The 72,089-nt window shown below is 36.0% G+C and overlaps 3 protein-coding genes across 3 annotated transcripts; 2 read left to right on the forward strand and 1 right to left on the reverse strand.

Moving 5' to 3' along the window:
• The first annotated feature begins 8,459 nt into the window (after window positions 1–8,459).
• On the forward strand, window positions 8,460–9,135 carry LOC120342835 (uncharacterized). Its single transcript, XM_078117910.1, has 2 exons — window positions 8,460–8,593; window positions 8,673–9,135. The coding sequence occupies exons 1-2, from the start codon at window positions 8,497–8,499 to the stop codon at window positions 8,936–8,938; spliced, it is 363 nt and encodes a 120-aa protein (XP_077974036.1). The 5' UTR covers window positions 8,460–8,496; the 3' UTR covers window positions 8,939–9,135.
• Window positions 9,136–10,826: 1,691 nt separating this feature from the next.
• LOC120347990 (VPS10 domain-containing receptor SorCS2-like) lies at window positions 10,827–47,028 on the forward strand. The gene is made up of 26 exons (XM_039418102.2): window positions 10,827–11,155; window positions 12,703–12,773; window positions 13,258–13,357; window positions 14,178–14,339; window positions 20,565–20,629; window positions 24,521–24,618; window positions 24,946–25,073; window positions 26,367–26,459; window positions 26,846–27,028; window positions 27,360–27,494; window positions 27,977–28,085; window positions 28,940–29,117; window positions 30,599–30,712; window positions 32,083–32,200; window positions 32,812–32,954; window positions 34,122–34,280; window positions 35,423–35,609; window positions 36,695–36,878; window positions 37,477–37,631; window positions 37,825–37,954; window positions 38,352–38,467; window positions 40,375–40,521; window positions 41,582–41,681; window positions 42,806–42,938; window positions 43,481–43,626; window positions 43,819–47,028. The coding sequence occupies exons 1-26, from the start codon at window positions 10,883–10,885 to the stop codon at window positions 43,851–43,853; spliced, it is 3,462 nt and encodes a 1,153-aa protein (XP_039274036.2). The 5' UTR covers window positions 10,827–10,882; the 3' UTR covers window positions 43,854–47,028.
• A 5,624-nt stretch (window positions 47,029–52,652) lies between these two features.
• On the reverse strand, window positions 52,653–56,471 carry LOC120347415 (lon protease homolog, mitochondrial-like). Its single transcript, XM_039417376.2, has one exon. The coding sequence runs from the start codon at window positions 56,424–56,426 to the stop codon at window positions 53,604–53,606; it is 2,823 nt and encodes a 940-aa protein (XP_039273310.2). The 5' UTR covers window positions 56,427–56,471; the 3' UTR covers window positions 52,653–53,603.
• Window positions 56,472–72,089: the final 15,618 nt, after the last annotated feature.

Below are 72,089 nucleotides of genomic sequence, written 5' to 3' on the forward strand. Positions count from 1 at the left end.
ATAATGGTAATTTCACTAATGCAATGGAACTGCAGGGACATATATAGAAAAATACACGAATTCAAACATTAAATAGATACCTTGTCTTCAAAGTCAAATGTTTTTTTGCTCCAAGAGACCTTTTTATCTAGCAAATACACGGCTGTTTTATATGGTTATACGTTAATTAGACAAGATCGGAACACTTTTGGTGGAGGGCTATGCATGTTCGTGGATGACTCGTTACCATACACTCCCCTGTCGTTAACCACATATCGGGAAATAGAGATACAAGGTATTGTTGTCGGAAGTATCAAGATTGTTAATAAATATATTCCGCCGGATGCACACCTTGATGAACATGAATTCGTGTCAGTATTCGTACAACTACACTCAAACACACTCGTATTGGGAGATTTCAACTCACACCACACACTCTGGGGCAGTTCATACTGCAGCACATCTGGGCGTATACTTTCTAAGTTGATTGACCTACATTCCTATGTTGTTCTGAATACTTGTCCGACTAGAATATCCATCTCAATGCTAGTAATCATAGTTCGCTATTAGACCTCTCTCTCGCCAGTGCTAATATTGCACACAGATGCGTCACTCGTGTATTAGACGAACTAATCGGGAGCAACCATTACATAATTACAACATCTGTTGATATTAGGATGTCAATGTCAGACCAATTCAAACCAAATTGGGCATTCAAACGAGCAAACTGGGATACTTATATATCAGATGTAATAAAATCTGAAGACTTTGAAGAATTTTGCGACAATTTCACAAATTCGCTTGTTACGGTAGCTAGAATGTCTATCCCCAAAACTAAACCCTATAAAAAACCAGCAACCCCTTGGTGGAATGATGAATAATCCAAACTTATAAGACTGAAACGAAGTAGTCCGGCAGAATCGGGCCTCAACATTGTTTTGGGACATAAAGTTTTTTTTATTGTTTAGATATAATGTATATGACATATATAATGATACCCTATAATGTTGAGCATTTTTTTTTAAGTGGATTCAAAGTATTCGGTCCAAGATGACGCACATCCTTAACCCTAACCTGGTAAACATACGATGTTCAGGTTGTGCGCCATCTTGGTACGAATCCTTCGAGAGCGACGTTTTGAAACAATTATTTCATAATTACATGGTTTAGTTTTGCATACATAGTAACATTGAATCTCCTTACAATGTCAGAAATTCAATTTTAGTAGAATAAATGGTAGTTTATTTCACTAATACAAGCCACGATCCATCGACAGCATCTAGCCACTTTCTATTGCGCTCTTCAAACTAAATTTGCGTTGCCGCGCTCATTTCGTTTTCCTAGTTTAAGATTAGGGACTTCGGAAATATTTTATTAATTGGATTGGAATATTTGACCTCGTCTTTCACTCCGAACAAGGCCATGTAAAACCATCCACTGCTGTCTAAAGATGTGTAACGTGTTTTCTTTTGGAAGAACCGCAACCTTTCAGTGCTGCATTGACTTTGGCAGAATTAATATATCCTTGTGGAGATGAAAGGTATGCTTATGCGAAACCAAGATGTGCACCTGTTATGACAACATAGTTGAGTCAAACGTTTTGAATACTCGTACATCACACACATTTTCCTGCGTGCATCGGTTGTACGTATAGTAACATGCACATTTTAGCACATGCATCAAATTTCCCTTGATTATTGAGCTATAGGTTTTTGACGAGCTTTTGTGTATGATTTTATTCCATAGAATTTGTATGCTGTTCTAAAGAATACTACATTTTCAGCTTTTTCATTCATTCAAACCGCGTGTTGAAAGTAAGTTTTGTAATGTTGCGTGTTGGTTTCCAACATCCTTAAATCGGTGATGCCAGTAAATCTTTAATACAAAAAGATCAGTAACATCTGCAATAAAAACAGCAATACCCACTCAAATGACAGCTGGGGAATGGATACTCTTAGTATCTGCTCCATCGCGTGCCTCCTACAGTCTTACCAATTAACATGAGTGCCAATTGGTATCAAAGCTCAGCCAGACCCAAAAAAAGTTTCGGACTGCAGTTGGCCTGACGAAATATTTTTAAATATCTATTCTACAATAAGATTATTTGATTGCATACTACTGAAAGTTCCGCCTTATATGTATTTTCCCATTGCACTATTTCTTTACTGATATTCGATAATATGACGCTCATCTGACATAGTTCTTAAAGTGTGTAGATGGGTATAATCTTTTCCACGCTGTTCAGATGGAAATGGGCGAATATATATATGAATTGCTGATATTGGTTTGCAATGCGATGAAATCCCATCTTGGCATTTCTGCCTCTCGCAATTGCTGCGCATACTTATCGGGGAAGTTCTGTGGCGTGGTTATCAAATGAAAAAAACAACAACATGGGAGTATTTTTCCTACTTCTCTTCTACTATCAAACCTTGAACTTTTGTGAAAACTTTTCTCCATGCAACTTTTTTTAAAACATCCCCAACAACCACAATTAATTCTGTTACTAAACTTCCGAAACAAACACATAAAATCATCAACAGATGCATATCACCAAGTAGATATTGCTGAATTGATCTTTATTTTACCTTTTTTCATGTAATTCTTTTTGGTAAACCTGTTATCTATCGTTAATACAGCACATTTGACAATGTTGTAGTGTGCCTTTTTCGGCCTCACATTTTTGATATTTGTAGTTAGAGCTCTCAGGGCTCTGTCAAACAAAGTTACATACAAAATATTGGTTGTAAATTGCAAAACATGATCATGTTGTTGGAATAACTTGGCATTTTACCACCCGTATATATATCATTCATTGTTGAGAATATTAATAAAATCATAAAATTTAAAAATCCGTTTTCGTGAAATTTTTGTTGTAGCTGAATTCGAGGGACAGCATGACAACAGGCAAGAGAAGCACGGTCGCCTCTTTTAGTTTATGACAGGGTTTCTTAAAAGGGGACCCCGTCCTTCTTGGAGGCCGCTGACCGGTTATCTGGGAGCACGGACAAACAGATGGAAATGCAAATATATAATAACAATGTATTTTTATGGAAGAGAAGAAGCAAAAGTGTTAAGAGTCTTTGGTAGTTTGAAGAGCATTAGCATGGAACATAAGAATGAACTACATTCTTTCCCATGGATATACTATAAAATGTAGCATTTTCTCATTCTTGTTCTCGTGATATCATTATCTTTCACTGCGTCGTCGTGATCATCCCGCTGCATACCAATTCTCGCTAACAAATAATTGACTGTTCTCCACCGGGTGTATATCCACTTGAACCACTGGCGACTGCATTAGCAGGCTTGTATTGTTAATTGCAACAAAAACGGGTATTTTGAAATAGTACTCTTTACTTTACGCGTATGTTTCGACAGTATTTCCATATACTGTATATGGGTCGCGACCCAAAGCTGGGCTTAACAAATACTTAAAAGTTATTGATTTTATTTTCTAGTAAATTTGGTGCTTGCGTAGTTTGTGCATCAAGATTGCGCACAACCTGAACATAGTATTGTAAAAGGTTATGTTTCAGGTTGTGCGTCATTATGATGCACAGGTTTGACGAATAACACTGATACAAATATCAAGCCGTAAAAAAAATTGCTCAAGGCTGCAAACTCCACACCCGTGTAGAAATGATGGGCAACGACCCCAAGATGAATAATCACAAATAAAAAACTAAATGTCTGAAATCAAACTTGGGCCAAAAAGGTCCCCTTATCTGCCGGACTAAAGCCCTTACAACAGGATGAAACCATCCATGTCACCTATCGATATAATTAATTTTAAACGTTGCAGAGCAAATGCACGTCGGGGAATATTAGAGGCAAAAAAGACCTTTTGGCAAAACTATTGTAGTTGTCTCAGCAAAAACTCAAACGTTACGCAACTATGGAGAACAATTCGTGCAATGTCTAATATAGGTGACAATCAATTTAAAATACCAGCAATAGTTGATAGTAATTGTACTTTAGTTGATGCAATGAGCATATATACAGTTGATGATTCCGAAAAAGTCAATGCATTTGGACGTTATTTTACATCAGTCAGCTCATCCGATAACTATTCCAGGAACTTTTTAATCAGAAAGTTACAGTTTTAAAAAACTTGTCAAATTGAAGTTGAAGATACAGACGGCATTCTAGATCAGGGTGGTCCAAGGTTGTGGGCTCCGCGGGCCACAAAATTATTTCGGCATTGGTCGCGGGCCACAATAGTACCCAGAATAGGTAAACAATGCAATTCAAAACAAGCACCTCTATTGTGTGAACACATAGTTATCAGGCATTGCCAACCTAGGCTAATGGAAGGAATCCGCATCCGATGTATTGTTTTCTATCATGCCTATATTGTTAGCAAATAATCCCGACCAAAACGAAAAAAAGCCAGGTAAGAATTTAGACTGCCCATCACATCTTCACTTCGCTAGTTGCTTCAGCTAGCCATCATACTAGTCCATTCAGTCACAGTAGTGATATAACAACAAGATTTCAAACAATTTTTCTGATTTATTTTATGAGAAGCAATTTAAAAATAAAATGTTTTGATTACTCTCCGAATGCGGTGCGGGCCACAGATAATAGAGCGGCGAGCCACATGTGGCCCGCGGGCCTGGGTTTGGGCCACCCTGTTCTAGATGTTCCTTTTTCGGAATGGGAACTAGACAACGTTTTGCGACCTAGAAAGAACACATCTCCCGGATATGATAAAATACGTTGTCTTATGCTCAGACACTTGCCCCAAAAATGCAAAATATAACTCCTACAACTTTTTAATCTTATTTGGGTAAAAGGTTAATTACCGGCTCATTGGCGCCACTCCATCGTAGTTCCCATATTAAAATTTAACAAACCAAATAATCTTATATCATCATTCAGACCATTTCGTTGACGTCCAACTTATGTACGGTAATGGAACGACTAATTGCAAATCGCCTCAAATGGTATCTTGAAAAGTTTAGTTTGATAACTACGAAGCAATCTGGATTTAGAAATCATCGCTCGACGACCGATAATATCCTTCAAATACATGATAATATCTATAAAGCTTTGGCAAATAAAAGATCTGTTTTAGTCGTGTTTCTCGATATAGAATAGGCTTACGACGTGGTCTGGCGTTGTGGCCTCTTATACAAACTGTATAATATTGGAACACGTGTTCGATCTTTTATGTGGGTTAGATCGTTTTTATCGATCCGTACCTTTCAAGTCGAAAACACGAACATTTTCTACTCATAAAGAGTGCGATAGTCGAACGCGAAGAAATGGTTAATAGTTACCAATATTACAACTGTTTTCTTACATTAATGTAAACGGGAGCGTATTCGGAGCACTTCGCATTATTGTAAAAGTTGCTCGGCCGCACGGGTGATACGTTGTCATCAAACGCACCGCTGATCACGTGCTTCGGTTTTGCTCGCCGTTTCACGATACGCCCTTATTATTATCACATGTATTCTCACTTTTTCACAACCTGCTTTATTTTTGTTACAATTTATTGTCGGCACTTGTGAGAGAAATGAGAGATTGTTGTATTTCATTACAACAATTAATTATTATTGATAAAAACACTAAGTAGGTTTAAACATGTTATAAACAATTTTCACCGTTGGACGTATCTTTTCACGTTATGAATTCACGTTATGAATGCCCGAGCAAAATTTGATGGCAAAGATCTTAGCATTTACTATGTCGAAACGCTTATTCGACTTTGCAGACCGCAGAAACTATCCAAAAAAGATAACCGTTTTTGTGTTCGAGATATGAAATATATGGCACACCGCCATTTTGTGTCCAGAGTTCTATCGTTGTATGATCACAACCAAAGTGACTATAGCTTTATAGTCACTCTGATCATAACTAAGTGGTTTAAACCTGCAATCGTTAAGCAGTTGAATTAAAAAAAACGATGCCTAATAATTCGGACCAAACTTTCACAGCAGCAAAACGAATAAACATTCTTCTGAAAAATTAATTTCCGCAAATATTTCTCAGATAACTCGGCTCTGCGGTATGGTCAGCATATACGAAGGTTAAGCTCATTCAATTTAACTCCATAAATCAACACCCAATAAAACCAAAAATATTAAACAAAGAGATACACATTTTATTAAAGTTCCTGACGTTAGTATCGCTAATTGTACAGAACTTATTTTAACAACCTGACAGAACTACAATACAAATTACACTACGGAAACTTGCAACTATTTGTACATGATAAAATTTTCAACACGATGTTTTTCAATATACTACATGCATGGAATGGAGGATAACGGTCTATATCAAGTTTACAAGAACATCTAATAATCTGGAGTGTATAAAATAATATATATTATCTATGTGACTTGAGCTATTGCTGCAGTTTTACTAGCATAGGCTACTGTTTTTCAATAATTTTATTTGCCACCTCTTTTACGTGAATATTTAACCTTATATTAAGAAAACGTTGCAAAATTTTAAAAGCGACATTGTGGCAAGATGGGAAATTATATTTCAAGCAGTCAACTTTATCTGTCACAAAAGTAACTTGGCGAACATATATTATTATGGAAGGCATTAATATTGGCGCGAAATATAGTTTCTACTAAATACGATTACTAAAATACGATGGCTTTTCTGGATGGGTGGCATAAATACTGAGTGAAATTATAAATTTTTATCATGTGTGCAAGACCGAAAAAGAGTTAAGTAACGATTGATTAAACATATATAACATTTCCTAAAAAACAAGCGCCATGTTATATTACGTTTGGTATCTGATTATGGGACGTAACTAAATGGCCAAACCAAAAAATTTAAACCCCGCGTCTTTATAGGGTTCTGCCGGAAACATGAAGGCTAATTTTTCACTGTTTGATATCATTAAAATTACAATTAAGTTTTATCAACGAGAACGTGGAAGACATGATATCGTCGCTAGATCACCTAGTAAATATTTTACATTTTTCGACGCAAATGAATCAAAATATCCTGCCGATAAGTTGATAAGTGCTGTGACACCAGTCGCGTCGACTGGGCTCCAAATTTTGTACGCTATAATGTAATGATCACTATGTCTTTTTTTAAATTTAATCGCAGTAATAAAAAATTGGCATAGAAATAGCTGTGATAGACTAGGCTAAAATTCCTTACCGGTACTTCTAAAAAACAGATTATTGTACGCGATGAATCATAATGATGATTTGAAACCAAAACCCTATTTTACAAGGACCAACTCGCGAAACCACTTTAAAATAAGCCCCGAAACGTTTGCAATGGTAATGTATAGGAAGAATCTTTCAGGGATGAAAGGTTCATAGAAAGAATATTTCTGGGGTCAAGGGTCGGAGAAACGTCCTTATGGACCAGTCAAGTCTTCAGAGATCGCCCTCGCCCGCTCTTGTCCATTATTCTGTTATTGCGAATTAACGTTTTATCACTAAGGATGTTGTCTAGTGCCCCATTATAAAATACTCCCATATCGCGTGTCTTGTGCCATTGTTCCCCACGCCAAAAAGAGCCTTTTTCGGTGGTAAGCTGCCAGAGTAAAAAACAGTAAAGTCTGAAAGTGGTACGGTAAGTACGCGGTCAGTACCGGTATTGTAAAAGGTTGAGAATCACTGCTCTATAGAGCTATAAGAACTCACTGGTTCCAATTCCAGAATTCTTCCTATGTATAAATAGAAGTAATTTGTTTACTTTGTATAGCGGTATCTGTATATTTTATTATTTTTAAATACATTTACAAAGAAGGGTTTTTATCCAACTGATGATTAGTCTACTTACATACCGTAAAACCGGCTAACTTCGGATGCCTTGTAACTTCGGATGAAATTTTCAATCATTCATATCTCAACTAAATTTCGTCGTATTGCGCTTCTGTCGGTTTCTATAGTAAGGCCTTACATATCTGAATCTGCCGTAGCCTCCAATCGCTCGATTTGATTTTTTATCATTCAAAAAATCATATTTTACCAAAAAAATGACACCGTTTTTTCGAGCGGCTCAAATCGTGACTTCTACAGACGCTACCTTCGTCAAATCACCGCCAAGCGCTAGAGAGCGTACACAATGTATACAAAAAAATACAGTGATCACAAGGTGTCGTACGAGATTCGAGTGAAATCGATTATTTTGATTTAAAAATTACATCAAAATATCGACGTTTTGATGATTACGTACAGCGTGACGTCAACGACGCAAATCCCGTTCTCTCTCTTCGTGGCCGACGTCACTTTGCGTAGCTCGTGCGTTACTCGCTGCGACATTTGAACGCCAGACATCGCGGCGCCCAGTTTTGTGAAATTTAAAAATTATGCTTATCCATGATCCTAGTCACTAAATCCTACAAAAACATCACTATCGTCTCAGTCATATGTTGTTTATTCAAAAATATGGGTATGCATACGCTTAATGCATATGAAATTTGTCGATTTTTGTTTTTGCATACTTCCTCCGACACCGATAGATACCGTAGCAATTGGTAATACGTTAGGCCTGAAACATGTATCTATACGATCATAATGATTAGATATGTCTGTTTACGATCAGCAGATGGTAATAATATCTTTAACAGGTGAGCGTAGAACTCTACATACATGCACACAGCAGGAGGTTGGACCACATACAGGTGAGGCGCAAAATGAAAAAAAGTGGCAAAGTTTCTTTTTGCCGTTTTTATCCGTTTATTGTCATTTGACTTTATTAAGTGAAACGAAAGCGAGGATCGAAAGTCACACCGGGCAGGAACCTCTGCCGAGCCGATCAACGGGGAGCTCTGAGAAAATCAGAAAATATGAAAAGTGATAATCAAGACGAAACCTGCTCTGCTTGTGGATTATGGAATGATCCAAATGGAAGTACGGAAATTGAGGATGAATGGGTCGGTTGCGAAAGCTGCAGCGAAACACATTGGTTCCACAAGAACTGTTGCAAAGACCCGTCTAACCCATGTGGAAATGATTACAATTCTTGATTTTGCCAGCGTTTCCTTCAATTCATCTGTTTATTTTTAACTGTCGATTTTTTGTTTATACCTTACTTGTTCCATATTGCTTTTTGATTTCAATTTTTACTTTTGCCAGTGTTTCATTCGATTCATCCGTTTATTTTTAATTGTCTAATTTTTGTTCATTCTTTACTTGTTCCATATTGCATTTCAATTTCAACCTACACCAGTGTTAGGTACTTTCAATTCTTCGGTTTTTTTTTTTTGTTAATCCTTTTCTTGCATTGAAAATAAACGATCATAAAAGAACGAACTAGCATTTTGCAATAAATTAGGAGTAGTTAGTGAAATATATACGAGTTATAATAAAGGACACAAGAATAAATAGTTAAGCTTCGCGAAGCGGCAAGAGTAACGTCACGTACAAACGTCAGTATTCAACACGCAAGACAGGTCGTGGCGGCGTAAGGTCTATTCAGCGACGTTGTCACGCGTCATTGCTTACGCAGACATTTCTCTCTCACGACGAGTTGACGCAAAGAGAAAAGTGGCCATCCGAAGTTAGATAATTTTAGAATAGACGAATAAAGACAATAATTTCAATGAAAAAAGGCTTTGATGGATATGGAACCGACTTTATCAAGACGAGAATAGCCACAATGTATTATATTCCAAATTTGGCTTCAGTTGAACAACATGCGGCGGAGATATTGTTCAAAATATAGCGAAATCATCCGAAGTTAGCCGGTTTTACGGTACTTTAATGAAAGACATAACGGGTCTCGTGTAGTTCCGTACCTAACGTACTTCTAGTGGGCGTAGCATAACAATTTTTTGATATGGCAATCCTAACCCCCATCTGACTACGCCATCCAAAAATTAAATCCCTACGACATCACAATCACGGCATAGAGCTTGCCAAATATATACGCACGATCGACCGAAACGGCATTTGCGCCGACGATAAAAAACTGACTGACGTTATCGGTCTCTCTATTGGAATCGTTGCGACGAGAAAACCAACTGTTCGATTTCGGGTGCTCGTTTGCGCTTCTTGGATGGCAGTTCGTATAGTTTGAAGGGCTCCATTACGTCACTGTGACATCGTAATGACGTAATTTTTGGATGGTGTAGTCAGGTGGGGGTTAAAATTGATACGTGAAAAATTTTTCATGCTACGCCCACTAGAAGTATGTTAGGTAGGAAAGTACATGAGACCCGACATAACTTAGGTTTTCACTTTCTGACTTTAGTCTTAACTGATAGTAAGACTGTATTACTGCAATAACTGAATGAAGCACACTCTCACTAAATAGAATTGCTAACGTTACATGTTTATTAACATTTTCACATGGCCATAATCTTTTTAATTTAATCCTCTTCCATGCCAGCATGCCTTATTACAGTATTGTGATCTATTAGTCTACATTAGATGATTAGGGCACAGTTTTCCAATTCCTGAATTCCAAATGATCGAAGATTTGATTCAATAAAACAAACACTCTATTATTTCTGAAACAAGGGTGTCTTGCATGGCGGCAGATGCGTCTGATCGCGTCATGCCTGCCTCAATCATAATTAATATGAATCAAGACTTGCGTCGGCCCTCACATTACCAAAATTTTTTTTTTCTTTCTGAAAACTCGGATACTACTGTAAAATTGTTTCCTTTTGAAAATCGGGGTATTTTTTTTCACAGAATCCGATGGTGAAGTTTTAAAGTTTCCTTTCTGACTTGTGCTTCATGGAGTTTGCACCCACTGTTATATTCGATATATTTTTTCAATGTGAGGTAATTCTAAGAACTGTGCCATACCGTATCATATTTGGATTTATTTTGTGCCTTTGATCCTTGAATAACCTAGTTTTTGAGAAAGAAACTTAATTATGTAAATTATCGCTATAGACTGATTGAGAGATTTTTTAAATTTAGAACAAATTTTAACACCCTTTAAATGCTGTTTGCCTAAAATGACTTTATATCGAACTGGTACGTCTGCTTTGCTGTTCTTGTGGATATTTTATGCAACTGAAGGAAGTATATACTCATCAAAACTGCTCTATAAAAATGAATGGATTAATTTGGATACAGAAAGGGGCATCTCTATCAGGCAAAGTTTACTTCATTCACGATCTCGTCGTTCATCTTCTCCCTCAACTGGTCCAAAAGTTCACAGGTTTGATTTGAAAAATGCTACTACTCACAATCAAGCTCTCATTCATTGGTCTGGCGAAAAAAGTTCAGTGAGTATTACCTTTCGTTTGTATTCCTTCAACATATGAATTGTTTTACTAATATATTCAGTTTGTATAATGTCTGAGTAGTAGGATATTGCTTTCTACCGGAAGGAAAGAATAAGAGAAAAGTAATAAAATGAGCTGTCTTAGACATTTTCAAGTCTGAATTAAGTAGATTTCTAGTTATGCGAAAGAAGCCGAAGGAGATAAAATAATTGTCATTTGTGCTCTTCTTTCTTTCCGTTGCTTTTTACGTTTTTGCTTTTATGATCAGCTTTCCTGGTCTATTATTGCCACAAGAGACAGCAAAAATTATCTACAGTTTGTCTACAGAATTTCTAAAATTGTTGATCACATGTGTCGGTTTTCTTGAAAATTTTTTTTGGCATTAAGTCAATTTTAACTATAAATTTTGACATCTCTCGGGGCCGCAGTCAAGATTTTTAACAGCAGGTTACGCTGAACAGAATGCCACAGATGCAATCCGTGATGCCGTAAGGCATTTAATAAGTACAGTGACTAAAAATTTAGTGTCGTTCACATCAAAACGCTGACAAATAAATTCCAGTGTTTTGAGTAGCTTGCCTCATTTTGCCAGGCATTGTTCATAAAATACTTTACATTTCCAATTTTAAACATCTACTAATCGTCTTAATATATATATCGGTTCAAACTTTTTGTTTGTGCGGCGCCAAATTATCAGAGAAAAATGTCTCGACGCAACTCTTCTTCTCTCTTTAAAATACTGAATAAATCACTCATGTTTGCTAAACTCTGTCATTAAACAGTGTATCAGTCGAGCAATGAGGCTTTATTAAATTGCTGAATTCCAATTTTTCTGAGATAATTGATGTCGTTTGTGTTTCTTGGTACATTTTTATATTTAGAACTTGGAAACCGCGGAAAATGTTTTAAATTGAAAAAAGGTAATATAATGTCAGATGTGTCTGTTAAAAAATAAAGATTATGATCATCTTTACTATTATTGATTCCACACATCTAGATGTATTTATAGAATTAGAATGTTAGTAAACACCTGCTTGAGTCAATTTTGCTCAATATTATAAGGAACAGCTACCATGATGATAAATATGCTCGAATGTTTCTGGAGAAGCTCATTTCATCACCATCCTTATTTTTTGGCTTTGGGCTCATGAAATCCATGTGAATATCTTTTCCCAAGCACTTGTAAATCGTGTGATATAAAATAAGTTATGGATAACAACTTTTGCTTGTTGAGATTTAAGCCAGATGACGATTTGTATCATGGACATGAATATTCAAAATTTCCGATTTTCCATCTGTTTATTTACAGGAAGTGATTGGAAGTTGATTATTTCCCATTGAATGATGTATTGCATCAATTGAACATATTATGACAATTGCTGCCAAAATGAAAAACTCACATTTAGGAAAAGTAGTTCTCAATATTTGATTTAGTTGCAGAGGAAAACTGTTAATAGGAACATGCACGCACGTACTATCATGGAGTATTGTTTTTAATATGGCTTTTGATATTTTAACTTATTTCATCTTCAATTGTTATTATTCAGGTTGTGTTCATTTTGACACGAAAGAAGTCGGGATCTAGTACAAATAAAGTAACAGACAGCACATTGTGGAGGTTTGCTTTCACTATTTTGATTCAACCAAGCTGATTTTGGATTTGGAATATTTTCTATGAGACTGTTAATAAAAAATATTATTTCTTCCATATTACAACAGTGACTATTTCATATTGAATGCTTCGTGCTAAATATATGATACAACAATGCCAAATAATAGATAATTCTTTTCAAGTCCTGGCTCATAGTGTTTACCTGTAGCTGTAACCTGTTTTATTACATGTAAAAGTATTTTCCAAATGTCTTTTATTAAGTTTCTGTAAGACTCTGCTTTGAGCCAATATATACATAAATACATCGATCATGATCTTGCTTTTGTGCAACCTCCAACTCATAAGCCAAGTCACAGAAATAAAAACGTATTTTAGTACTTTCAGAATAGTATTTTATTTCTTGGAATGTCACTCGAATAATATTGTTGATCTTTGGTTCAAAACTGTTATTATTAATATATCACGACAATTAGAAAATTATATTTCTCAGATCTTCTGATTATGGAAAGACTTACAAAGTTATGACAAGCCAATTTCCAGAAGGTGCGATTTTGAAAAGCTATTTTGTCTGTCCAACTGACAAAAAGAAAGTGAGTTAAAATTGCTCTGTGAGAATGCATATAGTAGTATTCTATCATAATTTTTATTTGTGGGAAATTTCACTAATCACTATCAAAAGAGAATTTTTATAGCTCAGGACTTCCACATAGTGCAAACTGGAAGTAAAAAAGCCATATTGCAGAACAAATTAGACAGATTTTCGTTCTGCATGATTAAACTAAGTGTTTCGTCATGCTTTTAGGTCATGTTTTATGTCATGCTCACATTCCATTGTTCTCTTTCACTTTTCCCATGAATTGAGCTTTCATAAGTCATTACTTTTGTAATACCGTACTTGATCTCGCATATCATCATGTCACAAAAAAATATTTTTTTATCATGTATCTTATGATCTTATGTATCTTATGTATCTTATGATTATGAATAAACCAATTTAGCCTGTCTTAACAAAGAGAGGATGCACTATTATGGTGTGATACTTTATTTTTTTGCCATATCTCAGTGTTTGTTGGGTCTGTCACTTCAAAAAAATACAGATCAGATTTGCTATGATCTTATGTAAAGTCAACTCAAGTCTACACTTATTCATGCATGGACCTAAAAAATTCAACATACAGCAATGCAAATTTCAAATAGATTCATGGTTATTTCGTTTTGAGAGATTAGTTGCCAGTTTTTCCTAACTTCAAGTCATGCTACTGAAGATACACCAGGTACATTAAAATCTGCTATATCTGCCAACTTATTGTTTTAATAACCTTATCTTGTCAAAAGGCAGTTATGCAGCGGATTTTGATATTTATCGCTGTTCTTAATGTAATGCTCCTTCTTTCTTATCGGTTTTTGAAGGTCATATTTGTGGATGATTTTGACCGGTCAAAAAGAATTTGGATTTCTAGAGATGAAGGAGAAACTTACACTAATGTTACTGTACCTTTCTCTGTTGAAAAACTGGAGTTTCATCCAGAAAAAAGTGACTGGTTGTTGGGATATGACAAACTTATGCGTGAGGTGGGCCTTTTTGCTGCTTTTTGTTTTTTTAATTTTTCTTCAGCTTGTATTACATTATATTCAATATCCATCGCCATCACTGTTGATCATCGGTAGGCTATATCATTTATAAGTGATACTATTAGATGGCCTAGTTACCCACATAGATTGAAAGCAATAGAGATTTTGTCTTGCTGGTTAGTTAGGAGGCTATTCTATAAAAAAACACCTATTTTTGCTCGAGGCCAAGGAGCGGTTCTTTGGGGCAGAGATCCTAACTAGGTACCACTCGCCATATTTACATTATTAATCTAAATAAATTAACTGTGATTCGTTAGAGTCTTTGACTGTGATGCATTCATTTATTTGCTCTCATTTGTTGTGATTTTATTTTTCAATGGGGCTTTAATATTTAATAGTAGCGTGTAAAAAGCAAAAAATGCCACAGGACAAGGGCCCAGTTTGAAATACCCACCCTCAGATAATAAATTGATATTTATAGGATTATTAATAGTAGTTTGCAGAATTCTGTATTGCTGTAAACAATATCACATCTGTAAATCACTTTCTCAAAAAAAAATTAATAGCAGTGTGCAATCAAATACCGAATTCCCCGTATCACAAGTCTCTTTTCTAGAACCAATTTTTTTTTTGCCTGAAGTCTTATTGGGCGAGTATGGTGAATCTTAATTTTAATTTTCTCGGGGTGGGCTTATTATTCAATTTGAACCATAAAATACGATACGGGGGCGAAAACATGCCTCCTCGTCAGGTCATGTCAGTGCTTCCCAAAATTGATTGATCCCGCTGGCCAAAATTTGAAGCAGAAGAAAATTTGTGGCACAGAAAAGAAAATCGACAGCAACACGGCTGAAGAAATTATGAAAAATAGGCCCAATAATAACTAGCCTGTAAGCTCCCATAAAAGCATCGCAAATCAAACACAGTACCTCAAACAAACACCTCAAGGCGAAACACATGGTTGCCAATTTCTGCATTTAACAATTTTAGTATGTAGATCAGTGATTCCCAAAGTGGGCGATATCGCCCCCCAGTGGGCGAAAACGATACAAAGGGGGGCCTAAAAGTGAAAGGGGGCGATTTCTCGAAACCTGTTTTTGGTCGGCGCATCGTGCACTTGATTACTGTAGTATGCGTGCTTTCGTAAGTTTGAATCACATGGACAATGTCACACGCGAAAGGATTGCTGGACTCGTCTTCGCAGTAATAAGGTACGGTAGTTTGCATATCGCAGTGGTCGGGAAATCTGTAGTAATCTGGCCCGGGACGCTTCACTGAATGGACCTTTTCCCGACCTTTGACCCCGGTAAATTCTTCCTTTACTTTATTTACTACAATTTATTTTTTTGGTGCTTATTTTAAGAGTGGTTTCGCGAGTTGTTGTCTATAAAATGGAGTATTTGTTTCAAACTATCATTCTAATTCATACCATTCAACAATCTGTTTTTTTAAAAGTACCGGTAAAGAATTTTATCCTAGTCTATCACAGTTATTTCTACACTAATTTTTGATTTCTGTAATTAAACTGAAACTCCTAGGATGATCATTGACATATTCAACTCGAAACTAACGAATATAATTCAAAATCGTGAAAATGAGGTAATGTTCACGACTAGGGGTGGGCAAAATCGAATATTTTTTTCGAATCGAATAGTTCGAATATTTTTTACGAATACCGAATAGTTGAATAACGAATATTTTTTTAAATACAACGGGGGTCCGTCGGAGGTCGATACTCCCTTCGAAAATTAGAAGAAACTTTGAAAAATCGGCAACAAAGCGTTTTTTATTTCCTGTTAAATTCATCAAAATCGCTAATTGTTTTTGTCGCCGCGATCCTAAAGTTCGTAATCTGTATTCCCGCCCGATTCATTTTTTTTGAAAGTATTAATTCTTGCGGGTCGGCGGACATCGAAGTTTTATATATTAGGTATACCCGTTCGTTGCCGTTGAAATTTTTTTAAAACTGTAAAAGTCGCCAATAACGCGTGCAATAAATAGCATTTTGCTATAATCGCCGATTGTTATTATGAGCGTGACGTGGTATTTAGGCCGTAAACAACTTTATGTTGGTTTTATCTTCTCTAAATCAAAAATTTTCCACAACGTTGTGCGACGTTAACGATGATAATTATTTTATTTATGTACACACACGGAATTGCGATAGTTTAATTAATATACGTTCATCGGCGGCGAGTTTCTGGGGACAACACAAATTTTTTGATTGAAAAGCGGCAATGTAAAATACTGAAAATAAAACTTTAAACAATATTTTTGAGTTTTATTGAGGCCTGCGACAGTTTAAAACCCCCTTTTTGACATTGAAAATCGCAAAATTTCGTGTGCCTCTCGCACACATTATGTTTGGCCGGGGTTTAGAAAACATATCATCACTAAAATCAAAGCACTGTTAATTGTGGGTGGGATTGGCCATATTATCCATTACTTTAAATTGCCGTCGAAAATTTTCTCTTCAACATTATACAAGGTTTGAAACGGACAACTTTCCCCGGGTTGTGATGATATATATAAGATAATCAATCTAATGTATATTCAATCAATTTTTATTGTGCTAGGATAAATTTTAACCTGAGATATTACGGCAGATTTATGGAATTTTTGATGTTACAAGTCCTGAAAATAAGGAAATCAAAGCTTTATATATTCGAGCAGTTTACCGCACTTCATGTCCGCAGATTGCCGTCGTATTTTAAAATTGTGAGTATTTTATTTTGTCGACTTAACCGCTGGTTAAATTGAAGACAATAATAAAGCAAACCATTTTAAATATGCCCTTATCGGTCACAAATTGATTACTTTGCACAAAGGAGAAAACTCATTATTCATTGCAAAAGTCGGCTCTTTTAACAAGTGGCCTAATCGCGGCGATGAATATGTATTATTGATTAAACGATATACTTTATATGTATTTTCATTGTACGAATTGAAATTGTACTCTACGGGATTTTATATCAGTTAGAGATTTTTCCAACGGCGATAACGAGTTCGCAAGATTCCAAAAATACGTATTAAAATTAAATACACCCGGCAGTTTATCTCATACTTTTATGTCCACAGATCGCCGTGGCATTTCAGAGAAGTAATGTTTTAATTTTGACTTATTAGGAAGAAGCAACCGCGAGTTCGTTGACATAATTAAATTAATATATAAAGACATTTTGGAATCCTGTAGTTGTCATGGATTGATCATTTTACGCAACAGAAAAATCATTATACGCTGAAAAAACATCTCTTTATCCCTTTCCATGCGATTTTTATTTTTTATTAAATAATCGTATTTGCTACGCCGATTTTATGCATTTGTACCCCCACAACTAATCGATCGACTAACGAAAAATTAATGATCCTCTGCTGCCCACTGACGGCTCGTTGGAAAGCTTATTTAAAGAGCTTGCAATTGGCGATTAAAAAAAAAAGTTTTTTCAAAAGTGGTGGTCTGAGTCACAAACCGGATAGAAAAAAGGCATTTTTTTTCTTGGGAGTTGAAACTTCAAACCGTGACAAAAATAGAAATATTCGCTAAATTCTTTACTGTTACCGCTTCGTGGTTGGCAAACAATAGCATAATATTGCTGTAGCAATTTCGTGATCCAACTCAAAATATTTCGGTATATGGAAGGGATAATATGTCTTCTATTACCACCCAAAAAACACCGAAATTCGCATAAATTTTAAAAACACTCCCTCGTTCCGCCGCAAATAAAATTCCTGTTGTAAACGAAAGCGAGATTTATCGTCGCTTATGTTAATCTCGAAGAAGACTTCTCATCAATAAACTAAAACCCGGAAAAACTAGACCAACAGTTTGCGACCGATTGCTAAATAAAACAGTGGAGTACATCAGCGTACCCGCCGCAATCTAGCGACTTTTGTCGTGGGTACGTATACGTGCCCACCGCACGGAAAGGTTAACAAGTGCGTAATCGCGGTGACTGTTACAGACGGCAATGAGAATTTCCGATTTTTTAAATACATCGTCATACGTTTATAATTTACAGAACGTTCATAAATTAAAGCAACGGTGAGGACCTATTTTGCAAAATAAGGAAATGAAACGATACGTTAGGCGTGAAAAGAAAACAAATAACATCATAACGCAAAGAAAATTTGTCGCTTTTGTATGTTAGCGAGCGCCGTTTGTGATTTCTCGCGCAATTCACGATTCCGAATTCCGTGTTGAAGCAAAGCGGCGCAGGTCACGTGGTACCGGGTATTCGAATAGTAAAATGCCATTCGAATATTTTGATATTCGATTCGATATTCGTTATTCGAATATTTTGCCCAGCCCTATTCACGACCACGCCTGAAAGTCTGTCTGCGTGGGGAATGTGTCTGAGGCTCAGAGCGGATGCGAAAGGGGGCATTGTTACGTTTGTTTTTGCATCTTGCTGAATGACCAATGTCATGAAGTATACAAGGAAGTCTATGCCAGGGGAAGCATCCAAAGGGCGGTTTTATTGATGGATTAATTTTATTTATTATCTATGCTAGAGGAGTAAATTACATTTTTTTAGGTAACAGAATTTATCGTGAGACACGTTTAGACTAAATTGTATTATATCCTAAAAATTATATTAAACAGCTACTCGTGTAACGAGCCTACAATTCAATTATAATTAGACAACTGGAAACACGCAGAATTAAAATTCATATTCTATTCGATGGATTCATCTCTGCTTAATTTTTGTAAGAATGTATATCTTCTTAAAGAAAATCTTTATCAAAATTTCATAAACCATGCGAAAATATTCACGTTGATGTTTGGAAGTACATATTTGTGGGAACAATTATTTTCGAAAATGAACATTACAAAGAACAAACAATGAACTAACATTAGTGGTGCCCATTTAGAAAATCTTTCAATCTGGCGTCGTAAAGCTATCAAGCGTGATGCAGCAACAAGACAGTGACACATTAAATGTCATTGTAATAATTTTTTAATAAGACGACTGAGTTGAGTTCACAAATTGTCGCAGTTTTCGCACGATGTTCTGTTTTTAACTTTAAAAAAATATATGCGATCCGCAAAAAAATAGCAACCCCAAATTTCGCGGGCGGCGTAAAATTTGCGGACCCCTGGGCCATCCGAGTCCACGAATCGAAAGCAAATGGCTGATTGATTCTATGGAATGGTGGACGTGGTAGGATGAGGAATCGGGGATGAATTTTACCGAAGACCGTTATATATCTTGTATTTTGATGAAGGTCATCAGGCTGTAGGGATCAATGAGATGTACAAAAATCATTATTATAAGTTTTGAAAAATAAGTTGTGAAATGGGGTGAATTTAGGGAGATAAATGCTATAAGGCAAGAGTGCATGGCGGTCTTTGGGAAGGTAGAACCCTGGATTCTTTCATTTCCGACCTCTGATATGGTGAAAGAGGGGTTTTCAGCCGTGCTGCTATTTCTATCAAAACAACTAAATCGCCTTTCCATCAGTAAACGGGGTAATTTCAGATATAATAAAAAACTCGCTGAAGAACACCAAGCTTATCCATCCCATTAAAAAACACTATAAACTATGATTTGTCTTCTTATTTGGTCTGTAATATATTTGTTTCAGACTTTCAATTTTTTTTTTGCAGTGCCGGGGGGGGGGGGGGGGGGGGGCGTTGAAGTTGTATAAACTACTATAGGGGGGCGATGGTACTAGGATCTGGGCGATGGTACTAGGTACGATGATCTAGATAACATATAATAAATATTGATGCCGACTTACTAGTGATATTCCGATTACCATGTCTCATTTTACCTTAATTAAAAGATTTTTTGCGGCCAAATATTTCATCCAAAAAAAAAAGATGTAAACCAAAAGCCAGGGCCAGGCGGTAAATGTTAAAACATTATTTGCGATAAATTTAGATCAAGTATTATTTGCGTGTAATTTGAATACTTTTATGACAGTCCTTCAAAAAATACAAAGTTACATCGCCAAACACTTTGTCAGATTTATTTTGCACTCCCAAAAAATTACATATTTTTGGAATCCTATCGTCCAATGTTGACACACGTTTAGAACCTTGCTGTGATTTCCACAATATGTGTTGGAACAGGATAGACACTTTCTGTTTCCAGATACATAAATGTTGTAGAATACAAAAAGTATCAATTTTTTAAAACTCATTCAATTTACGTACTTATTTAATAAGACTGCATGGTTACTTAGGAGTGTTAGGACCAATTTTTGTTTTTCAATTTTTAGTTATATTGCTCATTGGATTTTGGAACCACCTGGACGAAGTTGGGAAATGAAGTAACAAGTGAAAGGTATGTCAAATTTGTTAGTTGTTGTGAACTTGTGAAGCGTATTCTACTAAACTTCATTCAGATATAAATATGCCACTTATTCAGCGTGAGTTACCGTACATCCTTCTTTCTGTTCATTCGTCATGATTGTAAAAGATTCCTGTTGCAAAAATAGCTTTTTCATTTTATATTTGGTGAACAAGAATTTTGCCGTTAACGCAAAAGCTTTATCTCCAATGTATGCACCACATAGGTTAGAATTCCAGCAAATATCGTTATGTAATGCAAAATTGGGTTACAAATGTACTAGTACGCAACTTATTTGTCAACTTCATACTCACAGGAAAATATTTGTCAACTTTGAATTTTTACCCGTCAAAATCGAAAAAAAGTGCTATATCGCAGTCCTAAAAAAAGTTGTGAAACTGTTTCGCACTTTTAGCAAAAAAGTGCGCTAATAGTGAACACTGATCCTGATATATTCAATTTCTTTCCAACTGCAATAGTGCATAAATCACTCCTTGTAAATCTTTATCTGGGCAAACAGCAGCTTGGCCAGGATTTTTATAAGAGGGTGTTACGCTTGAATCAAAGCAATGCTCCAAAAGTGCAATTTGTGATTTGTCCTTTTATTTAATGCGCTCAAAAATGTGAATACAAATGTATTTCTGTAACGTTTTTTTCAGACAAACTATTTACAACAATGACAAGAATAGAACAATCATGTGGTATAAGTACAGCGATAAATAAATTTGTTCAAAATTGACTTCAGATTAATTGTTACCAAACAATGAATAAACATCATTTTTGAGGGTGTTTGTCAGTCAGAGAATGAATATTATTTTGTGATATATTTTTTGGCGACATTCTCTTCAATCAAGTAGCAGCTGATAATTTTTTATTAATCAACCATGCCTTCTAAGCAATTCTGTTTATTATTTGCTTCAGACATTCTGTCATCGCTTGTCAATCGTCATAGACGATAAAAGAGATAACATTTTCTGAACATGTTCGAGAAGCTCAGAATAATATACCGTATTTTCCGGCGAACAAGTCTACCCGGTAAATAAGACGAGACGATGGGTTTTTGCATATAACCTGCCAATAAGACCGGTAGTAAAATCGCATCAACATCGGAATCTCAAATTACCATGCAGAGACATTTGAGCGGTGGCGCGCATTAGTTAAAATATAATGACTTTTCTTGTAGCGTAATATTCAATCCATAACAACTACGAGAATTCAAACCGTCTTTCAATTTTAATCTAATTGTGTTCAACCTAACTCCCGATTGCGTCCACCATATAAGAACATCTAAAATAACATGGCAATGATGAGGACGTGGGAATGCTATCTCCGATGGTATTTGGTATTTTATGGTACGAATTGAGTAATAAGGCGACACCGAAAAAATTATCATACTTGCCTAATAACACGACCCCCCCTAAAATATGGTCAAAAACTCGGGTCTAGAAAAGCGTCTTATTTGCCGGGAAATACGGTAAGTTAATAAGTTAATAAGAACACTCATAGGACGACCCTGTACAAACATCTGCGCTCCAGAAGTGTGTGTGGTAATATGGAGGTAACAAATTTTGTTCGCCTACTTTACATCAAGTTGTGTAAAGAGACAAGGGGTCTTTGGGCAGGGGTTATATACACTTGGCTAATACAAACAGTCCCCGAACTCGTAATAGAACTAAAATAAGGAAAATTGGAATAAAATAATGGCCTAACCCAGGGATGACGATTGACGAACCTTTTTCAATGAATGGGTCAAAAATTTTATTTTTATTGCGGAACAGAAGAGAGTGGGTCACAGATATTTAATCAATGTTTGTATCTATAGGAAACTTCTGAAACAAATCTTATAAGCTTCTGTTGGTGTAGTTTTGGGATTGGGGTACTTATGTAGCACTTCTATCAGGGACTTTTTATGGTACTCGATTTCATGAATTTAGAGTGCGAAAAAACGCATATGAATTACCTTAATTGTTTAGGATGATGCAGTAAATTACTTTACGATTCCAAAGAGTTTGGAGGGAATTCCACTTTCATAGCGTTATATTTTTTGATAAGCTTTCAACCAAATTACGGCACTTTTACACTGTTCGATTGTTATTTCAGATTTCTAGGTTTTTATTTAAAGTCTGAAAGATTATGTTTTCTCAACGGCCTTGTAGACGAGAAACTAATAAAATGCAAAGTAGCATCTAGTTCTATCTCGTATAACCCCTAAAACAGTCTGCAGATTCACCTCCGAAGGAGACAAGACGTTAAGATAAATGAACAGAGCAATTGCATTGTTATGTCATAAACGATGTCACAGCCAATAGCTGAATAACGGTACAAAGCAGTGCAGACTTGTGTCCAAGATTAGGGGTTTTGAAAATTACCATACCGGCACGGAAATTTACATATGAGCGATCGCAGCCCTGACTGCCCAACTGACTGTATATTATAATAGTTTAGTTATTGTTAGATTAATTTAAAGCCAATTTTATCAATTTTTATCACTGATATGATAGTTTTTTCATTTTATTCGTGCCTTGGCAGCCACGAATAAAACGCGGTGGGTCACTTTGTGACCCGCGGGTCAATGGTTTGAGGGGGGCCACGGCACATGGCTAATAATTGATCATAAAGCGACTTATATTGCATTCTTTCCCTCTAAAATAAAATTCTCTGTTCAGGCGTTTACCACAGTTTCATTGCCCATAATAGGTTATTTGTGATCGCAGGTGTATTCGCATTCTTGTGCATGAATTGTTTGATCATATTGGAATTTGGAAAGTATCAGTCAAAATAGTTTGCCAGTAGGGCGTCTAGGCGTGCAGTTTCCCTAGACCACGAGATAACCTTAGCCATCGTATTATAGACATGAAAATCCATTTGTAAATACCTAATATCCTAAATACGAAAGCAGAATGACAGTTATGTTGGCTCCGGTTTTACCAAAGTAAATCGAGACGATAGAGAATGTGCTCAATGTTTGCATTGCTCGTATGGTCAACAGGGGGGCCACGAGTGCAAAAAGGCGCCAGTATGGGGGTGACGAGCCATAAAATGTTGAGAACCACTGATCTACAAGGTAACATGATCGAATACCAACTGCTAAACCAGACTGGTAGATGTGACGTGACAATTAATAGGATTTGTTGTGCTACTCGTTACTGGAGGTTTCATATTGATCTACTGACCCAAGACCCAAGAACAACTTATTCAGCTCCTTCATTATATTGTTGTATCTTCACGCTTTTTTGAATGTGGCCCTATATTTGTAACAATCTTTGGATCAAGAAAAGATTTTGATGTTGGAAGCAGAGTTGTTCGTTTTCTAAATTAATTTCGGGGTGATGAATCTGGTATTCTTTCGATTGGCGTATTACACCAGTCGAGCAATGTAAGAAATGCATCACTTTTACTCTCAATAGTTTTTATCATTAATAAGCCTTTCATCTGTCTAATACAGTCATGTCCAACTTAAATGCCTTTTGGGGCAGTATATTTCAGTTTGGTAGCGGGTCACGCATTCTATGAATTACAGTTTTTTTTTTTCGTTTAAAAATGACGAATGGGAAGAATGAATAATGATTTCAAGCAGTAATAGTCAGCATAAAGGTTTATTTCTCCAGTAGTGCGAAACCTGTTTTTGAATGTCATTTCCCAGCGTTCAATATTGACTAGCATCTATGAATACCGTGCAAGGTTATTCCTGAGCCTGTGCCGACAATTTTCTTTTTTTCCAACATATTTTTGAATCTCTACTGAATAATGATTTCAAAATGTCATCAAAAGGTATTTTTCGTTGCTCTTTGTATAGTGACAAATGAGAATTTATGTTTATTAATGAATTATCGCTTTTAAAATATTGTGTTTAAAATGTTGTATCATCCGTGGTCATACTTTCAGATACTTCTGGTATGTTAAAGACATTGACAAAGGCCCCGACGCAGACAAAATTGTTCACTTCGAATACAGAAATGTTCTTCTACCTTCAGTAATAAGCAGTAAGGAAAATTTATAGATATTGCAGCAAGCTATCCTGCCATTAACATCAACTTTTCTTGTTTCAATTATGATTAATTCATTTATACATGATGATTATCAATCCTTCAGATATGATGCATGTAAGATTAATTAATAACTTTTTCTTTTATCGTTTAGGCTAGATTTTCTTGAGACGTGAAAACATTTGATATCATATGTATTATTGAAATTACTTTCTCTGGTTAGCAGAAATTTCCTCTGTGGTGAGCTTTTGATATTGATTAACCCCATATTCACAAACCAATTTGATAGTTATCCGTCATAACGATACAAACAATATTTTTAAGGAATATACAAGATGCGGTCATGCTACATTCCTGATTGTCATGATGCACCATTTCAGAAAGTTTTCGATAAACTTGAAAATATAGATATGGATTCATTGGTGGTTCAGGATTCTTATGTTTTTGCCCAGGTATGCTGAAAGATCAGGAGTCAAAAAGTTAAAAAATACGTTTTTGAGCATTTTTACATGTGATAAAGTCTTGAGACAGACTGCTGCATAGCCTCACCTAGCTAATTATTGTAGGAAAGACTCAAATACATGAAAAAGCCACTTATGCTATTTGGTTATGATCATTTCAATATTTTCCAATTCCGGAGCTTGAGCCGGAGCCATCATGATTTCGAACCAGCTTCTCAGCCCTGTTTTTAAACTAAGGCTATAGACCTCTCAATGGGAACGCCAGTCCTTCGAGATACCAGTCCTTGGACCCCACATAGCATTAAAAATGATACCGCTATATAAAATGTGACATGAGCAAACGATCATTCTTTCTGGAAAAGAAATTCCGTCTTGATGACGTTTTCGTAGCTTGGTGATTCTGACTAATCTGATGAATTCCACTGTTTCTAGGAACAAAGTACTAAAAAGAATTGAATTTTTTGGCGGTACAGGTGACATTAAATGTGACCCAACATCTGATCCAAGCCAAAATTTACCTTTTTGGCACATTATTGTGGCATAATTGAATTGTGAACGATGGGTTACCACATATTCGCGAACTGACTTGGACTATAGTTGGAAATTTAGGAAAAAAATCTATTTTTCAGGCCAGCCCGTGTTATATTGAAAGTTTTACGCTGTTTTATGTCACAGAAAAAACAGATTTTGGGGAATTCCCCCCATTTTCACGATATTTCAAATGGAAACATGGAAACAAAGAGATTTTTTTCGTTTCACGGTGTAGTAATACCAATCAATCGTGATGTGCATCGGCTGGCCAAAAATTACATTTTTTGCTAAAAACTTTTTTTTCAGTAAATCGGATTCTTTTTTTCTGAGGAATCAAATGGTGACGTTTTTAGATTGCGGTTCCTTTTAGTTTATTGCACAGTGCTGGTTTGCTGATGTGGAGGCCAAAACTGTCTCGCACAGGGGTGATTTGCACCCACTTTTTTAATTGATGTATTTTAATAATGTGGGCTATTCTCAAAAGTATCATATAAGAGATAAAAATTTCATATTTAATAAAGTTCGATTTGATTCAAAATATAAATTTATAAAAATGCCACAACTCCATGGCTCCTGGCTCTGCCTCCAGCTTCGGCACCCCAGCCCTGGCTTCACACCTACCAATGTTGGAAATAGAAATTATATTCGAGTGCACACAAACATGACGAAAGTTTAAAAAATTTTTCATATAATTACTGTATTACTTGTAGACAAAAATGGCTATTTTTTTATTTTTTTTTTATATAAAAATAGAAAGCAGGAGCTGCTGTTAAACTTTATGTATCATACAACCGTGGAGAGTTTGTCAGAGCGCGCTTCCCTTTTTATTCTGGAAAAGCCCAATCGGTAAGTATAATAGTACGTACCCTATTTGTTGATAGAATTTAATAGCAACGTTTTTGATGGATAGCCATTATGTTAAATATTCGAGGGGAGAGAATAGTTAGTCTTGAATAAAGTTATTTCAAAAATATGTATGAGGTGTATTTATGCCACTGTATGTTAATGAGAAAGTTCTAAGCAGATTCAATGATAGCCATCTATCTCATTTAATTGAGCAGACTGAAAAGGACACTCAGAAAGCCAAAACCCTCTTTATATATAAATGTCACAAAAACACTAAATTTTTTTCAATCGTGTTGTAGCCTACCTATGAAATGTGCAGCCCGGCAGTATACAATTGGACACATTTTTGCATTTTAGTTTTTAAGTATTTGTGCTTTGTATTTTAGCACTTTCATGTTGTCAGTTCTGATGGAGAGTGTGTCGTTATGGGAGTCAATCATGACAATGGTTTGACACACTTATTCTTTTCCGATCTTAAAGGAGAACATTTTCGCCAGTCATTGAGTAATGTTCGATATTACAATAGAAAAACATCAGATAACAAAGTTTACACTGCTGATGTTCATGAGGTATACCATACTTTTAGACATGACTTCATATTATTGTATAACAAAATTTTTGCCATCATTGGTAACAGTTTTCGTGTTCAAGTTATTATTGACCATGGTGTTATATATTTTTTGTTGAGATGAGCCCAATTTTGCCTGACTTATACAGAATCCAATGTGAAGAATATTGGCAATAATTCGGTTGAGTTTTCACAACTTAACATCGATTAAGTGCTGCGTCCGTTATGCTATGAAACAGATATTCAAAACCACCAATTTTTGTCTGCGTTTACACTCTTTACACTTTGAAAAAGATATAATACTCAAAATCTGATAAAAATATCATTCATAGGTTCAAGGTATTGTTGGAACATATATTGCGAATGTTCATGCTCCTGATGGTCATAACACAACAAGGATATCGTGGAATAATGGCCAATCATGGTCAAATCTAACTGATGTTAGGGGTCTCAGCTCCACGATGTGTGTGAGTATTTTTTTACAGTAATTCCTACAATGTGTAAATATGTTTTTCAAATCCTATAAGTGCGTTTCAATACTGATTTTCTTTCACCTTTTCCAAATTTTCAAGTTAAATCCAAAGAATATTCTATGCCTTACAACAGTTTCGATAATAATGGTTGCTGCAGCTCATTCAGTTGTTTGGATATAATTGTTAGTAAAATTGTAGGAATAAAATGTGTTAGATTATTATTTCTATGTCATAGCTGAGGAAAATATTCATAAATTGATTTAATTTTCAGTTTATCAAAAAAAAATTGTTATTCAAACCGTCCTTTCCCATTTGAATTTTGTTTGTACAATTGGTGTATTTTGTACATCAAAATCACACTTCTTCAAAATTCACAAAAATGACCACCTGAAAATATCCAGTTTATCGTTTTTTGAATTGTGAACTAATCAATACGTGTTCCTTCAATGAAAATCGGAAACTGGATTGTTTTGCAGAAAGACTGTCGATTGAATCTTCATTTAATGATGGATCAAACAAAATCTGGATATTACATGCCAGCAATCATTTCCAAAAAGAGTGTTCCTGGACTGATTATTGCTCATGGTGGGTGAATTTTTAGTTTTTTACCACAATTATTTCAGGCAAGTCTGACTAAAGGTGAAGTGCCATTACCTCACATGAAACAAAATAGATTACTGATATAGAAGAAGCACTTTTTATACTTCATAGCCATACTTGCACTGCTTATGTATGCATACATGCATAGCCCCCAAAGTCTTGTTTTCAACCCAGCTTTAGGGATATCATCATATAGGCTCTGCTACACCCCATATTCTGGTTGCTCCCTTTGTCCAAGAGAATAGTTTTTAAAGCTTTGATGGAGGAATATAATGAACATCTCTCTTAAAATATCATGTGTGCTCATATCATGTATCAACATTGTATAATATGAAGATAATTGTAATCTGAAGATTGTATCCCCAGCATATAGCATAATTCTGTAACCAGTAGGAGTATGCCAATTAGTGACCAAACATTATTGTAATTCTATTGGTATATACTGTTACTGCTCTTTCGATTTCATAATTTATTTCTTTGTTTATCACAAGGTGTTGTAGACCCGATGACGAAGCAATTCGTCATTTCATACTTATTATACTTATTGTTGTTGAATGTCACTGAAATGACAAATAAAATAAATCAGATTCTGACTGATATAGGAAGAACATAAATAGCCTATCCAACTGCTATTCCTAATCACCATATATCTGTAAATATGACAATTTACGACTAATAAAATTTTTTGTTTTTTATATTTTATAGATAAAAACATTTTGAAGCTCATTGCTTTGTCAGTAAATTCTGATCACTGGTATAAGCTTTCATTTATTAATGTAAGAAAGCACTTGCTTCTGCTGTCACAATGTTATTGTTCATCTTATTTTGTTTTACATTAGGTACAATCGGTCAAACTGTTGATGACAACCCAAATCATGTCATGTTGTTTGTAAGTAATGACAACGGCAGAAGTTGGACATTGGCCAGGAAACAGCGACATCTGGTGGTAGTTGCTAATCATGGTGCCATTATTGTTGCTATAAGAATGATTTTTCTGAAAGCTGTTAATACTTTGGAGTAAGTTTGTTTATTATTGGCTACTGTGTTACTATTGGAAGTGCAAATCTTTTAACAAATTGTTTTTCACATATTCCTATTGTAAAATAGATTAAAAAAGTAACACTAATTTTGACACATTTTTCATAATTTTTTCCTAAGTTTATGGTCTATTTCTCGAAGCAATGACAGAGGTCAATTGTCAGTTAGTCGATCAAGTGTATCAGTTTTTTTGGTTTACTTTATTCAGTGTTTTATCACCTTAGGAAGCTTAACACCACCCAACTCTTGTAATCGTGTTGTCACTGATATAAAGCAGTTACACAATTTTCCCCCTGCTTCCAAGACACTGATAAAAAGCTTTTAATAATTGGCCGTTTGGGGGAAGAAAGTGTTACATGCATCATGCATGGGCAACCATTATTTTATGCTGCCAATAGTTATTACTAGATGAGACAGTCATAAGAAAAGGAGCATCCGGAGAAATATATAATGCATATATTCTTCATTTTAGTTGAATTATCTACAATTTCTATATTCATTTTCTTTCAAGACTCATAATTTCATTCTGTTCATGATGTCATCAGAAGAAAATTGATTTGTACCATCATTCATATTAGTATTATATATCATACGGTCATACTCTACGTACAAGTGGGGTGTTGAATGTACATTTACAATAGTGCTATTGAAATCATTTCTTTTCAACGAGCGCCTAATAACTGGCCAATATATTGTGCAATGGAGATCAAACAATCCGATATGGATACCACTGACTAGTGGGGTAGTGGTTTGACGATTAATGGGGTATTACACACCAATTAGACACCAAACGATGTTGAGAAAATGGAGGCGAGTAGCACAATTCTGATATAACAGCTGTAATTTTCCCCTCTGTCTGAAAATTTTTACTTTAGTTGCAATAATTGTTGGCAGTTTGCTAAAAGATGGCAGGGACTGAAATAAAATTTGTTATATCTGCTTGAATATTTGACAATAATTCAAAATTGTCTCCCATTTTTTTCAACCAACCATGAATATTCCGAAAATAGTCTGTATCCATATTTTCTATTCTATTCAATTAAAGAGTCCAGCTGCACAATAACACAAATGTATTTCTGTAACATTTCGTCTGACTAGAGTCAGACTTCCTCAGACAAGCAGTTTACAACAATGGCAAGAAATAAATTTGATAAATAAATTTGAAATCTCAAATCAATTATTTATTTCCTGCCATTGTTGTACACTTGTCTGAGGAAGTCTGACTCTGGTCGGACAAAACGTTAAAGAAATACATTTGTGTTAGTGTGCAGCTGGACTCTTTAATTGGATAGAATGGTCATGTTTATTCTAGCTACAGCATCCTTGCAGTATAAGCATACGGATCCACTAGCATAAAGGCATAGAGAAAAGATAGGAAGTTAGTTTCGCACAACCCAACTCATATCCATATTTTTGTTTGTGTATTGAACTTTACGATTTCCATTTGTTATTGTATTTAGTTTCAGTAGTGATTATGGTGCAAAGTGGAACACTTATCAGTTTGCTGAATCGAATGAAGCTGTGAATGTTGATGGAATATTGACAGAACCTGGCGAGAACACACATTTCCTAACGTATGTGAAGCTAAATGGTTTCAAGACATTTTATGTAGTCTTTTTTATATAGTGTGTGTATCTCGTAATTAATTGCGGATAATATTATCTTATACTGCACTTCTGGGAAACGACAACTTCACAGATTTTTGTATTCCGGAGTAGTAAATGACTGCAAATCACATCTATTTTAAATGATGTAAGCTACTTTTTATTAAAACACTTAAATAAAAGCATTTAGGGCAAGTAAATATGCAGGGGGGTGCTATTACGAGAGAAAAGACATGCTATATACAAGTGCAAATTTGTTTGTCCTTGGAACATTAAAATTAGCAAGTTTCTTGCACATGCCCGATTTTGTGACCGCATAGGACAATGTCACCCAGGTTGCACAATCCTTAACTTCGTAAACAGTCACCTAATTTAGATATTTAGTATAGATATATCCTGAGATACCAACATTGTATGAAAGGTTGTAGATTCCAGTTACCATCTCTGAATATTTTGATAAATGACCCGAAAATTTTTCCACTTTCAACTTCTAGTTTGACGTATGTGAGACTTTTTAATTGATTGTTAAAAATGCTTGAATTTCTTGTCGTAAATTTTAACTCATTGCAGTTAACTCATTAGCATTGCGAAAAACCTACACCAGTGGTTCTCAACCGGGGGCCATGACACAAGGCTAAGAATTGATCATAATTCATAAGGCGACTTCGTTTGCATAATTTCCTACTAAAATAAAATTCCCCGTTCTGACGTCCACTGGGTGTATTCACTTGCTCGTGCGTGAATTGTTTGATAATATTGGAATTTGGAATCCACCAATCGAAATAGTTCGCTGGTAGGCCGTCTAACCTGCAGACGGGTGGTTTCATTGGACTGCGAGATAACTTTCGTTTTTCGCATTATAGACGCAAAATCCTATATGTAAATTCCTAATGCCCAAAATACGAAAATGAAACGACAGTTACATTGGCTTTACCAAAGTAACTCGAGATGACAGAGAATGTGTTCAATGCCTGCATTACTCGTATGTAATGAGCAGTGAATCATTACGTCCACCTAAACTCCAAAAGTGAAGTGACAAAAATCATATTATGTAGATGAAAGACTTTGATATCCGTTTCTGATTTTTCAATTTATCACAATCTATTTGTGCGAATCTGGTTTTTCTAAACTTGTTAGCATCAAAACCGTTTGAAGGTTGACAGTGACATTCGTCTGGCTATATCAAAGACGGTGCCTAATATTAGGAACCTACCTCGTCAGACAAAAGCAAAAAGGCGCTGGAAGGGGGCCACGAACTATAAAAGGTTGAGAACCACTGACCTACAATCTTGCTACTAGCTATCGGATCATATAATTCACTAATTGTTTCTTGTTTTAAGTTTGTTTGGACACAAGACATATTCAGACAGTTGGAGAATATTTCAACTTGACATGAGTCCTCTTTTTTCACATCCCTGTAAATATCCAGCTGACTTCATGAATATTACATTTCCTACTGTAAGTACGATATCTAGCATATCATCATATTTTTGGGATCTGTGTGGATTGAGAAATATGTCATGATAAAAGAATTTGAGTTCTTGAAAAATGAAAAAGTATTTATTATCTTGGGATTTAGGTGGAAAGTCGTAATATGGGCTCACAATTCGATCACATTCAGACGGTGGTGCAATGCTTAAATTTGTGTAATAAAACCACCCTTCTGTTGTTAATCTTTTTGTGAAAAAAGTTCTAGATAAAAATAATTATATGTGTGTATATGAAGTTATGAACCATGACTTTGAGTTTGGATTATAGACAACTAATCATTCTGTGTGGAAATGTATATAAGAGAGAATGTCAATAGATGGCAAGGGTAATCAAGCATTTTTCTGAATGATCATCTCTACTCAATATTCAGAACTTACAATCAGCTGTTTGATGCTTGCTGTATGTCAATATCTACACAGATTGTGCACAACCTGGTAACCCTAATCTGGTACACATACTATGTTCAGGTTGTGCGCCATCTTGGTACACATACTTCGAGAGCACCCGATTTTCAAATAGTTTTCAGACAAATTCAATATTCCCGTTTTACACCTATTCATTTTAAATCTTTATTTCAGCAAATCGCTAGCGATACTTGTCATCTGGGTTTAATTCAAAAATCTGAGAGGCTGAGAGATGATTTACAATGTCTGATTCCATCTAATTACAAGCGCATAACAACAAAAAAAATATGCAAATGCTCATTCAAGGACTATGAATGGTATTACTTTCGATTGATTTTTTTTTGTAATTTTGGTCGGTCGCAATGTTACCTTATCTATTGCAAATGTTTTGATTTTGATCTCTGTTATACAGTATCCCATCCCGAGTTGGTTTCAAATATTTCTACTGAATTGTTTCAATTCTGCAATGTTTCTCTTATGTTCACTCATCATGTGAAGAGTACACAGAAACACAACATTGAATTAGTGTTGAACAGTGGATCTTTTGTGGATTTATGCCTAGCCATAATATTTTTCCTTGTTAAAACAATATACCAAACAAGTCGCCCGTAGGGACCTCATGGGTCACCTGCAGGTCTGTTTTAAAATTTACCTAAATAGCGACGCTTTTCAGTGAGCTGCATTTGTTAATATTGTTCTTGCTATTCTTGTTCACACTTACATGGAAATGAAAATGATAATATATTGATTATTGTAATAACCAACCTTATCCATATGTCATTGATCATTTAATACTCTTTCAATTATGACATCACACACATGGGGTTAGCTTGAGGCATGAGTGTCATTAATAGTAGTTTAAGCTTGATCGAATAAATTAGATTCTCAGAAGTGTGCTTTCAACTAGTATCCAGGAAGTAGCCTTCTGCTTCAGATAGATTGGTGAACCCTGTTCTAAACAATATCATGATGTTGTTAGCTTCCAAGTATACGTATAAACAAAAAAGGGACATGGGTATATATGCAATGCAAATCTGTGATTTTGTACTAAAATCTTCGATATTATATTTCAAATACTATAATGACTCTTTTTTAATACCATCAAATTTAACCTAATTGTGTTCTCAATAATTGGGTGTCTGTCACATCATCTTATGGGTGAGAAAACTAAGTAATGTTGGTTTGATGCATTTTTGTCTTTTGATGTCTCAGTTATGGTACTTTATTGTTGTAATTCATTGTATTGTGAGTGATTGTGACCTCGTTAATTTTATCTGGATGAAAACTAATAATATACCCAATACTACTGGTAGTAATGACCTATTGAAACAGTATTTCTCAGAAAATTGTAAATGTGATTTTTTGAAAATTTTGAATTGCCATAGTTTATGTATTCACATAAACGTTGCTGTTGTTCTGTATTTGGCCTTTGTGTGATTATATACGGATCCTACTTGAGGAAAAAAATTAAAATTTATTTACAGTGATCTGGAATATGAATCAGTTCATGGACCAGATGGTCAATTTTCTTGTAAGAAACAGCGGATTGGATTGATAGACAATGTCGGTGAAAATACTTTAGCTGATTATGAAACTAACATTTTTACAACTTGCAAGAATGGGAAACGTAATGTGTCTACTGGGTAAGTTCACAACATGTTCTAGGTATGCTGCAAAGTATGTTTCAATTATTTTTCAAATTATTTTGAATCAACTTGTGTTTCTAGTTTAGAAGAAGAGCGATTCAGTTTTTACCAACAGGAATAAAAACTGGCTTTGCCATACAAAAAATAATGAAACTAAAATTATTTAATATTCAAGTTGATGGTGTCTTAATAAAGAATTACCATGTGTGGTAGAAATGAAAGAATGGGGCCTTAAATATGTCATAGAATGATATTCTTTGGTTTATGTAGACCAGGGGTCGGGAACCTTTTTGGTCAAGAGAGCCAAAAAAGGTACATATTTTCAATTGCATTTCCTAGCGAGCCATATAGCATTTCTTCACTTAATCAGGCTCACATACAGCACAAGTTGAAATCTACGTTACTCATCACCCTTCTTTCGTTCAGGCATCTCCGTAGTATTTTACTAGCTAGCTTTGCTAGTACGATCTAAATATGACAAATACTGTAACCAGCACGTACAAACGGACGAAATGCTTTTCTCAATTGTTCCTCCATCGCTCCATCGCTCTGTGATGTCACAATAGATTTTACAGATTCACCTATTTTCGTCACAATGCCTGTCTGGTAATTCCCTTACATAACATAGACATGCGCTGGGCGCGCATTCTCAAACGTATTGACAAATTTGGCTATAAAAGAGTTTGAAATCTCGTAACAATAGTAATCTTAGCCCTAGAATATTAGATTTCTCTGGGAGCCATATACCGTTACCAAAAGAGCCATATATGGCTCGCGAGCCATGGGTTCCCGACCCCTGATGTAGACCCTCAATAATAATGATGCCAAATAGCGAAAGAATTTAATGTAAATTGTCAGTTTTGATGCAATGAGAGATAGAGTAAGCATTTTATTCTTTCATATTTGTAATTAAGCCTAAAGACAGGAGATGGAGCTGAAGCCCAGCTCTGTCATAGAAAAATGAATCTTAGGAGCCACTGTGATTTCGCACCACCTTCTCATCCCTTCATTTTTGTTTCATCGTTCCTGTTGGTATAGCCTATATGGAAATGCTGTGAATAATAAAGATCAAACGATGTGTATGGGTGACTCGACTAAGTGGTAATTTTATAACAAAAAAATTCTTTTCTCTATGTAAGGATTCGAAAGATTCCTGGTGACAAATGTCAACATGAAGTTGAGAATATTTTCTGGAAAATTGAAGACTGTAGCCCTCATACGACAGTTCCTACCACAACTGTAAATCCTGCTGCCAATGTTAAAATTCAACTTGTGAACAAAACCAGCAATGCCAAAATTGGAGAAAATCTTGTCTTTTCTATTCAGGTTATAACTTTGCAATATATAGGGTGGACCGAAAATAGGCCAACTGTTATTTAATTAGTAATTGTGGATAACCGTTATCCTACTTTTGGCCCACCTTTGGTATCTACTGAGTTATTTATAATAGTTTTCCAAGGTTCTTGTCATAATTATTACTCAATTGCTTGTGTATACCCAAATCGACCTTCTAGTGCAGGGGTTCTCAACCTTTTTTCTGTCAAGTACCCCCCGAGTCATGAAACAATCAACGCGAACCCCCGGTAATCAGACACTGAACAGAGTTGTGACATATTGACTAACGATTTGTTGAAACAACAATTCATTAACCAAATGAAACTAAATTAAATCTTCGTGTTGATATTATTGCCTTTGTCCTCCGCCTGGCTAATGAATTCTTAAAATCTCTCCCAAGTTTTATTAAGCATAGTCACTTTCTCCAATGCCTTTTGAGGTTACACAGTTTGCCTGCAAAGCCGTAAATTTCACATTGCTGCGTCACAATCACAACAACGCAACGTCAGAGAAAATCTACGTATCAATAGGCATCTAGTTTCAATCCACGCGCATTTTCCCCTGGTAGTAATATAAAAGGATATTAAAAAACAGCAACACACAAAAACTCGACTGCCATCCAAGTACCCCTGGAAATCTTCTCGTGAACCCCAGGTTGAGAACCCCTGTTCTAGTGGATACCAACCTAAATTATTTCATGGATGAATTAAAAGCAGACAACAAGGTTACACTGAAGCAAATTTAACATTTAAAAGATTTATGTGAGAAATTGCTCTGATCAATCAATCTTTAGCATAAGAACTATTCACTAAAAGTAATACTTTCAACTGAGTGCCTGGATGTCTACAATATAATATTGGCCGTTACATTGAATATAGCAGAATTGTTCAGAAATTCATGGCATTTGCCTAATTAGACCTGAATACCCAATACTGGGTAAAAATATTAATATTTGATAAATTGAGTCTGAAAACTTGGATACCATACAACATTTCTACTGTAATCTAGGTTTGCACACAATCAAGTACTGGGGAAAGTAAGAAAACTGTAAATATTTACTTTCTTCTTCGTATTAGGGTGGAACTGATGATGATGTTATTTGGCATGTGCTGAGGCCGCAACCTTTCAGTAAAGCTGAAGAACGTGGCAAGCAATCTGGGAATTTCACTTTCCTTCCAGAGGAGCCTGGAAAATATAGGGTGCAGCTATCATTGAGAGACAACAACAAGTTTTCAAATATGATAATAGTTGAATTTTGGTGTGAGTGTTTAACTTTCCCATGATGACAAATTCTTTGTAACTGTAGAGACAGCTCTAGAACACTAGAATTAAGTCGGTAATTGATGAGTCACTATCGTGGTTAAACTGCTTGCTGACTATAGACAAGCAAATACTCATTAATCATATGGAAAATTATTGACCAATTGTCTGTTTCAAATGTATAACCTTCGGTGATTGAAAATTTCAACCGATTTCACACACACGACCTTATGAACAGTTGCAAGAATTCGGCAATTCTCAGAAAATATTAGTGATCATATGATTCTAGTAGGATACATTTGAATGTTACCAAAGTCTTGAGAACATTTTCCATGAATTATTGTAATGAATAAGTATCTAATAAAGAATATGTTTCATATTCACCAAAAACTGTTTATATGAAGGAGATTTATATTCATTTTTAGCTTTACAATGCAAGTATAGGAAACAAATCTTTATGATTTGCAGTTTGGACCAATGTTGTCTATGACCAATGAGACTTTAAAAATACTATTGTTTATCAAGTCTGTCATGCCTGAGGTCTGAGTTAGATTTCAATTTAATTTTGATATGCATTACGTAAAATTTTCTTTTATAGATCCAATAGAAAAAGTATATCTCTATCATCCTCCCGTAGTTGCACAAAAGAAACCGTACAATGCAAGTGCTTGGACTCAAACAAAATATGGTCTCCGAGGCAACAGATCATTACTTGGTGATGTGTCATATATATGGAATGTAAAGGCAGAAAATGTGAGTTCCTTTGGCTTGGGATATGTTAAAGAGTATGAACTGCTTTTTGTGAATGCATGAAATTTGGACATTAGAACCGCAATGTATGCATCAGAACTTTCATCTCTATTGAGTAATTAGCCAAATTGTTAATAGTTTTTTGTTGGTAATAGGAGATTACATTCATTTATTATGTATTACTCTAATTTTGCAGCCAATATATTCAAGAACTAATGAATTAGTTAATATAATGCATTCTGAAGCTGTTGGTCCAGTTCAAATCAGTGTTACCGCAGAGAACACAGTCAGCTGGCAAACTACATCAGGTAGTCTCCATGTTAAAGGTGAGGAAACCATTTTTTATTTCTTTCCTTGGAATGATTTGAAGTAACAATTTTTACACAGTTGATTATTTGCAACTGGACAATTTATACTTAGATGCATGAATGAGATGAATCAATCTAGTTACCACATTCGTTATACTACTGCTAGCTTACATAATGGGATGCTGTCGAATGAAATATGTGGATCATGATTGCATAAACTGTTCCTTTTCGCAATTAGATAGATTTCTACCTGTTACAACATTTATCTTTCAAGCATAATTTTAAAAGCAGAAACTGTCTCGTGCCTTGCCTCTCCTCGCTTTTGCAGCACTTATAGTTATAGCCAATTTTTGATGTAAAATTATTTCAAAAAGATATTAATGGAAATTGAAATATCCTAATTTCTCCTTTTTAGAATACATAGAAACTCTCGTATTGGAGATGGAGTGCACACCAAAAATGTATCCATCAAACATGACTGGAATATGGCTTCAGGAATTCAGACAAGCGCTCAAATTGAAGTTGTACACTGTAAGTTTGTGAGACATAATATAGAAATATCTTTCTTTCCGTTAGAATTGGTCCAGTCATGTAGCATTAATGATCTCTTCAGATTTGGTGTAAAACAGTTGACACAGGTATTCAAGACATTTGCTGACTCTGTTCGGATTCGAAAAATTAATTTATAAGCAGTGTTTCCCCACTTCAAAATTTTAATTTGCCCGAGTATACCAAATTTGACTCCAGATTTCAAATCACTATACAGTCATATTACTTGATCATTGTTTAACTTGTCAGAGATTGATTTATGTGAGTCAGGAGGTCGGTTTTTTAAATATGTAAATAGTTGGAAAAGAGGAAAGTGAAACCACCACGGTCAATGTAGACCAGTGGTTTTTAGAAATTTTCTATCACGGACCCCTGAAATATTTTATTGGGGCGTGCCTCGTGGCCTAATGAAATTATTCAAAACAGTAGTTCAAAACTACTTCACGAACCCTCGGCGCCCGTGCACCCCAGCTGATCTGACGCAACCAACTTGTCTTTTGATACTCAGATTGAATAAGTTGAATAGGTTTTCATTCAATATTTGAATGATAGATGAATTGGTTAAATTATTTTAGTCTACCTGGTTCACAGACCCTTGTTGATAACCGTATCAATAAAATCGGTATCATATCTTGATAGAGGTTAATTTTCTGACTAACTGTATTCTATTATTCCAAAGTTTTCTTCCTGGTTGCTTTGCTGTCTTTTATTTTTTTATTTATTTTATAACTTATTATTTATCGATTTTAATCGGTAAGTATGTTAATAGGTATTTGTCTGTCTTTCTGTTAGATGCACGCGATATCTCACAAAAGCGAGATTTAATCTGCTCCAGATTTTGCCCGTGCATTCATCATATGTTGGACCAGAAGCCTATTGATTTTGGATGATTTATGTCGTATAATTAGCGAGTTATTAATTAATTAGTGATGTGACACAAGGTGTCACTATGGAGTAAGAGCACTGTTTTGGGGGATCTCCTAACTTTCGATCAATAAGTCTTCGGTCTCTGACCAATTTTCTCGTTGATAAAATCACTATAAAAATGATTCAGTTCGAATTTAAAAGGATATTAAGTAAGCTGAGCTGAGCCGGCAGTCGGTGGTTTGAGAGATATTACAAACTGAGTAATATTGTTTAGTAAAGTATATAAGCATATGATGTAAAACACAGAATTGACATTCCCAATTTATGTTATGTTGTCAAATATGTATAAAGCATCGACTATGTCGCTGCTTGCTAACCAGTATAGAGTTTTTTTGTCTCCCTTCGCCTTGAAATAGTAATTGTTAATTTGTTACATTCTGCATTCATGGTGCATATTTTCCTCATGGCTAGGGCTGAGCATTTCGAATCAGTTCAGAGCAAAATGTCGAATCGCCGCCATCTGTATTTTTTTTCTTTTCGCCAATGGTCCCGCTAAATTTCTCATTTTTTTTATTGAAGCCGTATTTTTTCAACGCAATTCTGACATATGACTCTTTTCTGTAGTGAGTTATCGATGAAGACGTGTTTTTTTATTGTATGTGAACGCTCAGCAATCTGCCGGAGTGATGTATTCTATGTTTTCAGTAATTTATGTGTCTGGAGGACCAAATAAAATAAAAAAGTTGCATACAATTTTATATCTCCAATGTATTCGAGATTCGATTCGAAAAAATTATTCGATTCGATTCTAAAATCATCAGGTATTCGAAAATGCCCAGCCCTACTCGAGGCAAAAAATTAAACTCCCAGATTCTTGATTACTGTTGTGTTAAGAGGGGCATTCACTGAATTTGGTATTTTTAGGAATTTCCGATCTGGCTGGATGCAATTTGCCATTTTGTAAAATTGTTACAATTTGACTTTCTTAAGATCAAACATACTCAGCAACCTAATTTTTCTAGACTGATGAATTTGCCAAGGTTGTCGGTAAATATAATTTGCTGAATGAAATCAACATGTTTGTCTATGTTCCACCTTCAAACATCTTCAGGGTATTTATTTATGTTGCACCGATGGGTAGTGATGAGACAAAAGAACATCTTCTAAAAGTGAGCTTTCATGTTATCAATACATTTTCGTAAAACTGATATGTAACAGAATGCACAATACCAGCAATCCTGTAAAACGATTTTTGCTTTGCCTATATTTGGAAAAACAGGAGATGTAATGGAAAAGTTGTTTTATCTTAGACAAATGTTCACTAATCTCATATTATTCTAATCTTAATCAGTCTCCAGATTTTATACTATAGCTCAGGGCTACTCAACTATTTTTATCGGAGGTCCGCAAACAAAACTTCAAAATTATTTGGGTCTGGTCTTTCCAGAAATGATATTTCGGCATCCTTAAACGAGCACTTCCTTAACCGAGTAATGATTAGTAGCAAATTAAAAGTGTTTATTATGGTGGTATAGTTCTTTTTGTATACATTCAAAACTATGAAAGTCATTTTATAATAGGAAATTCAAAAAGTTGGGCTAATGATCCAAAATATTTAATTAGGTGCGGTCCAAATCCAATACTCGAAAGGTCCGATTTGGACCACAGGTCCGCCAGTTGAGTAGCCCTGCTATAGCCTATTATTGGGCCAAAAGCAAATTTCATGGCATAACATATGCCCCTTCAATTTTAAAATTATTTTGTTTAATAGTTTTCAAGGTCTAAAGAACATGTAGCAGTACAAATGCATATTATTTAAATGTACATATGTATGCATACAAATGATCATGGATTGCAAATTTGATTTTATAGTAGAAACAATATAAAATATTTTTCAATTAGAAAGTAACTACTAAATTTCTGTTTGAAAATTTGACTTGAATGAAAATATTCTTATAACTTGTAATCCTACATGAGAAAACTTAATTTTTGAAATAGCATACTCAAACCGCTGGTACAATAATAATTTTCTAATTAGGCCAACAAAGGTGGCTTTCAACTTTGCCTTGTTCAACTATGCCAACAATATTACTGTCCAAAAGCTGTGCCATTGTGCGTTATGCAAATCAACTGGTTACAATAATTCTGTAATAATGTGATTTTATTGTATATCTATCTCCTATATCAACTTGATTGAGAACTTGTATGTTAATTCATTTCATTTTTCAGGCTACTAAGGCACTGGAAGGAGCAATTGCAAAAGCTAAAATAAACATACTTCTGTCACATCATCATTCTGTTAAAGTGAAGAAACATTACATAATTGACCGTGAGTTTCTTCCGATTATTTGTCATAATTTCAGTTGCACAAGGAAAAAAACGATCATGGAGGAGGGAGCATTCACTAGTCTAGTTTACATTTAACATGTTACTACAGCATCAATTTCTCGCAAAAATTTGAATTAAAGTAACTGAACATCTAGAAAATTTGAGAGTTTTTTGTGACAAAGTGGGTTTCCAACTCTCGTTATGAATTTTTCTCATTAGCAGTCGGTCAGTCAGGCATATTAAATTGAGTAGACACTCACAAAATAAGGAGTTTGAATTTCTCTTGATTAAAAACTTTTGACTTTTTCCTTGTTTTGCTTTTATCTAATTAATCATACATGATTTGCATGGTACAAAGAGGAAGATAAAAATTGTCCACCGAGCTGTGCCTATTATAAGCTAGGGCAGGAAGACTGTTTTGAATTCACAGGCTGATAACATTTCCATAGCATGTTCCTCAAATCAATGCTTCATGATACCTACCTTTAGCATATATGTGCATTATTCATTAGGTATTGTTATGTGACAAATTTTGCATGAATTCTAAATCACTACAACTGGACAATCTTGAGTAGTTTGACAGTTGCTTGCGAATTTTTATAGTTCGCTTTGGATGGCTCTCTGTGGTAAGCGAGGCGATTGAGTTATTGGACAGTGGTTTTGTTCAATGAGGAACAGGGGTAGGTTTGTATTTGATTTGCGCCAAATGCATTCAAGGCGTTTATTGAATACAGCATATGTTATCTTGCCATTGCGTTTTTGTCGTTGCGACTCTTTACAGAGATTAGTGAATGAACTGAGCCACAAGTTAATTTTTATGTTTAAAATTTATGGAATGTGACTTTTTTTAATGAATAGAAACTAATAAAATATTTACGCCTGATTTACGTAGACTTGGCATGATTGTTAAAATTTAGTTTCACCAATTGTGTTATACATTTTATAGTTATATGCATTGGTATATTTTGAATAGAGAAATACACTTCAAAAGCATTTCTTGTTGTAGGTTGGATTATATGTGTTATTTGTATAACACAATTCAAACAATGTATATCTTGAAAAGATGACAAGTCTATCAATTTATGTTTAATTTTATCTCTGTTTTATTTTGACATATTATTCCAGATGATGGCACCATTGTAATTACCTCTGATTCGCACAATAGTTCTCCTCAAAATGGTGGAATTATTGCAGTTATTGTCATTATCATCATTCTGATTTGTGTGACCGGATTCTTCTTGATACGTAGATTTGCGAGGTGAGAATTGAAAAATTTTGATGAATGGGAATTATAGATTTTTACATGTATCTTACCATTTCTCAAATTATGATTCAAATGTTGCCAGTCTTTCTTTTAATCTTTAACACTTAGGTATACTCCAAGCTAGTGTTTATACCAATAATGCATCAGTGTCCATTTATGTATTATAAACATTTTTCACATAGGTTTCATGTGATATTTTAGCATTGTATTTCCTAATAATATGCCTGATTTATTTAAATGAGGGATGCCACCAAACTTTTTGTTAAATGTAGTGTACTGATTCCCAAGAATGCAGATAAACATTAACTTAAACACAGAGTTTATTAGCTCTTTACTTTAACACAGACAAAACATAAGTGACCAGTGAACAGTACAAGACTAAATAGGTGCAGTAATTATAGGTGTAGACAAAGCAATCATTGATGTAAACAGACTGATCTAAAGTAATAAACACAATATTACTACATGTAGCTTATGTGTTTTATTCTCATATTTTTATTCGGTGCTAATACTTTTTATTTTAAAATGGTTTCCAGAAGAACACACATTGACCGCTATTTCCACTGTCTGGACCTACGAACACGAAGTTCGGGGTCTTCACATATTGTTCGAAGTCAAGACAGGAGCCATATTCTTTCTGAAGAATATTTTGATGATGACCTAGATACAATGGAGGGAATCGGTAATTATATTTTGTGTACTGTTGTGATTTACCCCAGTTTATAGCACAACAATTAAATTCACTCACTCATCTTCTTAATGTTTGGGGTCCTACATTTCCAGTCATATTACTCTTAATTAGATAGCTGATAAACACATAACTTCCATTATCAAATCTTCAACTTTGTTGTCATAAAGCATGATCAATTTTTAGGATCGCAAGGCGCTACACTGAAGTTTGAGGGATGATTTTCAACCACTGTCAACTAGTTGGAAATGTAATGTGCTGGAATGCTCCAAGCTTACAAAGGATTCCCTCATTGTCGCCTGAATCAGTTTTTTATTTAGAAAATAATGACTTTTGACTGATCGAACAATCAAATACGTTTTCATCGAAATTGAAATCAAGTGAACTAAACTTGTATTTTATTCATGCAGTCCGACTTGCATCTGAAATTGTTGTAATGTTCAAACGTTTTATTTAGTGATTTGATTTTTCCATTAAGGAAGGTTTATTGTTTTTGCAAATAAGTTCTATATTCATGTTTTCTAAGGTACAAAACTTGGCTTTTTTGATTGTTTGTGTCTCTTAATTTTAACTTGAAATTTGTGTTCTCCTTAAATATTTTAGAACTGTTGTCAGATCGTGCCTTGGGATGTTTGCTCAACTTTGTGTGCTTGGATATAAAACATTTTCAGTTTTCATTCTCTTAATTGTCTAGCTTTTTTGTAAATAGCTCAATAATTTTTAAATCGTTTTTAAGATATATTTTGTTCATTTAAAAAAGTTATGCTGTACTAGCCTGCAGGTTTTGTGGAAATATAGTGTTCACCTGTTTTCTAAGTTTTGAAAATAATTTTGGTGCCTAAAAGAGTTGGGCTTATTTAGAAATTTTAATAGTATCATATTTGTTTAACCTTGAGATCTGGAAGACGTCATAAAAATACTTAGGGCAGTTTGTGATATTGAAAATGTTTTAGTCAAATTGATTTACTTATGAGATTTACTAACGATACCAACTACGATCATTTTAACATTCCCTATCTTAATCACTAAAACAGCTAAGCTTTTATTTTTGCACCTATGCTATGCCTAATCTTTCTTTCTACAAAGTCTATGGCCCACCACTCCTGATTTTGGAAGTTAAAAACGCAGATACCTCTTAGGTGGGGGATGCTTTCTCACTAGGATTAAAATGAAATTTTTAATTCAAAACTTAAACTTGTGTTTCCTTTTTACCAGACTAATGTTATGTATGTAGCTACAACAAGTCTACTTTAACCCAAGTGAAGCCTATTTCTTGGTTTTAAATATCAGTATATATCAAGATCCCCAAACAAAAATATTAATACATCTGTTCTAAATACTTACTGTATGCGTCTTGTCGATCCAATATTGTGAAGCGGTACTCCATTGAGGAAAATATGTTATCTGTAAATGCTGCTCGGTTGAAAACATTGAATTTGTTCAAATATGAGGATATCTTTTTATTTAAGAAAGCGCAGTTTCTGTTTATTCCAGTAACTATGATCGTTCAGCAATCTTACTAGTAAATTTTTAATGACAGAAACAAGATGGTGTTGTTGCGAGTATTTAGCGTTTATCATCCTTTCTTGAATCGAACCGCATAAATTATCTAGTACAAGAATTTAGTAGCATTTATTCTAATGCTCAATTTGATCAGATTTCACATTTTGGTCACCTATGCATTTTTGTATGTTGTGAACATACCTAGTGCATATATTAATTCATGTGGTTAGTTCTGGTCGTGAAATATGGAGATCAAATTCCCACTGTCATGATTTATGGCTGTCACATTTCGTTGTAGTTTTCATTTTTGTGAAGTTAATGCTGATATTTCAATCTTCTAATGAGTTGCAACTGGTAAATTGAAAACGAAACTTGTCAGTCAAACGCGCGAATTCATCCAAATATGAAAAGATGAGAGTCCCTATATTTTTCCACAATATTGAGCAGTTGCTGACTGCTTTCAGGCATTTGCTTGCTGTTACAGACTTTTCTCATGATTTTTCGCTTGTATTGATATTACTGATGTTGTTTAATTAATAAATCGTGCAGGAAGTGTACAATGAGCAACAGTATTTTATATTAATTACATTTTTCGTTGCGTAGATCCTGTATTATCAACCTATCAAACATAATAAAATGTATCCTATTACATTTTTATATTGTTATTTACTTTTGTCTTCTCTGTACACATATCACTCTATACTTTTAACTGTTTTTATTTGTTTGTTATTAACTGCACAGTGGTCTCTTAATAATTTTGAGTATTATTAGATGGAATTGATTGATGCCTTCGAACATGTTATCTTAATGTTTGTAAGTAGATGTTTTATAGGAAACTTCGATGTAGTATTCTTGCAATAATTGACTGATACAGAGGTTGCTGAAAAGGGGGGAATACCATGTTGTTATCATTTTCAACTTATTGAGTGAGGGAAATGTTCTCATATTTGTCGGTATTTACCTACACTTAATTCTCAGATATAATCTTCATAGTCTCAGTAGTCACCTGTAGTTCTGCTCAAAGTAGATCAGTCTCCATCTTTGCTCTAAAGAGATCTTTGCCCCCATGCTTCTGGATGAGTGTGTGTGACCTTAATATGAGTAAAATTTCCTATAAAAAGAAGTATGTATGATCAAAATATTTTATAAATAGTATGTATGTTTTCATGAACATGCAACTTTGGTTTTATAGATTAGGGCCGACTGAAAACAATTGTTGACTGTTCATTTTTTGTTCTTGTTCTGATATATTGTATAATACCTACATATATGTATATATACTAATTAATTAGGGAACGATAAACAGAGGAATGAAACATATTATTGCTTTCATACATTCTGAAGCTTCTTATATAAACATCTACAGTTGGCGCTAATGTTTATTTAACATGTTTCTTCCTGACTAATAGTCTTTCAGAATGTTTACCTTGTTGACAAATCTCCGTTTTTACTAATAATTTTTAGTCGTTGCTTTTATTTTTTTTTAAAAAAAGTCAGTTGATGCCAAATAGCTATCTGGTTTAGGTTTTATTATTTTTACATGTATTTTATACACACAATTAAATTGATTTCTTTTGAGGGCATCAAATTTTCATTTTTTTTCTGTTCTCTTCTTGAGATTAGGTTATAGATGGCTGCTTCCATACATTTTTATATGCATTTTCTTTAGGAAGCATGTGCGGTGTGTGGACAAACTAAAGAATATAAGATATGAAATTAATAGGATAGATTCAGATATATAAGATTGCCATTCACTTAGTTATAATTGAATACTTTATACTTTTTTCGGACATCTCAACATCGCCCTTTTCGGCGAAGAGAAATTCTAAATGCTATGCCGATGATATATATGAATGTAAATAACGCTTGATGTATTAAATTTCATACTATTGATTGTTGTATTTCTTGTTTCAAGACGGGGGTTACGAACAACATGGGCTTTATGCAGGGGCCGATTAAGCCACTTTGGTGCCCCCTCATGTGTAATTTAATTATAAAAAAAACAATGAACCACATAAGTGCATTATCCATTAAAAATAATCACAACCAACAGTTAATAAAACAACTTTTACGAACATTTTTAGGTTTTTTCACTGTTATGTATAGCCGATATATATATCGGCCGTTTACTGCCGATATGATATATAGGCAAACACGCAATATCGGTTGAACTCTAATCTGTGGGAGTGTGACAATAAAGATGCATGCCTCCAGTCTCAACGTGAATCGAAATACCAAAGGATACAAGTCACAACTGTAGTTTGAAAATTTGACTGGTACTTGTAGTCTAACCTCAGGGTGATTCAAGGTTGGAGGACCGCAAAGAATTTTGAAGGGGTCTCGCGGACCGCAAGTCGGAGAAAACCCGAAAGTGATCGAAATATCACGAGTTTACCGTTCTAATCCGACTATTATTATGTTGCATGGGTGACGTTGAAGATATATAAAGCCTTCAGTTATTTTAAAGTTAATTCCCGAGAATTACCGTTGTATTTTGCGCATCTCACGTTTAATGCCCCTTCAAATTATATTCTTTCGTTACAGATATTACTTGAAATCAAACCAGACACTGTGTGATGGGCAAGGAAATACGTTTCCGCCGTGTTTTTCCTTATGTTATACCTTCTTGTGACACTCATTTTAATACGAATTGTTATATTGAGTAATTAAAAAACTTGCAGCGTGAGCAAGCTTAGTGCCATCGTCAAATACCAACCAAGTCTGTCTAAGTTGGTGTTTCGGTATCTCGTGAAAAAAAAAAACTGAATTGCGCGGCGTTAAGTCGGCTCTGCTTTTCTTACCTAAAAACAGAGTGTTTTTCTTAAAATAAAGGCACAAAGCGCTAGAAAAAGGGTTTGAATCTCCAGATCCCAACCCCAGTTGGAATAGCTAAAAAAAAACTCAAAAATGTTCCATCATTAGATACAAATATACGCTAAAATTGTTCGGTGAGCCGCAAGGAATGTGTCAGCATGACAGGATTTGGACCACCCAGGTCTACCTTATCAAAACACTCCCGACTTCGCTGACCACTAACTAGATCGATGAAATGCGATCCTGGAACCGCCACATAGTGTGAATCAGGGTGGTCCAAATCCAGGCCCGCTGCTTCATTATCTGTGGCCCGCGTCGCATTAGGAGAGTGATCAAAAAATTGCATTTAGTGTTGTTTCGTCATAAATTACCCAGAAAAATCTTGTGACATATTGTTACATCACTGTCACTGAATTGACTAATCTTATGGCTAGATGAGGCATCTATCGAAGTTGAATGATGCTCTCGGGAGACTTAATTAGTATCTGGCTTCGTATCTTTTTGGTCGGAAATATATGCCAACACTTTTGGCATTGTTGATAACTTAAATTCTATTCTATTAGCCTTGGTTATGTCTGATAACTAAATATTAATGTTATGGTCTAACCGTAAATATATACTACAACTACTTCATGTCTGGAGCTTTTTTGCAACCAGCCTAGACAGAATTACAAAAAATACTGCCTATATATATTAGTAATTATCCCCGATGTTCGGAAGCACTCACATTTGTGGAAGCACTTTTTCCGTTCGTTAAATTAAAAATCTTACACTAAATATAAATATAGAAAGACTTTTGCATGTTTTAGTAAGTTTTTGCATGCTATAGCTTGATAAATGATAAATACTGATCAATGTGTTTCCACAATAAAAGTGTTTGTTTTGTATTGAATTGTTCATCTATTCTTAGCACTATTGTAGCCCGCGAACAATGCAAAAATAATTTTATGGCCCCCGGAGCCGACAACCTTGGACCACCCTGGACTGTAAATAGTTCACTGGTCCAATCGTTGAAGAGAAAAGAATTTTTTTCCAAAATGACAAATATATTCATAGGAATTCAATACAAATGTTATTATTGGGAAGGCCGTCAAAGGTCGGTGGGACATTTATTACACGATAAGGTTGAACTAATTATTTGTCTGCTGCGATGTAAAAATTATTATGACATAACAAAACGTACAGTTGATGACTAAGTTTACCAGAGAAACTAAACTTTCTATGACATAATTTTATTTCAACGACATGAACGCAAATGCAATAAAATACACAACATTGGAAACGGCGTTCCGGATACAGCTCACCACTGACCATAGGGCGATGATATTCATTGCCATCTTCTTGGTTGTTGGGTATTTTATTCAGACATGATATGATCACTCAGTTATCTAAAGCAGGGGTGTGCAACCTTTTTTACAGGAGGGCCATTTACAAGTAACTGGATGAAGCCGCGTACCGCACCTAAAAATTCGACCTACGAAAGACTCTGGATGCGAAAAATCCAAATTACGAAAATTCTTCTCGTTTGTATGATATTTGTTTATTTTAGGTAATTTAATGCAGTGATTGAATAACGGCTGTCCAATTTGAATTTAATGTTCGAATATCGCGACCTTCGAATATCATTTTTCGTGTTTATAAGAATACCGAATATGGCGCATATTATAATATACCGTATATTATAATTTATACAAATATTTCGGCCGAGTTTTGTGGGTGCTTAGAACGGATTAGGGCATTTACAGATAAAATGTGTTCCTACTTTTTTTTACTTACGAAGGGGCTTCCGGAACGAATTAATTTTGTAGGTAGAGTTTCTAATGTAGTTGCAAGCACAAAAAATTGTTTCTTTTTGTTATTGATCATACGGCAATGTTAGGAGTCTTTGCAGGGATGTTGAGTTAAACGCTTAAATTTCTAAAAAAAACAGCTTTTCAAATTTATTGTCACACCGACTTTAAACGAATTCAGTAAGAAACACGTTCTTGTTTTTTTATTTGACTGGATTTTGCTGGCTAGTATTGCTAATATGGTAGGTAGGGGAAAGTGGGGCACGTTGGGACATGGGGCACAGTGGAAAATCAGCTTCCACACTGATACTATATTCGCAATCCTGTCCGCGGTTCGATGTTTCAATCCGCCCTTTGGTGAGTTACAACGTCCCCGCGAACGGACAACGGAAGGGTAGTGCGGCGCAAGCTATGAAGTGAAATTGGTTTTGGAAGGTTGAAACTAAAATTTCACCGTTCCAGTTTTTTCTTTTTTCTACATTGGACTTTCCAACATGACAAACCACCGTCTGATATTATTCAGCTTTAGTCCACTGTAGAATATTCATAACGTTGGCGAGTGGATGTGCCTTCCAGATTTCGCTGTGGAATAGTCTGAAAATATTTGTTGCCTATGAGGAACAATGGACCGGGGCACAGTGGGACTTGCCCTACAGTGCACAATTCGACATTGTTTGATACAATAAGTGCTTAGAGACCTAGATATGCGGTATATTAGGTGTAATATTATGGTTTCTTTTGACCCATGGCCCAATATGGAATATATTCGAGAATCAATAATATTTCCAGATTTAGATTCGAGGGAAGAAATAATCAAATTTGTTTGCGAAACTTTTTGTCTGATATCTGAACTATTTCAGTTGAACATTGATTTTAAAAATATTAAAGCTTCAAATTTGAAGTCTCCCTGTTCTTTAGACGATTTTAATTGCTTATTTTTAAGGGCATACTTCGTTGAATTTTGACGGACTGACCCATGGGGCTCCAGGGTCTGTCCGAATGTGCCCCACAAGTGGGGTACAGTGGGACACTTGACAGACGTTTTTCAAAGCATTTTAGTAGTAAGATGTGTGTCGCAAGAAAATTTCTTATTCGCTGAATGTAAACTACATTTACCCCTCTATGCATTAGTCCCGCCAACTTAAGGGAATATGCAGAATTAAAGGCTCAAAATATGCAAAAGAAAAAAAGTGTCCCAACCTTCCCCACTTTCCCCTACTGGTATAGGCAGGGTCCAAGTCTTTGTCTTAGAAAATATTTTTGTCCTTATTTCTAAGAAACGTTCTTATTTTGACATTTGTCCTTATTTTATGTGTAGAGGTTCTATATCAGGCACTTAGATTGATTAATTCAAATGATTATTTGCTAGAAATGCTATTTTACAACCACATTGATTGCTACGCGCATTCATTACCTAATACAGTCAGTAACAGCAAATTAATTGGCACAATGACAAAAGAATAGCCTTCCGGCCAAAATCAGTTCGTGTAACTGGAATCATAACTCAACTTGAAAGTGAGATGGAGCAAATTCTTTCTAGTGCAAAATATGATAAGACACGGGTCGCACTGGCATGAATACATTTTGTTTGCTACATTTCGTTCTTTGTTGTTCTATTATTGTTTTCCCTGATGTCCTTATTACTGGGTTTATATCGATGGCAGTCCTATGGGTAATAGGCTTTGTTTTTGGCAGAATTGCTCGCACGTACCAGATTATCTAAGCTAAAAACTCGTTTCGCGGACACACTATTAAAAATTCACACTTTTCCGCGGGCCGCAGAATTTTAGCTTTTAATGGTGGACTTTTTAATATATGATGGTAGGGATGACTGGTGTGATGTTGTACTATTTTCAGATTCTTTCGGACATTCTCTTAGGCCGGCCGTGATCTCATCGGTTGCGATATTCTGTCACTATAACACAGTATGGCTTTCGTTGGCTAGTGAGGCGGAAGTTCACGCACAGCACAGTTTTTGGACCTCCCCAAACTTATCTACGACGTGATGAAGGTGAAGCACGCATGCTCAAAAGTTTCGTCAGCTTCCTTGTGTTCTGTGTTATTTGCGATAGTCGGGTGCCGACTTGACATTGGACTATATTTTTAGACTAAAACTTTGGTAAACGGGAAAAACGAAGATTCTCCAATGAATCTGATTTTAAAACTGTAATTAGATGAAGTTGGTGCAATTCTGAACAAAAATAAGAATGTTGAACTTTTATATAAACCATTGTATATTCCTAAATGGACTACAAAAGTTCTCAAGAGAAATACAAATAAGCGATCAAAACAATGGAGACACCCATGATAACGGCACTACCGTTTTTTCATTTAATGCAAAGAATGGTCCCTGTCCATCTCGAATCTATGGAAACAACCTTAATCATCTTATTCCTAATGGTTAAACTTAATTATTATATGTAACAATTGGATTGCTCGGTTTCTTTGTAGTGTTCGTTTCGCATTCTTTCTCCCAAATGCATCGACTTGGCGGAAACACGTTTAAATCGTCAATCTATCAATTTTATTGTCGTATTTTTTTAACATTTTTTGTGTGCCGCACATTTCTGTCACATGAAACGCCTGGCGAGCTTCTCATTAGGTCTTTTTATAAATATTATTATGTGCGTTATTTTCAGCGAACGAGCCCGTGCATTACAACTAATAATCAAAATAATCGATCAAAAAAATAAACACTCAGTCAAGCTCTGTAAGTTTCGAAACATGAAGAGAGGTGATATATGAAAATTTGGGACCATGTGAAATGACGTTATTGTCGATTTTGTCAATAATTTTTTGGGGAATGTAACACCAAGGATTTAGCGACAAGATATTCCCGTACCGATATGAGCAACAAAGCCACTGTGGAGTTTTTGTTTAAAGCTAAAATAATCCAGACGCAGATAGAAATAAGAGCAAAAGAATGTCAACTATCGCTTTCACATCCCAAAGTCTATATTGTTCTATTACAGGTGGGGAGGGTTCATTTACAAACGGTGATGCGGATGATCAAAGCCAACACTGAAGGTGAGAATCCGAGTAAACATTTTGGATTGGAAATTCACCCATTCAACGCCTGTAGCTGATGATAGCTCATTAACTTTAGTGTTTGTCTTTCTGCAGGAAATGAAAAAAAATATCCGCCAAACAAAAATCAATAAAAAACTTGACAAAAAGATAGTTTACCGACGTTACCGTTGCATCTCCGAAGGGTTTAAAATTATACTCATTTTTTTTTATAAATTGTAATTTTTGGTTTGTCATTTCTAAATTAGTTTGCAAGAGATAAACTGATTATCCCCATAAATGAAAAGATATGGTTGGTACTTTTTGATAAGATGTACTATCAGAAAACCTTGGCACTACAAAACCTTTAATTATGTACTTATATTGTAAGATGTATATGGCGTTTGAGATAATTATACTTGTTGGCGTCCAGTTAAACTGAAGATATTACACAGAAGTTGGAAAGACTGATTATTCAATGGTAAGTTCATTCAAAATATTTAAAAGTTGGTCGAGTATCGTGAACATGTATATTGAAGACTGGACCTCATTGCTTATTTTCGAGAATGTCTGCTAACTGTTCCAGAAAGCGGTTTCCATAACAGTTTTAACGTTGAGCGCTTCAATACATCGACTAGGATCTATGAAGCTTATCATGCTGCGGTCACTGCAGTCTCAAATGATATTTTGTTACAAAATATCACAAACCTGTGAGACGAAAGTGTCAAAAATCTCTCATGGATGCCAAATTATAACCCAGAAAGTTATTAGACTAATCTAATTTGCACTATTTGACATAATTATCACAATCACATAATTTGTCTGGTTGGAAAATGGAGTAGGAAAAATTTCGACATTTTATTCGACAGGGAATAATATATCATAAATTTCACTATAATGACTGACAAAATGTGTATTTAATCCTTCTGTAATAAAACTCGGAAGGTCTGTATAGTCTTTTTTATTCTCTGAAGGGAGAATCAAGCATGTGACACTGGCACGCTTTGCAGCTAATGTTTTTTCTTTTATACCACCGACCGGCAAGACCTTACCTGTCAGTGATATTTCTCCAGTCATAGCAACATTATTTTTCACTGAAGTACCTTTAGCAAGAGAAATCAGGGAACTTACTATAGTGCATCCAGCACTGGGACCATCTTTCGGAGTGGCTCCTTCAGGCACATGTATATGCAGATGACATCCATTAAAAAATTGGTTTCCCGGTTCCCGTTCTCGCATATAATTTCCTGCAAAAGTTATGGCAATACGAGCAGATTCTTTCATGACTTCTCCCAGTCTGCCAGTGAGCTCAAAAGACGAATCTCTAACTTTTCCATCCGCTGCGGGTGGATCTCTTGGCCTTTTTTCACAACACTCTACAAATAAGCTTGATCCACCTAACGATGTCCATGCCAAACCCATGATGACTCCAGGAGGTGTGATGTCATACATACGTTCGGAAGTAAATAAAGGTTTTCCAATGTAGCCTTCAAGGTTCTCAGGTTTGATAATAATTTGCTTCTCTTTCTTGTTAACAATATCCAAAGCAGCCTTTCGATAAATTTTCTCAATGTGCTTAAGCAAGTTCCTCACTCCGCTTTCTCTGCAATAATTTTTTATAATGGCTTCAATCGCTGTATCTTCAATTTGGGTTTCTGCTTTGCTTAGACCACACATATTTTCAGTCTGAGGTACTAGATACTTTTTAGCAATTGATAGTTTTTCTTGGGCAACATAACCGGAAACTTCTATCATTTCCATTCGGTCTCTTAATGCCTCTGGAATTGGACTCGGGTCGTTTGCAGTGCATATGAAAAGAACTTTCGACAAATCTATTGGAACATCTAGATAGTGATCCAAAAAATTTTGATTTTGCTCTGGATCAAGAAGTTCCAAAAGAGCTGAAGAGGGATCTCCTTGATATCCTCTGCCCATCTTGTCTACTTCATCAATCAAAATTAGCGGATTTTCGGTCTTTGTCTTTTTAAGGCATTGTATAATCTTTCCAGGCATCGCACCTACGTAAGTCCGTCTATGGCCTTTGATTTCTGCTATGTCAGTCATACCACCAACACTAAATCGGAAGTATTCACGGCCCAATGCACGAGCTATAGATCTTGCAATGCTAGTTTTACCAACACCAGGGGGTCCGTAAAAACACAGAATTTTGCCCTGTGTGCTTTTTCGTAAATGACCGATGGCAATAAACTCTAATATACGTTTTTTAACATCATCCATTCCATAGTGATCTTCTTCTAAAATATTCAAGGCTATTTGGAGATCCATATTATCTTTACTAGGCTTACCCCAAGGCAGGGATGTCAACCAGTCAAGGTAGTTTCTTGTAACATTGAATTCTGATGAATGATTGTCTAAAAACCCCAATTTGTTGATTTCTTCTTCAATGACTTCCATGACATGGCTTGGAACTACAAGATCTTTTAAGCGTCCACGAAACCTGTCCTCAATTGCATCTTTGTCATCTTTCTCAAGGCCTAGCTCTTTTTTTATTATTTTTAGTTGTTCTTGCAGCATGTACTTTCGATGCGTCGTCTTTACTTTTTCCTCAACTTCCCGACCCAGTCTTTGCTGAAGCTTGCTAACTTCATATTCTTTTTTTAACAATGACAACGACTTGTAAAGCCTTTCTCTAATATCCATCTCTTCTAGAACATCTTGTAAACAGGAAGTTTCTGCTCCACTAAGTGCAGCCCCCATATCACTCAAATAAACAGGATTGTCAACAACCCTTTGCCCAGCCTGTATAATTTGAGCTACAGATTCACGATATAGAGGGTTTAAAGCAATGATATCTCTTATCGTCTTTACCACTTCAGCGGTAAGTGCTTTGATTTCCTCAGTTATTTCAACGTCGGCCGCTTGGACATTCTCTGTCTCAACCATCAGTACAGCAGACTCTGTAACATTGGGAATTTTTGCATGGATTTCTTCAGAAGTTGTAGGTGTTTTCTCCACCTCAACCCATTCAGATTGTTTTAAGTTTTCGATTTCTGTGTTCTCATCATTTTCTAAAAGTAGCGCTCCAGTGAGTTTTATTCTTCTGTGTCCCATCACTATCATTCGTAGCTTATCTCCCATGTCAACCATCTCATGTATCTGCACAAAAGTTCCAATATCATAAACTTCAGATATGTCCTCTACAACTTCATTTTCATTGTTGTCATTTTTTTTAACAAACACACCAGCATAGGGCATGGAGAGGTTGACTTTCCTTCGAATTAATTCAACAAGTCGTACATCTTTCACTTCGATCATCTTTATAAAACGTGGAAAAACAGGATTGCGGTTCACAGCCAGTAATGGCACATGGGGAAATCGGTCGGGAATGGTAGTAGTACTTAGCGCACCTGAGGGAGGTGATCCAGAAAAAATAGTTACAGGTTGATCCGAACCATCTCCATTATCAGGATTTGATGAAATGTCATCTCCAGCAGAGGAACTATCATCATCTCCCCCAGGTAATGATGAATACCAGGAGCATGAAACAAAGCCAGGACTACATCTACTGAGTATTTTCTGCTTTGGTATATCATTCGTCCTCATAATTATTGGCTTCTTCATTACAGAAACAGTCCTGATGTTACATTGAGAGAAGCATTTTAAAAGAGCTATAGTTGAGATCAGGCCATTTTTGTGAGTTTTTGTCAACAATGTCAACATTCTTCAAATTAACTACAATTTGTAACTGTAACATATTGGAGGATAACAGAGTTGATAAAAAAAAATATATTGATTGATAATTGATTGGTGGTAGGATGCATCGTGCTAGAAATACGCTTGCCATTGCCTCTCTCTGATTACCCTGTGTGTGTTAGTAGTTTCGAATCCTTGCCACTATAGGGCAATTCAAGAAACAGCCAGTGGATTACGGTCTACTCCATCATCAAGTCCATGCATCTGAGAATAAAAGAAAACACAGAAGGGAGAGTTTGTGACGGGTCGCATTTGATTTGTATTATTGTCGCGCTAACCAGACGCCTCCATTCCCACAACAAATAGGGCCGTCTGTTTTATTGAACCAAATATCCAATCAAAACTGCAATACGCAATGAATGTAACTAAGACTGTCCATCAAAGAAATTGAATGACAGAGAAAAGAGAAAATCTTTGTTGTAGTAAAACAGGCCTATACAGTACGGCACACTATACAGATCGAGCGACATTGTCTCGTTTCAGAGAAACCCATTTTACTGATGATCAGACACCCCTTCTTTGGGAGACGTCTGGACATTGTTGTCTCTCAATATCGGTAAAAATACAGTATAATGAAAGAGAAAAGGACAGAGAAAATCTTTGTTGTAGTAAAACAGGCCTATACAGTACGGCACACTATACAGATCGAGCGACATTGTCTCGTTTCAGAGAAACCCATTTTACTGATGATCAGACACCACTTCTTTGGGAGACAACTGGACATTGTCGTCCCTCAATATCGGTAAAAATACAGTATAATGAAGTTGCGCAGAATACTACAAAAAAGCGCAATGTATGTATGTATGTTTATTTAATCTATCTAATAACGCCACCATTGAATTCCTCGGAAGAAAGTAAACCTATTTACCAGAGGACATTTTTTTTTATCATATAGCATTCGAGTTTTTAGAAAAAAATTGCAAATCTGGTCACGGGACGGCTGCGATTAATTTAGATTATTATTGATACAAGCATGGTGTAATATGACGCATCTGACGTGGTACCGGACGGTTCTCGTTTTTGAGACACATGGAGTGTTTGTTTTATTGAACCAGATGGAGGGAAATTCTTGGAATTTGGATAGTGTGCGGTACTGGGATAGGATTTACATATTTATCCCAAGGGAGAGGAAAGCGGAAAAGATGAATTAATCATATGACGGACCACGGCCTCTCGTCCAGTTACCATTCCATGTCGGGTATGGGATTAGTTACAGGTAGGTATTTATTTTCGAAGATGGACTTGATGGTGGAGGTGGAGGCACATATAGGTTGATAAAATTTATTCAGCTTTCGCACTAAAATCAAATTTTGGTCACAAAACAAATTTTCTGAATTGCTAAAAATTTTGCAAATAACATTGTAAAGTGATTATGAAAACAAACAAGTCCGACTACAGTACTACACAATGTTTATAAATCAGCATTTTGTAATAAACCCTGAGGTGTATAAGCTATGGAGCGCACAGGCACGAACCGAATTGAAGATTTGTCTCTGAAACCAGGAGGTCTGGCGCGGCGGCAGATCATGCCATGCTTGTCTCGCTGATAATCTAGGCTGTCATGTGACCAAAATAGCCAATTACTCCTGTACTCTGGTTAATCGGATTATTTGGTGATATTTTCAGATCGCGCTTTCTTTTAGTTCATTGTGCAGTGATGGTTTGTCGGGTCTGGTATAGTTTAGTACCACATCCACTTTTAGTTGGCCTGGCTCAACAATTTTTGCATATGTCAATCCTAACCCCACCTGACTACGTCACCGAAAAATTACGCATTCCGACGTCACAGTGGCGTAATAAGGCTCACCGAAGTATGCGGATGGTCGTACAAAACGCGCAGACGATAACCTGGAATCGAGCAAACTATTTCTCTCGTTTTCTCGTCGCAACGATCACGATAGGAGAGAGATCGCCGGCATTAGCAAGTTCTTATCGGCGGCGCAGATGCCATTTCGGGCGATCGTAATTATACTTTGGCAATCCCTAAGACGTGATGGTGACGGCATAGTCAGGTCTGCAGGTGAGGGTTAGGAATAACATATGCAAAAATCGTTATGCTACGCCCACTGGAAGTACTTGTGGTACTAAACTATACTAGACCCGGTTTGTCGATATGAAAGCCCAGACTGCTGGACTGTCTGGTACCCTAAATCCAGAAATTTGTAAAAGAGGGGTTGGCACTCACTGTTATAATTGGCGTCTTCGTCGAACTGTGCCTTACTGCAGTACTGTACAAAGATAGCGGTACAAATATTCTTCGAGCGGAATTTCGAATAATTACCAGTATTCTGCAATTTTTCATTCGTAGCACGAAAAAAATTAGCCTTAAGAATAAAAGCATCAGAGAAAAATCAGAAAAACCAAAGTAGGCTAGGTGCTTTGGCATTTTCATATATGCGTGACGCGAGTTCGCATCCAATGCTCAAATGGCAGAATGGTTACGGTAGTCTATGTGCGAAAGGCTCCTCGACGCCGTAGAATGGTCCTAGTCGGTTACGATACTTATGGCTCCCTCCACCCAGCGTCTCCACCAGTCCATGCTTCCGAATATAACTGGCTGATCAATAAAATACCCGGTACCGGACGAGAGGTCGTGGTTCGCTAAATGATTAAGCCGCTCATCGACTTTTCTCTCACCCGGGCGAAATAAATATAGGAATCCTATCTTATAATGCATGAATCTTGGGATGGATGCGATGCGACACAACACTAAACCCGATCTTATACCTGTATACGGTAGGCTACCAGTACGGGACAACACTTTTTCCAGTTCTTATAAAGTGTTGCCCTTTTAGGTAATAAAGATGACATACAACTGCTCAAGCAAGTGTTTGTATATCTTTATTGTAGTCAGTTCAGTTGTTGGACCAAACAGTGGATGAACACTGCTGGTTGTCAAAGTAGATTTTTCACTTTGATACACTTTGTGAACGGTAATTTCTGCCCTACGGGATAATTTGACATGGATACGTTTGTGAAAGATTATTAATTCTTGTTAAGTAATTTATATGAACGTCATAGCCGAATTATATTATTAAAATCGATGTCCGGGAACAATTAAAAACAGGCATTTCAATATTGCCTGATGGCAAATTAGGTTGTAGCTACGGGCCAATTTTTATTAACGGGACAATTAAATATTCTACGCCGAAATGTTTATGTCTATTAGAAAAAAGTTTTGGGCTAATTTCAAGTTTCCCGGACTTTACTGTAAAAAATGTTGTCTAATCGTAAATATATCCTACTACGGTCTAATTAACTACTATTCCCTACACCCTGTTCTTCTTCTGATCAGTGTTTGCATAAATAAATCGATTTATTTGAAGTTATCGCCCGATTCTGTATCGTTTATTTTTATTTTATTATGTTATTTGACTGTTTTTGGTGGACGGGCGCGTATTTTTACGTTTTTACCTTTGTCTTTAAGTTACCCTCTTGCAGTCTTGCGTTTTGTTTGTTGTTGTTTTGTTTTTTACCAGAGAGACCAATATAAAATTGATTGATGGATTTAAATCATTCCACAACTTTACACCTATATACTTTAACAAAATCATGCACTTGTGAAGTCCCAGTGTTAATAGATGAGGTAACAGGATGGACTATTTGTTTTTATAACTACGTTCCACTAACACAATAACACCGTGCATAAAATAAAAAAGTGTTGATTTGATGCAGGCTTTAGAAGTTGGTTCTCGAGAATGCATTGAAAAAATCAAAATTAGACTTATAATTTCATAAACGGTAATGCGTTTTGCAAAAGAGTTTTGTTCATTTTCAAAGATAATCCAAACTCGTTCACTTCCGCACGCTTCACGTCTAACACCTTCGAATATGAATTTATTTTAGAACAATTTGATAAAACTATGAAATTTAAGCAATCTTATAATGTTTTGAGATTTATTGCACGTTCCCAAAATAGTTTTTTTTTCTCATCAACCTTTTGTTCTTTTAAAGTTCCCCAGCGTTTCTCCCTATTCAATAAAACTGAAGAAGTTATACGTAGGCTACTTCGCCTTTTTTTGTAGTTCACATAGTTTTCAATATGAGCATACATGTATAAATAGAAGTATTGCAATAATATTGAATAAGTGAACGAAGTGTAGTGTCCCCAAACCAAATTCGATCCACTCCATGAACAATTACCAAAAGCAGGCTCGTGTAATGCATTGACTGAATGTGCATAAATTCTAAAATAAAGGTTTAGAACAGGGGTTGCCAACCTTTTTATCTTAATTTCCCACTTCCGATTTAGGCTGAGTTATTATTTCCCACTAAATATTGACTCCCTTAAAAAGAGTAAGTTTTCCGTCAATATTAATTAGTAAGACTTTCTGTAATAAAGGTTTGCAATTGGTGTAAAAGTTGAAACCCCGTGAGAACATTTATTGCGCCCTCTAGCATCCCAAGATAGTGACGATCCGTGTAAAAAAAGTGTTATTCACCGAATAGAACAATTCAACACACAAGATTACAAAGGACGCATCAAAGTTTACATTGTACCGCCAATATCAGTTTTGCTTTTTTTTTGATATGATAGACCGGATGTCTGAATCTATTTTGAAAATGCGTTAGTTGCATAGTTATTGGACAAGGAGACCCGTTCACCTTTGACGCCGATGACTCACTCAGCAAAATATCAGCACACTCCACCAAATGAGCATATATACAATGAGTGGAAACTTCCAAATATTTGCTCATTAATCCATTGTGCCCTGCATTTTTACGTCGTCCAGCTAAATGGTTCGTTGCATATGAAGAAAGCACATCCGTTCGCTGCAAAAATCCCTTGTTTCAGCTGGGTCGAGTGCGAAATTGGCCGCATTGAGGCTTTTAATTTTTCGATTCGTGTTCGTTTTTGGGTTTCGAAGTATGGTACGTTGAAAGCATACTAACTATAAGCATATGCATATTGGAAATACATATCTATTAGGCAGAAAACGTAGCTACAGAACAAAATATAAATCAGACGCCACGTGGGGTGCGGTTATTGCTGTATTTATTCATTGATATAACATGGGATGGGACTTACATATTTATCCAGGGGGAGAGGAAAGATAAAAGCCTAATAAATGGTGAACCACGGCCTCTCCAAATGGCTCTGTGCTCCATATGAACCCCCAGGCTGCCTGGACTTTGTGAGCTATTCGTATACTTATTAAAAATAATGATTTTAACTATAAATTACTCTGGGATATCTTGCCATTGAAATTTAAAATTTGCCATTTTCATGTCTTGTGAATTTACACAAAAAAGTTTGTTTTTTATTTTATTATTTAGAGTACATTTTGTTATCAATTATGATTTTTGCATGTATATTATCTAATTTTAACGATCCTTCATATAGTCATATATATAGATACTGTTGATTTGGATGCAATTATACTTTTTTAATCAATAGTGAGATATAGAATTTGAACAAGGGTCGCAGCCAGGATTTTTCCAACGGGGTGGGGGGCATACGGTGAAATTAAAACAGTGCGCCAAAAGTTCAATTCACGACGGCGTGAGGCGTGTAATAAATTAAGAACAATGCGTCGTTCACAGCGAAATTCCACAGTCACGTGTAGCTCGCCTCTGTTTTCTTGACGGTGTTTGGTGAATATAAACAAAACACGCTCGCGTGTAGCGCCGATCGAATCATGAAATGTGGAAATTTTACTTGGAATTTAATGATAACAAAGTTGATTTTTTATTGTCATTTATTGATTATTTACATGCGCCGTGATTAGTGGTGGGCAAACCGTATTTTTTTTATATAAAATTATTCGAATATTCTAGCGAACATCGGCGGAGATGTTAAAGACAACTATTAAGGAATGTATTCACAACAAAAATTAATTTTATTCTGATTTTCATCTTCTGTGTTGGATTTGTATCACAGTTACGGTCCCAATTTGAGCAAACAATATTATCATTACTGACCCCGGGATGCGACATTTGTAAAGCTGATAGTTGACATTTTTATGTTTTAATTTTATATCGTTTCCGTGTTACTTTCACATATAATAACTAACAAACTCCGCAAATGGGTAATCTCTAGAATACTCAGTGTTGTGTATTCACGTAACTCAGCTTTGGTTTAAAACACTGATACTTAACACGTGATTATTTGAGCAATAATGGCATTTCTACGTGGTCAAAATATTATTTCTCCGCAATATCTCGGGAAATTTGCATAGAATACATTATTCACATGCCTTGCTTATCTGATTCAACGTTTCGAAATTTACATAAACGATGTTTGACGCGATTTACGCAAAATTAGAAAGTGAAAAATATGATGGCGCAAAAATGACACAAAATAAAAAATTCTCACAATCATCGTTTCTGTCTGTTGGCGATAGCCGTCGGTAAATTTTACGTAACTCGTTGTAAATTTATGATAATAAATTCTATTTTGCTCTTTAATGCGCCCTGCTTTGTATTAAAATAAAAGAAATCGGGAAGAGAATGTCCTGAAATTAGCTCATATCCCTTCTTTCATTTCGAACGGCCATAACGGCGGTTACATACGCGTTACTGAATAACAATCAACAATCATGCATTCTTATTTGTCATTATCAGCGCCAACTAAAAAAAAATAACATATCGTAAAGATAAAAAAGTATGGCGGTGTTAATTGCGCTGCGGTGATAATACGCAGAATAATATCGTTTTGACGAAACCATAATGCGCGACCGTAAAACGACGGTGCTGCTTTTTTGTGGAAGAAGTTTCGCATGAATTTTTTTTCTCAAACCAAAGGGGGGGGGGGGGTTAAGACCAGTGGTGGGATTTAGCCCGTTCTATAGAACTGTCTCACGGAATTTAATGAGATCAGCGAATCGGTCAGCAGTACTAAAAAAAACATGTAACAGAACCGGCCGAAAACTATGACTTTTGTGATGGAACCAGCTGACAAAAAATTTGAATCTTACCACTCGTTACGAGTTACGACCCATGTAAAGGGGGACGTGGGGGTTTGTATTCATTGTTATAGGATGGGGTTAACATATTTACTCATGTGGAGAGGAAAGCCGATTCCCTGCTATTCTTCTAACTTTTGTCTTCGTTTTTATTGTCAAGATATTCCAGACTGCCAGAGTGATTTGAAATCGGAGAGCCCTGGGCTTCGTACGGAGCGCCTTATAAACTATGATTGCGAGGCGCTGTGGTTCGCCATATATTTAGGACTTCTTATCCCTTTCCTTTCCAATGGATAAATATGTACCTATACCCCATGCTCTAATCATAAATAACCGCACTTGACTTCATATTCTGTGCTATAGCTAATAGATATGCATTCTCAATAAGCATATGCTTATAGTTAGTATGCTTTCAACGTACCATACTTCGAAACCCAAAACCGAACATGAATCGAAAAATTAAAACCTCAATACGGCCAATTTCGCAACCGGCGCGGCCGAAGCAAGGGATTTTTGCAGCGAGCGATATGCTTTCTCCATATGCAACGAACCATTTAGCTGGACGACGTAAAAAATGCAGGGCACAATGGATTGATGAGCAAATACTTGGAAGTTTCCACCCATTGTATATATGCTCATTGCTCCACCAGACAAAGTTTTATCAATGTCTCACCGATGTTATGGGACTTCTCGGTCCTTGCTATTCCCAGGACAACTGCATAAGACGCAGTCACTTTAAACTTGTCTGAAATTACCCCATGCTGTCGAATATCATTTTGCTTTTATTTTTTGTTTTTTTAGCAAACTGATAAGCAAATGGATCATGGAAATATGTTGCTTCATTTGATGGGGCTTCATAGAACCATTGGAGATGGTCTTGGTGCAAGTATGTTAGTCGTTGGTGCAAACAATACATTGCGTCAGTTGCTCAAAATTTTTCTTTAAAAACGTGAAACATAGCCGAGATAAATATGATCGTACTTTATTTATACATTAGCCATTATCTTTATTTCAAGTTGACCACAATGACGGGACGGACCAGACATTTTCCCATCAGAGCGTATGCCTACCCAATATCCCCAAGACATTTGAAAATAGACTGTGCCCCTTAGCGACTCTTCAACGAAAATCTTCTTGCGTAACAATCAGATCCTTGGTACACTCGTTCGAGACATGTCTGTGAGGTTGTTATCGGTCGACCAAAGATCAAAATTAGTTACATGAGCACGATCAGAATAACATGTAGGCCGCGAGCCGAGGCCCTGAAAAATGCCTAGAAAGTGAGTTTCGTAGCGCACATCAGGTAACTACCTAAAAATGATTTTAAAATGTTCCTTAAAAATTTAGTAACAAATATTGCCTTGTTTCCACTACCAAAAGTTGCACGTTTTAAAAGACGCTTTTACTACAAGAAATATGTGCTACGATCTGTCCTATATTCTCTACATTTCCGGCAACGAACAATGACTTCTGCATGACGTACAACTGAATCGAATCAGCTGTTAGCGAGCGGATGAATCTTAGTTATTACTGCTCGATCTTGCGTTGAGTTGGGCAGCCTTTCCATAGCCCTGTTTAGTTATTATTAGATAAGCTATGCTAAGACGTTGTTAAAAAGTATAAGTAAGTTATTAAACACTTGTAGATCCTTACCACGGATATGGGCCGTGAGACGAAGCCTTGAAAACGCCCAAAAAATGAGTTTCGTAGCGCTGATCTGGTAACTAAATAAATTCTTCAGTTTTGTGTGAAAATAAACATAATGAACGCATTACAGCTTGTTCCACAATCCTGATGCGAAATTGAATATAAGAGGCTCCCGGAAATTCAATAACCATAAGTTTACAACACATACATAATAACTATGCAAATCGAGAGCCCTACACCACACTAACACAAATGTATTCCTGTAACGTTTTGCCTGACCAAAGTCAAAGTTCCTTAGTCAATCATAATTTATGTGATGTTTGTTTTCGGACTGCTATTGGTACTTCTCTGAAAGCTCGTGGTATGATTGATTTGAAAATTTGTATCGACTCGGTGTGTGCTGTTCAGAGAGTGATTACTGCAGATCTTGGTGCCCCTATGGTTTGCTTGGTATGGATTGTTTCCAAGAGCATGACTGTGTTTTGCATATAACTGTAGGTCAAATGGAGGTTGATGGTAAAACTGTTTCCCTGACTAAGCCTGTTTCGTCTGTTCCTAGTTGTAGAATTGTTGTAGATAAATGTGTGACTGTTCCCAGAGAGAGTGAGATGGTGATTTATGGTCGTTTGAATTGCCCATGGAAACCCAATAGCGACGTCATAGCTGTGGCAGAGGCTGCGTGTGTGTTTGAGAGCGAGTATGGCCATCGAGGTTTATTTTTATTTCCCGGAGTGGTGGATGCCTCATGCTCGTTAGTGCCTCTCATGGTGGTCAATGTTAGCAAGGAAGCGGTAGAAATACCTGCGGATTTGCTGATCGGTTTACTATGCCCAAGAGAAAACCTGACCGTCTCTTCTCTGGAACAAGTGGTGCCTGGTGATGTCATGGACACCAGGGAACTACCTGAACATTTAAAGAAGCTCGTCGACGATCCAGAAGATTTAACGGTTGAACAACGTCAAAGTGTTCGTGATTTGCTCGTCGAATTTCAGGATATTTTTGCTGGTCCTGATGGCAAACAGGGACGAACTTCTGTAGTCAAACATAAGATTAAAACGTCAACATCTGAACCAATCAAAGTTCCACCGCGACGTATGGGCAGGGCGAAGAGAGAAATCGCAGAGAAACAAGTACAGAACATGCTTGATCAAGGTGTAATAGAACCGAGTGAAAGTCCCTATAATTCGCCTATTGTTCTCGTTCCTAAGAAAGGCGGAAGTTGTCGTTTTTGTATCGATTTTCGGAAAATTAATCTGGTAACCATCAAAGATGCCTACAGTTTGCCAAGAATTGATGATATTTTGGATGCATTGGGTAAAGCGAAGTAGTTTTCATCGTTGGACTTGGCGAGTGGGTACTGGCAAGTAGAACTCGACCCAGAAGATCGGGAAAAAACACCATTCAGCTTGCCAGGAAATAATCATTTTCAATTCCGTGTTCTTGCCTTCGGTCTGGCCAATGCGCCATCTTGCTACCAGCGTTTAATAGACAAAGTTTTGGCTGGAATTCTATGGACAACTTGTCTTGCATTCTTGGATGATATTTTGTCCTATGGAGAAAACTTTGATCTGGCCATGAGCAGCTTACGTGAAGTTTTTGTAAGAATTCGTGCTGCTGGACTTAAATTCAAGCCCGAGAAGTGTTAAACTTTTTCGTCGTAAAGTGGAATATTTGGGACATGTAATATCTGAATATGGTGTAAGCTGTAGCGATGGAAAAATTGCTGCTGTTCGTGATTGGCCCAAGCCTGCTAATGTCAAAGAATTGCAGCCATTTCTTGGATTTTGTAATTATTACAGAAAATTTGTTGAAGATTTCTCTACCATTGCACATCCTCTTGTTCATCTGACGAAGAAGAAAGTAGAATTTGCTTGGACAAAGCAGTGTGATGTCGCTTTTCTTCGCTTGAAAGAACTTTTAGTTCGTGCTCCTGTTTTATCATTTCCACAGGAAGATGGAGACGAATTCATTTTAGATACTGATTGTTCTGGTTTTGAAGCTGGCGCAGTTTTAAGTCAAATTCAGAATGGCGAGGAAAAAGGCATTGCATATGCCAGCGTTACCCTTAACAAGGCGCAGAAGAGATATTGTGCTACGTATCGAGAACTTTTTGCTTTGCAATGGGGGGTCAAACATTTTCGTCACTTCCTGTGGGGTCGACATTTCAAACTGAGAACTGACCATGCTTGACTACGTTGGCTTCTGAATTTTAAAGATCCGGAAGGTATTGTAGCTCGTTGGATATCAGTTCTGGACACTTACGATTTTACAGTTGAACATCGTGTTAGTTCCAGGCATGGCAATGCTGATGGTTTGAGTCGTATTCGTCGCCGATGTAAGCGTGATTCCTGCACTAGTTGTGGGAATGGTGATCAGCCGTGTGAATTGGAAACTGTCAGGGTTGCTGCTTTGCAACCGAGTCATGGTAATTCTATGGAATGGCTCGCTTCGTATTCATCGACCGATTACCGATATGCGTGAGATGCAGATGAAGGACGATAACATCTCTAAAGTACTGACAATGAAGGAAACGTTGGATCAACCACCTCCAGCTGCAGAACTCTTGTTTTTCTCCAGAGAAGTTCGAATCCTGTGCAGCCAGTGGAAATTATTGAGAGTCATCGATGGAGTGCTTCATCGCGAGTTTTTGCCATCCGCGCCTTTAGGGAAATCCATTTTTCAAATTGTGTAGCCTTTAGTTTTGCGTCGCGAAATGTACCGACAACTCCATGAGTTGCGTACTGGTGGACATTTGGGTAAAGAACGAACTTATAAAAAATTGAGGGAACGATTTTATTGGCCTAGAATGCACAGTCAAGTATCCTCTTGGTTTCGTTATTGTAAAGCTTGCACTGCTACCAAAACCCCTCATGGAAAACGTCGTGCAGAAATGTGTAAAATGATTTGTACTGAGCCACTTCTCAGAATTAGTCTTGATTTTGTGGGTCCTTTACCTAAAACTGAACGGGGCAATGAACATTTGTTAGTAGTCACAGACTATTTTACTAAATGGGTTGAGGCTTATCCTTTGCCTAATCAAAAGGCCAGTACAACAGCCGATGTACTTGTAACAGAATTGTTTAGTAGATTTGGTACTTCTAGAATTATTCATTGTGACCGAGGGGTTAATTTTAAATCTCATTTGTTTAAGCATATGTGTTCCTTATTTGAAATTGATAAAACCCGTACGACTCCTTATCATCCTAGGTCGGATGGTCTATGTGAAAGAATGAATAAGACCTTGCAGCAAATGCTTAAAGCATTTGTGGATTCTAGTCGCACAGACGATATGAGCACATTCCTTATCTTTTAATGGCTTATAGATCTACTGTACATGAAAGTACGAGTTTCACTCCGAATCGTTTAATGTTGGGACGTGAAATTTCATTGCCGACTGATTTACTTTTTGGTAAACCTCCTGATCATAATGTCCCTAAGTGTTATGATGAATTTGTTGATTGGTTTGATAATGCTACATCTGAAGCTTTTGAATTTGCTAGAGAACAGTTGGGTAAATTTGCTGTTCGACAGAAACGTAATTTTAATGCAACTGTTAAGCCTTTATCTTTTAATGTTGGTGATCTTGTGTGGTATTTTTATCCTCCTAAGAGTAGAAAACTTGCGACTGGTTCGATAGGCCCTTTTGAAGTGTTAGATTGTTTTTCACATTTTGTTTATCGTATCAAGAATGTTAACACTGGTAATTGTAGAATAGCTCATGTTGATCATCTTCGTTTATATTTGATGGAAGATTGTGACAATTTACCTAATATTAATGCCGATTTCCCAGACAATATTGCTATTTCCAATGATGATGTACAGGATGTTGGTATTCCTGTTGGAGTTGAACCAGAAGTTAATTTAGATTTGCCTGTAGGGGGGTCTGATGAAAATCAGGTTGTTACTCGTTCTGGTTGGACAAGGCGTAGACCTGCCTACTTGGATGATTTTCATACTTATTGTAATACTTTTCATAATTTATGGTTTTGTAACATTTTGTTTTGAATTACATTGGGAATTGTGCTATAATGTATATATTTAGGTAGGACTAGTTAAGTGTTTTTAGATAGGGTTTATTTGATTTTGTAGTTGGAATTTTTTGTATTTTTATTGTGTATTTTGTAAATAGTATGCTTTATATTTGTCGTACTTTCAGGAATGCTTTCTACTGTTTGATATTTCGTTCCACTGTGTTTCATATTTTGCTAATACCTGCCGATGGACGTACACATTGTGTTTTTTACGAGTTTCGTATTCCTACTGTGTCAATACCTTTCCTAGGGGATGTTTTTATTTTTTTGAGAGTAAATTTTTCTGAATTTTCTCTAATGAAAAGGGGGGTATTGTGGCGGGACTGGATTGTTCTATTTTTTATTGTTTCCTCATTTTTTCATTTATATTTCTTGTCTAGTTAATGTATATGCATTGGTGTTTGGAGTCTGAGCCCTAATTCGCCCGATAGTTTGATCCAGTAACTCGACTCCAACCACCACTGCATATGTGAACTGTGCTGCGTACGCAATGTTCGCTCTTCTTTGCTTTTGCTGTCCCTGAGTAAGGACCGTATTTTGTTGCTCTTATATTATCTGCTTTAAGCGTGGATTTTACACTATTTTAATAAAGTCTCTTCGTTTGCATCGTGAACTTCGAACCTATTTGTGTGTCTTTGCAGCACATTGGATCTTCTGAACTAATTATTACAGTATTACTAGACTGTATCAGTGGCGAGCACCTACCGGTATTCTGGTTAAGTCGTACCGTTGCAGTATGTTTGCCAGTGTTAAATAGACCTGCCCTGGTATCATTTACATTCTTCATATCCTCTTCATACAGTGAACAAACAAATTCCTCAGCTTTATTTATTAATGCCTCGTTAACCTCAAAAGATCTTCATAGTTAAGAAAAAAAATGAATTGAAAACCTCAATGAAGTCTCCAACATGAGCTTGATGGGCAGCTCCAATTGCAGAAAAGTGCTAAAGTATTTCAATATGAAAACCCTTCTAAGCTGTTTGCAACTATTATGATTCTCATATACCTTTACGCTTCAAGACTTCTTGTTTAATCCATTTTATAGCACTGATAGCAGCAGGGATTCGAGCCTGCGTTAGGTCGGATTGGTGGAACATGCCGTTTTATTTTGTAGTACAGTATCTAAATGAGGAAGAAAATCATATTTTGAACAGCATGAGTGTAAAAATAACACTAAATAATACCTTGAATACATAATGCATTTTATCTGATGTACTCAATGAGCGTATATATGCTCATTGCATGTACTACAGTCCAGCAGTGCTTGCATACCAGTACTAGACTATATCTACACTAAATTTTGATATATCACAGTCTGAAAGGCTGACGGACAACTCGACTACCTAGAGGCCTGGTGAGTTGTCCGTCTTTTGGCATTTTTTACGGTGGTGTTTACGGTGCTCGACTGGTGAGTTGTCTGCCTCTCGTTGCTCGGTAGTCGAGTAGTCGGTAGTCTTCACCTCGAGCATCGATGACGTCACGTCGCAAAGCGTTTGCTCGACTGGTGAGTTGACGGCCTGTCGGGCGACTTCCGTAGGCGAGTTTAGACTACTGCAACCATAGACTACTGAGCTCACATTCATAAATATTTAAGTGTTACTGTGAAGTATAAAGGTTTTAATATATTTAAAGGTGCTCATTCAAAACATTTATTACCAATAAAGTTCAAAAAATTAAACGAACACAGTCCTATAAGTCAACAGTCTAACTTCGCTAACGTTACTCCAATTTCGTCTGTGGACTGTATTTGTATTCATACAACATGATCAAAATAAGCCACTTATACAAATAAAAATGCTTTCTAGAGCATATTTATGTATTTTTCTCAAGATTTGAGCACTAAAAATATCGAAAACGCATTTCTATAGACCTAAAACACCAACGTAGAAAATGCCAAAAGACGGACAACTCACCAGGCCTCTGGGTAGTCGAGTTGTCTCTGGTGAGTTGTCCGTGTAGTCGAGTTGTCCGCCTTCCGTCTGAAATGCCCTATGAGTTTGGACTATAGACTATATTTTAAAACATCAACTGTTTGTCTACAACTTGATTTTTCACCTCTCAATCGCTTCCAATGCTACTTTCTTTCCACGGCATAACTTATCATTGCTTCCCAGGTTCTTGTTGACCTTATGAATTCAGATTTAGACCAACCGACATTAGTAAAATTGACTATTTTCTTCTCTTTCACAAAACCGTGCATTACAGAAACAGCTGCACCGTACCTATTTAACAACGTCTTATGAGCTAGTGCTCAACTAAAATTGCTATTTATGGTAAGGATATACAAGTGTTTAATATCTTACTTATACTTTTCAACACCTCCTTAGAATAACTGAACTAATAATAACTGAAAAAAAAACTATGGGAAGGCTACCCAACTCAACGCAAAAGCGAGCAGTAGTACATCTGATATTCATCCGACCACGGGCGATCTACCTACAGCTGACTAATTTGATTGTTACGTCATGCAGAAGTCTGCGTTCATTGGCCCATGATGCCGGAAAAGCAGAGAAAATAGGACAGATAGTGACACATATTTATTGTAGTAAAAGCGTCTTTTATGTAAAACGTGCAACTTTTGAGAGTGGAAACAAGGCAATATTTGTTACTAAATTTCTAAGGAACATTTTGAAATCATTTTCAGGTAGTTAGTTACCTTATGTGCGCTACGAAACTGAAAGATAAATGGCCTCGGCTCGCGGCCTAATGGCCAACACCGTGATAGTTTACCAAAGTTTCAATTAATTGAATGGGAATATTTTTCCGCTTCATGGCTTATATTGTGATTTTCATTGTGTAATATATAATAATTGAGTTATTGTGCGTATATTTTTAGAGGAGCATTCTATTTCCCACCAGGAACCCCCAAATTTCCCACTGGTGGGAAATTTCCCACCGGTCGGGAACCACTGGTTTAGAACTTTGTCGCAATTCCCCGTGAGTCGTGATACATTAAATACGCTGACATTGCGAAGCATGAGTTTCACATTCTGGAAAATATTAATCGGAGTGTCTACGAAAGATACGGGATCAGGCCGGGAGCTTTT

The sequence above is a fragment of the Styela clava genome, chromosome 11 (genome assembly GCF_964204865.1).
Source record: "Styela clava chromosome 11, kaStyClav1.hap1.2, whole genome shotgun sequence".
Classification (NCBI taxonomy): domain Eukaryota; kingdom Metazoa; phylum Chordata; class Ascidiacea; order Stolidobranchia; family Styelidae; genus Styela; species Styela clava.

Bases quoted from the DNA above. Each gene is read 5' to 3' on its own strand.
- LOC120342835 (XM_078117910.1), top strand. From the start codon at position 8,497: ATGTCTGTTTACGATCAGCAGATGGTAATAATATCTTTAACAGGTGAG. The intron at 8,594-8,672 runs GTGAGGCGCAAA...GACTTTATTAAG, and splicing joins GGAGGTTGGACCACATACAG to TGAAACGAAAGCGAGGATCG.
- LOC120347990 (XM_039418102.2), top strand. From the start codon at position 10,883: ATGACTTTATATCGAACTGGTACGTCTGCTTTGCTGTTCTTGTGGATA. The intron at 37,955-38,351 runs GTGAGGAAACCA...TCTCCTTTTTAG, and splicing joins AGGTAGTCTCCATGTTAAAG to AATACATAGAAACTCTCGTA. The intron at 40,522-41,581 runs GTGAGCTTTCAT...TTCATTTTTCAG, and splicing joins CAAAAGAACATCTTCTAAAA to GCTACTAAGGCACTGGAAGG.
- LOC120347415 (XM_039417376.2), bottom strand. From the start codon at position 56,426: ATGTTGACATTGTTGACAAAAACTCACAAAAATGGCCTGATCTCAACT.